Source organism: Pantherophis guttatus, chromosome 2 (assembly GCF_059756535.1).
Source record: "Pantherophis guttatus breed Tessera chromosome 2, ASM5975653v1, whole genome shotgun sequence".
Classification (NCBI taxonomy): domain Eukaryota; kingdom Metazoa; phylum Chordata; class Lepidosauria; order Squamata; family Colubridae; genus Pantherophis; species Pantherophis guttatus.
Window position 1 is genome coordinate 225,990,494 of NC_142064.1, and position 60,948 is coordinate 226,051,441.

Genomic DNA, 60,948 nt, shown 5'->3' on the forward strand with positions numbered 1-60,948 from the left:
AGACAATCACAGGACTCTAACTGAGACTATAAAACTGGAAGAAAAATATGCCAATAAGCCATGATCAGCTATTTCTATATTGTTGCCAAGAATATGCACATATCCAAATAGCCACCAAGAATGAAGCTTAAGTAAAGGAAATTTTTTCCCTTGCCTATCCCTCCTCCCCTATTTTATTTAAAGCAGGGTTCAAAACTTGAAAATAAAATAAAATAAAAATGAACATAAAGAGCCTGAGTGGCACAGCAGACTAATGCTACTGTTAAAGGTAGTATTTAGCTTCCAGCTGCCTGCAATTACTGCGAGTTCAATTCTCACCAGGCTCAAGGTTGACTCAGCCTTCCATCTTTTCTAAGGTAGGTAAAATGAGGACCCGGTTTGTGGGGGCAATAAGCTGACTTTGTATAAAATATACAAAAGTATGAAGGCTACTGCTTAACTCCCTGAGTCTCCGGAGAAGGGCAGCACATAAATCAAAAATAAAATAAAATAAAAACATTGCTAAAAATCTCACAAAAGTCCACTTTCTCAAGATTCCAACATTTTTGCTACCTTGCATGCTATACTACCAAAACTAAAGCATTGCAGGAACTTCTTCATGGAGAGGAAGTAGTGGATTATCTGCTGAGTCCATATTGTACAGGACATCGGATTGAATGGGGAGACTTTCCCGCCTGCAGCCTTCTGGTGGTTTTGAGATATAACCTCCAGAAATCATTGATGAAAGATAGAATTCCCAACATATCTGGAGATACAAGTTTGGGGAAATGGATGAGAAGGTTTGGAAAGATCATATAGTAGGTGAAAGGAGGGGGAAAAAGGAATTGTTGCTCTAAACAAAGTGGTTAGCTATGATTGGAATCTTCTTTTGTGCTCATGAGAAATGGTGTGGTATGTTTTTTTTTTATCTGCATATATCACTTTATGAGAAGTGAATTTCCTAGGAAGAGTCCCAAAGGTGCTTTTTCAATAGGCAACTGGACTTTCTGATTTTTCTTTGAAGACATTTGAATTTTCTTTGAAGACATTTTGCTTCTTATCCAAGAAGCTTCTTCAGCTCTGGGACAACCATGATCTGGATTACTGAGAATCTCCTTAGTCAAAGAAAGGAAAGGATTCCCCCTTTCCTACCATTTTTCTATAATTTTGACTAATAGGTGTTTAAAAGTGGACAATTGTATTGGAGATACAGTTCTTCCCAAAATTTGAGGGGTTCAGTTGGAAAGTTTTCCACGTGCTATTATTTTGTTATCCTAGGTGATGGAAAGAAAAGATGAAGGCTGAAAAAGAAAAAGAAACATTTCCTCTTTCATCCCTTCCAAATTATTGCCACTTATAAAAAGGATTTTGGAACTGTTGTTGTGGGTCATAGGAGTGGGTAGAAGCGGGGCAATACTTCTCTAAACCAAAGAGCTTGTCTGAAGAAAGCCTCAAAGTGGTTCTTCATTTCAATTGAAGTCAATCCTTCCCCTTCTGATGACCTTATTTTTGACATTTAGAGCTTAAATGTTTCTACTATTATAGTTGTAGCATAAGGTCATTTGACTGCTTTTATTTGTTTTAATTTTGATTTTTAATTTAATGTAATTGATCGTTTCTTAAAAATACCCATGTTGCAACAATCAGAATAAAATCTTCCCAATGTGGTTTTGGAGAAGGATGCCTTCGTGTTAATGTTGACTCCTAGCAACTGCCTGGACAAGTTCCTGCAATGTTCTTAGCAAGATTTCAGAAGTGATTTGCCCTTGATTGCTTCCCAGGGCTGAGAGAGAAAGATTAGTCCAAGGTCACACAGCTGGCCTCATGCCTAAGGCAGGCTTACAACTCACTGTTTCTAACCTTACTACCTTAATCATTAACCAAACTGGCTCTCTAATGTAGTTTATGATGATTGTCAAGTATCAATACTTGTCAATCATCCCCTTGGACTGCAGCAAAGCATTTGACAAAGGTTCTATAGGACATTCTTACTGGCAAGTTATTAAAGTAGTGCTTGGATGGCACTACCATAAGGTGGGTAGTTAATTACACTCAAGAGAATTGGCATAAATGGCTTTACAAAGTATTGGAGAGCTGAAAACAATCTTGGAACTATATTATTCAATATTTTTATTAATGACCTGGCTGTTAGGGTTGATAGAATGATTTATGAAATTGGCAAATGTGAAAATTGAAAGACAGAACGCTGATCTGAAAGGAGCATGGACTTTTCAAGAGGCAGGCATTACATACCAGACCCCATTCCTAGGAAAGGGAAGTTACAGTCCCCTAGAACCATAAATGTGGGGAATTCCACTGCCAACTCAGAAATGAAGTTGAGGAGTTCAGACAGGAAAGTTGTTATACAGCAGGGAGGTTGGTACAACAGCAACAATCCCAGCTGTTCTCTATACTCCAACTTAATGAACAGGGTCTCACAAGTGGGAAGCTGTGGGGCAGTGCTCCTAAAAGCCATGAGATTCTGATGACAATTGGCACACCTCACCCTTGACCTGGAGTCTCAGTTGATGCCATACTTAGAACCCAGCTTGGCAAATTTCAGAAAGGGCAATCCTGTTTCAAGACCCAGACAGGTCTTAGTAGTACTTGTCAGGTTGACTCTTTCATTCACAATCTAATTGTGGATTAGGGAGAGCTTATTACAGAGTGACCTTGTATTCAATAGGAGCAACTAGAGGCCAGGACTACTGAAGGTCTGCTGAGAGGGCATAGAGTTGAGATGAAAGAGAAAATGGAAATATGCATAACATTGCATTCTTATGTCTGATTCACCCTATTATCCTTTCCAATATATGGAGCCTTTCATTGTTTTACCTTAGGCATTTAAATTGTCATATGAATGAATGTACCCTGCAGCATAGGAAGCATGATTTATTGTCCTTCAGTCCTGAAAGGGAATTTGGAAACAACTAGGCCAGTTCTTCTCAAGTTCTTGCAGAACATTGAATTCCCAGCTCCCTAAACTTTCCACAAATTCCAAGTAGCACAGAATCTTTTTTCTTTAATCATCCAGGGATGTGAAAAAAACCTTGATATTCCTGTTAGTCCACCTGATTATATGAGTTTCTCTTGGTTCTTTGTTTTTCATTTTTGTTTTCTTGGAGTGATAGAATTGGGTTTTTTTGAGCAAGCCACATGCCCAGGGCAGTCTTAACAGCATTATGGGCCCCGGGCAAAGCAGTGTACTGGGGCCCCTATGACAACTATTCACAGGAATAAAAATGTAAATGGTCGATAAAATTAAACATATATTTACATGTTAGTATTAATTTTAAAAAATGCAGTAAAAAGTAATAAATACGTTGCTGTATTTATATGATACAAAGTGCATTGAAGGGTTAACATACACAGATTAGTATGGGGCCCCTATGCTCGTGAGGCCCACGGGCAAGTGTCCATCAGGCCCATGCATTAAGACATCCTTGCTGCTGGCTCACACTGAATTTTCTTCTGATATAATACTTTTTACTGACTTTTTCCCAATTTTGAATTAAGATCTTTCTTAAATAGTGTCGGGTAAACCATTTACTCTGTGGGATATTCTCATGCCAAAGTGCTTTATGCCAACCCTGTTGTATATCAAACCCTTCTATCTTAAGGAGCCGATTGTTAGATAGGGTGATCCATTCTTTTACCCAAGTTAATAAAGCAGCTGAATAATAGTTCTCCCAACATGGTAGTCCTAAGCCTCCTCTTTCCCTTACTTCTTGCATCATCTTTCTTTTAATCCGTGGTTTCTTCCCCTGCCAAACAAATTTCGATATTATTTGATTCAACTCTATAAAAAATTTCTTAGATAAACTCACTGGTGCAGTCTGAAATAGAAAATTGAACTTTGGTAAAACATAAGATTTCACTGTTGTAACTCACCCTAGTAATGAGAGTTGTATTTTACTCCATCTATCCAGGTCTTTTTTAATTTGAATTAATAATTTATTGTAGTTGTCCTCCTGTATACTCGAACATCTATTAGTTAGTTAATTTTCTTCTGTCATTATTGGAGTGGGCTCAAAATAAGAACAACCTAGCTCAGCGTAGGGAGAAGAGGAAATCTATGAGGTGATGGAACGTGATTGCATCTGCAGGTGCTGTCCTCAAGAATTTGTTATTTGGAACACTGTATTCCCCCACCCCACCCACATTCCCTCAGTCTATACCAGGCCTTTCCCCTGGTGGTCTACAAGTTAAATAACTTGCCGTAGACTTTCAATAGGAACATTGCTTGAGTGACTAAAACAAGCATTGCTGTTATGCTATCACCATTATCAAGAGAAGATAGCAGATTCGAATGGAAGTATATTGATGATGGGTTGGCTTCTTTGGGGATGTTTTTTTGCTGGGCCAGCATGCAACCAGTTTTTGCTTTTTTTTTAATGCCATAAGCACTCTATCCCAGTAGAGCTGGGCTGAGGGAGATTTTATGCAATTGGAGGTCATGATGGTCTGGATGAGAGAAAAAAGACCAAATCTGAACCCAAGTAAGTCAGAGTCATTCTTTGTACATTAAGTTCTCTGTTGTCAGTCGTGTTATCTCTGTTGTTTTTCTTACGCATGAAAGAACAGGTTCATGATCAGGGGGTCCTTGAAGACTCATGGCTCCTGCTAGAAGATTATGTAGAGGCTGTGGCTAGAGGAGCCTTTGTCTACTACAGTTATGTACCACTTGCAAACTCTACCTGGTGCAGAAGCATCCAAATACTGTAACTCATCCTTTCATCACCTCCTGGATGGTCTACTGAAATGCATTTTATATTTAAAAACTATGCCTCCAACTATGCTCCCATCATGAAATTAGAATACAGAAGCATATGGAGCATATGCGGGTCTGGATGGGGAGAAATAGGCTCAGACTCAACCCCTCCAAGACTGAGTGGCTGTGGTTCCTGGCGTCGCGATAGAGTCAGCTGGTGCCATCGCTGACTATTGGGGGTGAATCTTTACCCCCCACAGAGAGGGCTCGCAATCTGGGCGTCCTCCTGGATGCACGGCTGTCTTTAGAAGAACATATGACGGCCATGGCCAGGGGGGCTTTTTATCAGGTTTGCCTGATTCGCCAGTTGCAGCCCTTTCTGGATTGTGACGCCTTGCGCACAGTCACTCACACCCTTGTCACCTCCCGACTGGACTACTGTAATGCTCTCTACATGGGGCTCCCCTTGAAAAGCACCCAGAGGCTCCAACTGGTCCAGAATGCGGCCGCACGGGTGGTTATGGGCGCAACTCGTGCCCACATGACACCCCTCCTGCGCGAGCTGCACTGGCTCCCAGTGGTCTTCCGGGTGCGATTCAAGGTGTTGGTTACCACCTTTAAAGCACTCCATGGCATTGGACCTGAGTACCTTCGAGACCGTCTTCTGCCACCAGTAGCCTCCCACTGGCCAGTCCGCTCCCACAGAGAGGGTCTCCTCAGGGTGCCATCGGCCAAATTATGTCAGCTGGCGACACCCAGGGGGAGGGCCTTCTCTGTGGGAGCCCCTGCCCTTTGGAATGAACTGCCCCCAGAAATGCATAAGATCTCCGATCTCCGTGTATTTCGCTGTGCCCTCAAAACCTTGTTGTTCCGCCAGGCCGGGCTATCAATGTAAAGATTTTAATTGGTTCTAAATATGGGATTTTAAATTTTATAATTGAGCCAATTATTTAATAATTTTAATTATTTTTAAATTTTGTCTGTCTTTGTGCTTTTAATCAGGCTGTACACCGCCCTGAGTCCTTCGGGAGAAGGGCGGTATAGAAATAAAATAAAATAAATAAATAAATAATAAAATTTGGTATGTACATTGTTATGCATTGGCAAAAACTAAATGCAGGGTTTTTAAAAAAATCCAGTAAATAAATAAATAAAGCAATCCTATGCATGTGTACCAAAGACAAGTACACTGATTTTAGTGCCGAAGTGGGTTCCTTGGCAGCCAGTTCCCTAGATTGAATGGGAGCAGCTAGGAATGATCCAAGACAACTCTTAAATGAACATGGACACCCTTGGGAAAAGGAATCCTGGAGGTTGCAATTCCTGATAGGGGAGGTCAGAGTTCCGGTCTCCATCTTTCCTCTCAGCTGTTTGGTTTTTTAAACACACTTGGCTTCTAACTGCACATTTCAAAGGGTTCTTTTCTTTTAATCTGATACTTTTTTAAAAAAAGTTAACGAGTGGTTGAAAGATGATTTACTCTAATTGCCTGCTGTATTTTAATGTTAATTTTATTTTGTTGCTTTGTTGTTGTTGTTGCTTTCTGTATGGAAGCTAAGGGCAACTTTCTGAGTAGTGAAACTGACCAGACTGGATTTACAACTATACCGGATTTCACTACAGGAATTAACTCTTAAAAAGCTCTGGTCTGGATTTTTTCTTTTTAAATTTTTGCTGGAACTCTTCCTTTTTTTTGTTCATGCCTTCATCACAAGAAATATCATTTTAACGTTCTCTGGGGCCATTTTGTTACAGTATGGTTATTCTTTTTATCTTTGAAAGGGAATTGTTTTCTTTGGTTGTATAAGTTCAGACACAAAGAGAGTCTGCTTTTATTATTAAAAATGCAAATGATGAACCAATTTAAAGATAAAGCCTAATGGGCTACCTTCTCAGAAAAAAAAAAAGACAAAATAGTCAAACAAAATGAAAAAAAGATGGCATTTGATTCTCTCAAATCAATAAGCTCCGCATTAGTGAGAATATGTCATGGAACTCAAATGCAGACTCTGGACAAAGGTCAAGTGCTTAGGTCCAGCTTTTCCAATCTGGCCCTCCTGAAATGCGTTGGTCTTTAGTTCCCCATAACTCATAATGGCAGAGCATAATAGGGACTGAACTCCAACATGTTTGGAAAAAAACTAGGTTGGAGAAAGTTGTTAGAGATGTTTTGTATTATAATTTAATCGGGAACCGTGGATCTGGAGGAGGTAGTACAGGACATCTAAGCTGGGTTAGACCTAAGCTAATAGAAAGGTGGTCCAAATCACTGTGTTCACTTTGTGAAAATCCAGCAAACCTGGAAGGATCAGCAAGCTCGGGGAAGTGACTATGAGAACCAGTAGAAGAAAAATATTCTGTTTAGGTTGTATGCATCGAGAGACACTCTTTTTGTTCTCTAGCTTTTTTCAATAACTGTAGTTTTAATTTTGTGAAAGAGATCATAGTTTCTGGCCCCGAAAGTTTTTTTTATGGATAATTGTATGCATTTCAGGCCTGTACATGTAAAGATCTGCATAGCTTCTTGATTTTGTTGTCTGTGAGCATATGCATACCAAGTCTCTCATATCTCAAATGGTCCTAATTGCACAATGGCTCTCTTCCCCTCCCACTCCGGTTTCCTTGTTTTATGTAAAGATTTGAGAGTCAATTCCTGGGGAAAGTAAGGTGTGTTTATTAAACTGATGGATATCACATTGTGTTTACTCAACCTAATCCAGTGTTGGATTAGTTAGTTCTCTATATAATTAAACCTGCCATCTGAATGCAAGATTATAGTGTCAGATAAATAATGTATCTTTCATATAGTTGACAAAAAGATTTTATTTTGCATTTTCTTCACCTTCTTTCTGTCTTTTGGGAGCAATTTTTTTTACACTTTGAGTTTTTTAAAAAAATAATAATAATAATTTCCCCAGGACAGAAATTTAGAAATTATAGGGAAAATGCAGTGCCAGAGCTAATCCTCCAGATGGCAGGTTTTGTTAGTTTCTCACTCTGCATACTCCTACTCCACATACTGTACTATATACATCTAAATCATTTTACAAAAGTGAATTTTTAAATTCACAGAGCTCTCTCGTCTCTCCAAGTCCTTACTTCCCTTCTTTCTGGGAAGCCACTCTTCCCTTCTCAACCAGGAACCAACACCTTTTCTGTACACCAGAGGTGGAATTCACATACTGTAGCAACTGGTTCTCCCAGCACCGGAAATATAACCGTCCGTGCATGTGTGCAGCATTACAAAACAAGGCAATTTGTGCACACGTGCCATCCGTGCATGCATGCAACTTGAAACAACATGGCAATTCGCTCATGTGCGCTGTCCATACATGTGTGCGGCGTAAAAAACACAGCAATATAGGATGGGATTGCGCCCGGGCGGGTGGGCAGACCCACTCACAGGTTGCTATTACCGGTTCGCCCCATTTCTCTTCCCTCAGAACTCAGTTCACTTAAATTATAGACTTTTCTCTCTTTCTTTCTACTCTACTTCTTTTCTCTTTCAATTTTGGGTTAGACTGGCAGGATCTCCTGCAATAATTGAGTCCTTTCCCAGGACCCTAGTCTTCACCACTATTTACCTCAAGGCACCAACTAGACTGTTGACTCAAAATCTCAATAGCTCATCAGGCCTTGTGAGAGAGTAGCTGCTCTCCAAGGCCTAAAGTGAGCTACCTTTTCTCCTTTTGCTCGCTTCCTTGGCTGGTTCACACTAGAACAGCAGTCAGGCTAGGCCGCTAAAACCCAAGTACCACATATATATTTTGTACCACTGCAGCAAATAAATGAACATGTTTTATCACAATCTGGAATCAGAGATTATAGTAGCATTGAGTCTTGTGAGCTACAGTCCCTTCATCAGATGTAAGCAGTGTGTCAAATTGGGCCTCGCTCACACAATATGCCAAGAACATGAGTAACTTAATGGGGTTTGTTGAATGAATGACTGTACTGTTCTGTATATAACAGCTTCCCTTTAGATGTTTAAAAATAGGTCTCTGCATTTCCCTGCCTCCTCCTCCTCCTCCTCCTCCTTCTTCTTCTTCAATGTTTTCTTATGCAGTTCAAGAATCACAGCCTTTTAACCCCAAGGTCAACCATCTCTGCAAAAACAGGCTGAGAGATGAGCTGCTGCTCTCTCACATAAAATTTTGCTAGGACTTACTCATACCTCTTATTATGTGCATACATGTATAAACAATGTGTGCACTTAATAAGAAGAATGAGTAAGTACGATAGCATGCTCTATAAGATGGAGAACCCATACTAGAATGAATTTCAGCATAGATTCAATGCCTACTAATGATGCTATATATTAACCATAATGATCAGGTGTATCTTGCCAGGCAAAAGGACATTCTTCTGTTGAACATTGCCATGTCTTATTTTATTGTCTTGCCTGTAAAATATTTCCAATCTATGTTCTATTCTGAAATTAAAGTTGTTTTGCTTTGCTGGATAAAGTTTGTAACTTCATTTGGGTATTCATTTCCTACAGTTCAAGATAAAGGTTTTATCCCTTAGATAGAAAAACCAAGTACAGCTTGGAGCCTGAGATCTTTGCACTCACATGTCTCCTTTTTCCTCATGATCTTCTGGAAACTTGGTCAAACTTGGTTGTTCTGGAAGAACTTCAGCAAGTAGTACTGTATTGTCATTAGGAGATGCTATTGCAATTTATTGTTTTGTGGGCATTTATACAGTGCTGATGTATTATGCACTCTATATTACAGGTGTCCTGCTTAGTTTATTGTACAGTAAGTGATGTAGAAGTTTCACAAATGATGAATACATAAATGATTTGCTTTGAAATCTGGATGCATCTGTGCAATATCCGTGCCATCCATATTGAATAAATTAAATCTATTTGCATAACAGATTTTTCTGGCCTGGGAATCACTGATTCACATCTCACCAGTTTCATCATTTACATCTTCTGGAATGTCCCGTTCCCCACCCCACCCCGTCACCTTCATCTAACTCTGCTTCTCTTCCAGGATCACCTAAGATTGGCTGCATGCTTCCATTTGCTATATGAGCAAAATATAATTTCATAATTTGCATATGAAACTGCACATAACACTCCTATATTATAGAAGCAAAAAATCCAAAGCATCCTTCACAAGAATTACAGAGATTTTGCCTTTAAAACAAGGGCTTGTTGAAAAATATATAAATATAAGGAAAATACAAATTAAGAGTCTCGGCAGCCCTTTCTATTAATCGTCATTAGGGTCAAATCACAATAAGATGTAAGAAGAATAGCTATATATCAATGATGAACAAAAACTTAGATATATGAAATGGCTACAGTATTCACAAAAGGAACAATTGATATTACAAAACATTCCATTTTTCTATGTTAATTAAGATCTTCAAAAAAAACACCACAGCCCTTATTTTGATTCAATTTAACAGAATTACTTCATGGTAAATTCTAATTTTGTGCTGGAGTCTCTCTTCAAAACACTCTTTGCAATTACACGCTTAAGCAGGAACATTATTTTTGACAGCTACCTCATGGGAAAGAAAGAAATATAAAATGAGTTTGGAAATTTAAATTTATGTAATATTTTTTTAAGATGTGGTTTTGATGGAATCTTAACCAGTTGCTTTATATATTTTTCTCTATGCAGCATAATCATACAATGAAATACAGTGGACAATATACAGTATGTAGGTGAAATTTTAAGGCAAATGACATATTAGCAAGGGCTATTCATCACTGGATGACAAGTGTTATAATCTAACACACCTCCATTAGATACTAACCATTTCCTCTTTCATATAATTAGTTCTATATACGGTCATATAAATATTTCATTTCCAGTTTCCAACATAGAGTAGATGTGATATATATGACACTCTTACTACTAGTAGTATTGTAATAGTACTACCGGTATCTTGAGAAAGTTTATATAGGAAGTATATTTTTATTGGGAAAATTCATTCACTGACTCATAGCAGAAAAACTAATTATTGTGAAATAAATCTGACTTAACCTTTTGCCTCTTTGCTATGTGATTTAAAGTGAACTTTTGCATTTTCAAATCTGAACTTTGGTTGCTGCTCTTGAATGCTAGGTCAGTCTGTAATAAATTTGCCTCATGCACAATGTAAATCCTCTTTTGAAAATGTGCCCACCTGAGAGCCCAGTGGCTTTTGTAATCTGTGAAACATTAAGAACTTTCAGAGAATCTGCTCTGCAAATAACAAGATATGAGATTCTGGAGTTTTTTTCTAACCATACCAGGTTGGCAATCATCTCTGCCAGACCTGCTGCATTCAAGCTATGGTGGTGGCCTATGGAGACCCCAAGAGTATTAGTCCTCAGGGATTTTCAATTTGCTGCCAAGTAACATTGAGTCCAGAGCAACACGGGAGTTTGTGGCCTCCATGGCAACCATGGACTTATTCTGAAGAAGGCTCAGTGCATACCAGTCGTTGTGCCTTGTTTTTATCTTGGAGTAGCTGCAACACAATCTGGCACTGAAGGACATTTCAGTGACATTTCAGAACATTGAAGGCAGATCGCTCTTTGATTGCCTTTGTCTTGTCTTGTCATCACACCCCCATGGAGATAAGGTCCCAAAGGGAGCTTGGGTTTTTCCTAAATGTCCGGTGGTGGTAATCCTAATCAGTAGACCTTACTAAGACCATCCACAGAACATTACAACTAACTTTATTGAGATGAGCTACAATAACTGAATCTTTTATGCCTGATTGTGCTCCTCTTTCTGTTACCAGTGAGGCAGGGATATGTCTGCCTGAGCTGCAGGTGGAAACTGTGGCCCAAGGGACCTTTGCACAGATTCACCTAATGTGCCAAATGTTTGTTTATTCCTAGATCAGGAAAGCCTTTAGACAGTCACTCATGTCTTAGTCACCTCACAAATGGATTGCTGTAATGGGGCTGCCCATAAAAACCATTCAGAAACTACAGCTGGTCCAGAGTGTACAATAGCAACCTGAGGAATGATATGCATGCTGTACTATGTGTATGTGATTGGTGTTGTGGTTAAAGCACGAGGTTTGAAATTAAGATACTGTGGGTTCTAGTCTCACTTTGGGTACAAAGCGAGCTAGATGACCATAGGCCAGTCACCCTCTGTCAGCCTTAGAGAGGAGACAATAGCAAGAATGGCAGGGTTTTTTTTTGTTTTTTGTTTAACCTGCCAAGAGAACTGCAGGGACTTTTCCAGGCAGTCTCTTAAGAATCTGACATGAGTGATAAAAAGAAAAAGAAAAAGAAAAAAACTAGGGTTGTATATAGCAATAGCACTTAGACTTATATGCCACTTCACAGTGCTTTACAGCCAGGGGTGGGATTCAGCCGGTTCGGAACAATTCGGGCGAACTGGTAGTTGTGACCTGCCCCGGTGCTCTGCCGTCCTACTTAGCTGCGTTTTTAAAGCCGCGCACATGTGTGCAAGCCTGCGTGTGAGAAAAGCACATGCGCAGAAGGCAAAGTGCGTTCATATTTTCGGTCCTGGGGCGAACCGGTTGTTAAATTATGTGAAGCTCTCTGTTTATAGCTCTCTCTAAGCAGTTTATATTTTATTTTATATATATTTCTTCTTTTCCTTCATATTTTTACTCTAGACATATATGAGCCATTTTTTTCTATCTCATGATTTGTTGCATTTTTTAAAAGCATTGTATAAGACAGGGGTCCCCAACCCCCTGGCTGCAGTCCACTACTGGGCCGTGGCCTATTCGGAATCAGGCTGTGCATGCGATGGGCTGGTGTGAACGGACATGAGCATGCCGCTCAACTTGCAGTTGAGCTGTGTGTATATAACTACTGGCCCACCACTTGGGTGAGTTCAGCTGCATGCATACCGGCCCACCAATTGTGCAGCCTATCATTATTATCATGTGAGAAATTTGTTCAATAAATTTGGGGGTTCTCTGAGGGTCTCTGAAACAATAAGAATGCCAAAATGAATGTCGCTTTATTCTCTGTCGACATCCTTCATAAGTGATGGTTTTCCAGAATTTGGTCCTTGGTATTTACTCAGAAATGATATTGATGAAACCAATGTGTTATGATACCATATGGCATTCACAAGATTGACAGATGTTCTCCCGATAGGGAATACTCATCTTCTTTGGCTGAGCAGAAGGGCATGAATTTTACCACCTGTGTGACAAGCAGATCTCTTAATTCCTTTCATATTTTGCTAGAGAGAAAAACCATTTTCTCTTTTTAAAATGAAGCTGAGAACTGAGGAATGAGAAGAAGAAACGAGGCATCTTTCATCTTCCTAGAATTAACTGAATGGAATACTTAGAACTGTAAAAGCAACCGAGGCAGAGAGAAATCTGTTTCAAGAATAATTGCTGCCTTTGAAAAGACTAGTAAATGTTTAGCTGAAAACATTGCCTAAAGTTAGTTTTCACTGTGGGTGCTTAAATCTCATTTATTGACCAATATTTATATTCTCTAGATACATCAGATAACTTCCTTGCTTTTGTGAAATGTGGAACTTCATTACATCATAGCTGTTTCTAAATTAGGAAAAAGTGCAGCATTATTCTGTAATGTCAGTACTTCTGTATTTTATCTCCTCCGCTATTAAATGTTCTACATACAATTACTGAAAGTAAAAAAAAATGTTTAACTGTTCTCTTGTTTAAAACAAAACTATAAATAGAACTTGAGAGATTGATCTATCTCCCAGAATAGTAAAGATGATTTCCCCAGCCTCCTGCCTCAGTGTTAAAAAGGCCAGGAACTCTATAATTCCATTTTCATTATTATTATTTCTTCTGTAAGGTAGGTTGGCTGTGATGGCCTTATCTCTTCCATGCCAGGAATAGTGAAACCATACCAGGTAATGGCTTCCCCCTGGAAGACAGGGGGAAGCAGGAGTAACTACCAAGTTGCTAATCCAAAGCAGGGAACCAAGCTAGTCTACAGATGTCTAGGAAAGTTTTGAGCCCTCCAGTCTTCATCCTATGGACTCAGCCCTAATGATGCAATACATTTAGTAAAATGTTCCATTGACTTATATCATATTTTATATTCTTCATCAGTCTAAAAAAGGTTTTCAGTTAACAGGATTTATCAAATTATCATGTATCTTTATACCAAAAGTTCTTGATTCCTTGCTCTATCCAAGATTTAAACATTCTTCTACTACCTTGTCAATTTTATTAGACAATAATTTCCAGAATATCCAGCCCCATAATGAAAAAGGAAGAAATAACATAATACAATTGTTGCTAATAGATGTCTATGGAGATTCTCAATCATCCAGGTCATGGTTGTCCTGAAAGTGGTTTTCAAAAGGCAACTGGACTTTCTTGTTTGTTTCTTTTCCTCTTGAAAATGTTTCGCTTTTCATCCAAGAAACTTCTTCAGTTCTGGAAATGAAGTTCTGAAGTTTTGGAACTAAAGAAGCTTCTTGAATAAGAAGCAAAACATTTTTAGGGGGGAAAAGCAAGAAAATCCAGTTGCCTTTTGAAAAGCACCTTTGGGTTGCTAATAAATATTGTTCAATACCAATTGCTTGTCACATTATTATGTGACACTGAATTAACAAATTAACCAAAGACAAATTAGCTATCCTATTATAACCTGTGTTGTTAGTTTGTCTCAATATGTTCTGCAAATCCAAAAATTTAGGCTAATTCCATAAATCATGGTTAAATTATAAGTAGGCACAAAGGCAGATAAACAAAATTCCTGTGTCTTATCTGTTTTTCCCCACATTAATCTTGCATTACTTATTGACTTTTGCTATTTGGTAGTACCAGACATTTGTTTATTTACTTGTTTCTTTCTCTTGTTGTCTATTTACTTATTTACTTACTTAGCTTATATGTCATTCCATTGATTCTAAGCAAATTTGATATATCTATATATATATAAAAGTGAAATACCACTCACACATCATCACAAAATCTCCAGAACCGTAAAGCCTACAAACTTGAAATTTGCCACATATGTTCCTCTTGGCTTCTAGGTGCTCACTAAGAAAGGATTTTTCGAAATGACCATCAGAGCATTAGTATTTCCTATATTATTATTAACATGCTCTGATGCTAAGGAGTTCTATTCCCCGTTCCCACCTGAAAAGAAATCTGTTCCAAATGCAAAACACAAGCAGAGGAGTTTCAGTTTCAGTTTTACCTTCATAGCAGCAAGCAGGGGCTAGGGCAGGGGAGGCTTCCGTGGGGCAAGGCTGAGGGAGAGAAGGGGATAGGATAGGCTTCTGTGGGGCAAGGCTGAGGGAGAGAAGGGGAGGAGAGGCCAATCGTAACTACTCATTAATATTCAAGCTGTGTCGATTTATTATGCCCGATCACATACTTCCGTAGCAGAGCACGAGTATTCAGCTAGTTAAATTAATATAGCAGTAGTACATTTTTATATCTGAGTACAAAATTTATATGGGGCAATATTTTTAGTAGACCAATTGCTTACTCAAGCAAGCTTTTCAAGACATCTTCGTCAGGCAAGATGGTAAAAGTCCCCCCCCCAAAAAAAAAGCTTGAGCGGGGGACTACACGCCTTGTGCTACATCTATATACCAGGTTAATTTTAGATATACTAAACTGTAGAATTATAGCATTAGAAATTCCCTTGAAGCTATTTTATCTGACCTCCTGTTCTGTGCAGACATTCTTGTATAATTAGACCATTGCAAAGAATTTTCTTTCACAATTCTGCATCAGACGTCATCAGGACTTTCAGAAGGGGAACAGCACACTACCTCTTTAATGATTTGGTGATGAACTTTTCTCATTGTCAAGGTTTTTTTCCACTCATAAATTGTAGTCTACTCTGTTTCTGTTCAGATTAGATCTAGTACACTGATAGTCCTCCATAGTTTCTTCTTGTCTCCAGTTAGTCCCTTCTTCAATAACTTGCTTGGAGAATGTTTTTCCTGTGCCAACCTTTTTACCGTTCTCAGAAACTGCTTCAATTTGTCTTTATTAAAGGTGGACAGCCTTTTGCACATATACTGCCAGGAAGTGGCTCTGTGCAATAGCACAGATACCAGTTTGGTCTAGTGGTTAAGGCACCAGGCAAGAAAGCAGAAGACTGTGAATTCAAGGCATGTCTTAGCCAATGAAAGCCAGCTGGGTGTCTTTCGATTAGTCACTCTCTCACACCCCAACCCATCTCACAAGGTTGTGATTGTTGTGGGGAAAACGAGAAAAAGAAGTTATATTGGATATGTTCGCTGCCTTGAGTTATTCGTAAAAATAATAAAGGCAGAGTAGAGTAGAGTAGAGTAGAGTAGAGTAGAGTAGAGTAGAGTAGAGTAGATTAGAGTAGAGTAGAGTAGAGTAGAGTAGAGTAGAGTAGAGTAGAGTAGAATAGAATAGAATAGAATAGAATAGAATAGAATAGAATAGAATAGAATAGAATAGAATAGGAATTTTTTTATTGGCCAAGTGTGATTGGACACACAAGGAATTTGTCTTGGTGGATATGCTCTCAGTGTACATAAAAGAAAAGATACTTTCATCAAGAATCATAAAGTACAACACTTAATGATAGTCATAGGATATAAATGAAATCAAAATAATGCTTTCCCTATAGCGATCGTAATAAATCTTGGAAAAAACACATTCCTCATGTGGACACTCCTCCAGCACAGATCAGATAGCTCTTGACAGGCTATGAAATTTCCATATGGAGGACTGCTTGGAATGCAGCCATGTTAGGAACCAGGCTTGGAAGAAGGGAATCCCTGATGGCATCAGGAGCAAAAATATAGAGATGGTGATACAGACGAATTGGTGATAAATGAATACCTGCAATGGGCCACACAAGAGGTCTCTAAATTATATCTAAATTATATCAAGCCCGTGTTTAGTTTCTGATGCTTTACAAATCAGATATTCTTCTCATGTTTACTAGTAGTCACTATTCAATATCCACTTCCTATTTTAGTAAATTACTGACAATTAATTGAGGGAAGACAAAAATTACAACTTTCACGGTGCCTTAAATTCTCTTACTTCCTCTTACTTGCTTTTCAGTGGGAGAAGCATGAACTAAAATATCTGACTATCTGAACTTCCTTTTTCCAAATAAACATATCATAAACTCATGCAGTATTACATTCAATATATTTAACTAAAACAAATGATTCAATATTTAAATTTGCTTTGGGTTTTGTTTCGTTTTTACAAAAAAGAGCTATTTAGAAGCATTCAAAGTATTAAACATGACACATTAAATCTGTCATTAAGGGAACCACACAAATGGTAATTAAAATATCTTCTAGGTCCCTTCCAATTCTGTTATTCTGTTAAAAGGAATAAAAACAGAAATCCCAATCAAGATAAAATATAGTTAAAAGATGGGTAGGGAGGGAACAGGTGCAGTGGGGAATTGGCTCTTAATTCAACAACCACCCTGGAAATGTGATTTTCCATTAGGGACCCAGTAGTTTTGGCAGAACAAGGTCTTGGCTGTGGGGTTGATCAGTTTTCAGTGTGTGATTCAGCTTGGCATAATGACAGAACAAGTGAAATAAAAGCTTGGAGTGAAGAGTGACTGAAATAAGTGACTCATAATAAACAGCAGGAAATAATTCAGGCAACTAACCACAGCAATGGGTATTAGATTACAGTTTATATACAGCCAGAACTGTGTTGGCTTTTTTGGCAGCTGCTGCACACTGCTGGCTCATATCTAAATGGTTGTCCACTAGGACTCCAAGATCCCTCTCAGTTACTACTATTGAGCAAGGTACCACATATACGGTACATGTGCATTTTGTTTTTCTTCCCTAGATGTAGAACCTTGCTTTTTTCACTGTTGAATTTCATTTTGTTAGATAGCGCCCAATGTTCAAGTCTGTCAAGATCCTTCTGTATCTTGAGCCTATCTTCTGGAGTGTTGGCTATTCTTGCCAACTTGGTGTCATCTGCAAATTTGATGAATAAATGTTTCCATGGGGAGTTTTTTGTGTATGTTGTTTAGTCTGAAATTTCTATGTAGACTGTCTTTCCCCTCATATTCCAGCCCCATTCCTGTCCTGTGTTTTAGTTTTAATGTCTAGAATATAAATTTAATTTCTGCATTTTCTAAATCTTTAGAATCATTCTGGGATCTTTTTTTAAAAAAAACTTGGATAAATGATATGCAGAAACTTTTATGTAGCATGAAGCTTGGATTCATAAACTTGCTCAGTAGAACCTTCCTTACCCAGATCTTCCTTCAACTCCCTCCACATTTATATGGCAGCGGTATTTTGGATTGTAGATTCTGTTGTTGAAAACTGCTCAAAGTCATTATTAAAGGTACAATAGCAATTATTGTGGATATAGAATAAGCTGGGAAAATCCTGCAACCAAGCACAGATCATCTTGTCAAACAGATACAGTGAGATAAAAAAAAGACATCTTTAAATACTTCATACTGAAAGCCTGAATTGAAAACTGAAAACATCTTTCTATATTCTATATTCTAGAGCAGGGGTGGGCAACTGTGGCCCTTTTACAACCTGTGGACTTCAACTTCCAGATTTCCTGAGACAGCCCACCTGTTCTAGAGACATAATACCAAAAGTGTTAGATCCAAAAGAGGATCTCCTTCATAATCAAACAAAAATCTCCCATGTTCCTTAAACTGGATTAATTGGTCTCATTCGAGACAATGATGAATCCGCATATAGATGGGAGGTTGAACAACTAGCCTCGTGGTGTGACTGGAACAATCTGGAACTGAACACACTCAAACTGTAGAAATGGTGGTAGACTTTAGGAGAAACCTGATCTGTCCCCGTCCACACACACACACAAACACAGCCAGCCGAGGGTTAAGGAAGCACTTGGAACACACCCAGGTCTTTATCTCCAACTTGGCAGTGATATACACACCGTCTGCCAAGTGCTTTTATTTCCACAGAAAACAGAAAGATAATATACTCAGCTTCCAAACGTCCAACAACAATAAATATTCCTCCCAGCAGTTCCGAACGAGGCTTTAGTGACTATCCAAGGTTTAGTTTTGTTCGTCACAAGGATCACTGGCCACCACCCTCTATTATATAGTCTCTGGGGTGTGGTCCAGTGACTCAGTTCTAATCCCTAGCACGCCTCCTGAGCTGCTGCAATCGTTTATCACGCCTTCGGAGGCGTGCGTCCAGGAATGATGTTTCTCCTTCTCTCTCATCCGAGCCACCTGTCTCCCTGCTAATCTCCTCTCCCTCGGCCGGCACCTGAGACAGTGCCAGAGGGGAGGGGCCTGGAGAGGGAGGCCTGGCTGACTCCTCTTCCTCATGCTCGGAGCTTTCTTCCTCCGATGGGACAGGCTCAGAGGGCGGGGCCACAAGAAAACCCTTCCATACTTCCACCTCCCCCAATATTAGACAACATAGTATCAACAGTAGAGACCTTCAAATTTCTAGGTTCTACCATATTACAGATCTAAAATGAACAGCTCACATCAAAAACGTCATCAAAAAAGCACAACAAAGAATGTTCTTTCTGCGCCAACTCAGAAAGCTCAAACTGCCCAAGGAGCTGCTGATCCAGTTCTACAGAGGAATTATTGAGTCTGTCATCTGCACCTCTATAACTGTCTGGTTTGGTTCTGCAATCCAACAAGATAGACACAGACTTCAGAGGATAATTAGAACTGCAGAAAAAACAGTTGCTACCAACCTGCCTTCCATTGAGGACCTATATACTGCACGAGTCAAAAAGAGGACTGTGAAAATATTTACAGATCCCTCGCATCCTGGACATAAACTGTTTCAATTCCTACCCTCAAAACGACGCTATAGAGCATTGCACAGCAGAACTAGACACAAGAACAGTTTTTTCCCAAATGCCATCACTCTGCTAAACAAATAATTCCTTCAACACTGTCAAACTATTTACTAAGTCTGCACTACTATTAATCTTCTCATCATTTCCACCATCCACCTCCTTCCACTTATGGCTGTATGACTAACTTTGTTGCTTGTATCCTTAAGATTTATATTGATATTGGAGTTGTAAGAAAATCAAGGCATTTTGGATAAAAATTTGGTGGGTGATGCAGAACATTCTGAAAAAAATGTTGAAATTTACTCAATTGTTTTTATTGGGTATAGTATTAGAGACTAAATTGATTCTGAACTTAATATCAGCAGCAAGGCTGTTGGTAGCGCAATACTGGAAGAAGGACTTTTTGCCTACTATTGAAGAGTGGATACTGAAAGTAACGAACTTAGCAGAAATGGCGAAAATCTCAGCATATTTGAAGGACTATACACAAGAAAGATACGTATCGGAATGGAGAAGATGGATTGATTATATTCAAAATAAGTATCAGACAAGAAAATATCAAATAGCTTATGAATGAACATTAAGTATTGGAAGTATTATTAAGTATTAGAAATATTATGTTATCTATAGTGGAGTTAAGGTTTCAGGGGGGTGATTTAGTAGTCTGAGGATAGATAGGTTAATTTAGCTTATGATTGTTAATTGAAATACCCTGTATTTTGCTCTGGGAAGTTGGGGGAGGGAGGGAAAGGATGGGGGGAATATTGGGGGGGGTTGGGGTTATTGGGGTATTGGAGTTTTTTTTGTAAAACTTTTCAATAAAAAAAAAGATTTATATTGATATTGTTTCCTGATTGCTTATTTGTACCCTATGACTATCATTAAGTGTTGTACCTTATGATTCTTGATGAACGTATCTTTTCTTTTATGTACACTGAGAGCATATGCACCAAAGACAAGTTCCTTGTTTGTCCAATCACACTTGGCCAATAAAAAAAAAATCTATTCTATTCCTTGTTATTACTATTTGGAATACCTTTGGAATGAACTGCCCCCGGAGATACGGAATATCCCTGATCTCCGTGCTTTCCGCCGTGCCCTCAAGACCCTTATGTTCCAACAGGCAGGGCTAAACATACAAACATGCGAATGATTTTTTAAATGTTATGTAATTCTGGGTTTTATTTAATTGACCAAACTAAGTGGCAACTTTAATTAGCAATTTTGTGGTGTTTGTGTGTCTATGTTTTTCTTGACTGTACACCGCCTTGAGTCCTACGGGAGAAAGGCGGTATAAAAATATAATAAATAAATAAAATAAATAAATAAATACCAAAAAAAAAAAAAAAGTACAATCATAATGGTTTGCAGGGGTTCTTCGGTATACTTGTAAATGGGCATATGTCAAGTAAGTTCCCATTTCATACCCAAGTATTTTGAGAGGGGGAAAAAAATCAAAAACTCAAACGGAGTTATTATTCCGGGAGAGAAGCTAGAACCCAATGTTCTCCCACGATTTATACTCGATGGGGCTCGACCTTCTATCCTTCGTTTCATGAGCCTCAGAAGCCGGAAAGGGCAGCAGCAAAATGACGAACTCCGCCACCGTCCGTTTCGCTTTTCATCTGCTCGCCCTCGTGCGGCAAGCCGACCGCCCTCTCCGGTTTCGCCTTCCGCGACCTCACCTTCCCAGCCCGCCTTCTCGACAACCGCCGAGTAAAAACCTCACCTTTCTTTGCCCCCACCCTCCCACTCCCGCCCGCCTACCTCTCTTTTCCGCCTTTCTCATTGGACAAGGAGGAGGCGGAGTTAGGGGCGGAGTTAGGGGGCGGGGCTTCCCGCCGACCGGGCCGCGCATGCACGAGAGTAAAACGGAGCGAGCGCCTAGAGACGGAGGTGACCGCACAGTTGAGATCCTGCCGGGAAGTCCGCGCTGCTTCTTCTTCGGCCTCCGTTGCGGTGGTGGTGGTGGTGGTGTGTGTGTTAAGCGAGGGCCCCCGCCATGCCGCCTCCGGGTCAAGTCCGCCTCCCAGACCCGGATGCGGTGAAGCTCCGCGTCCGCAGCCTGATCAGCACCCACTGGGTTATGATCTTCAGCAAGAGCTACTGTCCTTTCTGCAGGAAGGTGAGTCGGGGGAAGTGGGGGGGGGGAGAGAGAGAGAGGGAGGGAGGAAGCAGGGGTTGCCGTGGCAACGGCCCTGCCGGGCCCGTCTTGCCGCCTGAGGCTGCCGTTTCGGTTTCTGCTGGTGTCAGGTCGGTCGGAGCTTCCTCGTATTAAGCCCTCACACGCACACATTCTCTCACACACGCTCGCTCGCTTCCGTTGCTGTTGCCAGTTTCTTCTTGCTCGTGAGCTATATTTCTTCCCTCCCCTCGAGGCATTGTGCAACCTCTTCCGCTATCTGGAGAAATGGGTATATGTATCTATATCTATATCTATCTATCTATATATATGTATATGTATATATATATATACATATGGCGCAGGCTAGGCCCTCCTCGCTATGGTTTCCCCAGTGGTTTCGCGCCAGCAGGCTCGGGCGGGCCGGCTGGCCGGCCGGCCGGCGGGAGTGACATAATAGGGCGTCCGGGTTAAGGCTTCGAAGTAATAATTTGGCAACGTAAACTTTTGTGTTAGCGATTGCAGGCACCAGGGCAGGAGGACCTGAATTCTGGTTCCCTTTTAAGGCAATAAAGCCGGTTGGGTGACCTTGCTTGGGCCAATCACTCATGAGAGCCACACAGCATGGGCTTTGTAACACTTGAAACATGGTGGCCAACACTCTCAAAAAAAGGCAGTGGCAAACCGCTTTTTTGAAGTCTTGCCAAAAAAACAACAACAACCCAAAAACCACCTATAGGGACTTGTCCAGGCAGTGACAGGAGTCAACACTGGCGATTTTTGGAGCCAAAATTGGAGCCCAGCTCTCCTTTGTCTAAAGTTTTGTCTAAAGAGCTAATTCATCACCCACCTCAATTGGGAATCCCAGGTGGAGTTACAGTGCCAGGATTTCTGAGTCCTTTATTAAGGAATGTGGTGCTGTGCATTCTTTGGAAATAAATTTCATTGAAAGGACGTATAAAATGTGTCTTTTGACAATTGGGCAAATGTGTGCTCACACATGAAATTCCACTTGTATTTACATAGTCTATTTGTTATGCTTATGCCGTATGGTAAGATGTTCAGAAACATTTAAACTATTCAGAGGAAGAGAAGGTGCAATACATGGAAATTAAAATAATGGTAAATAAGTGTGGTTTAAAATATGATGGGATCCAATCTGGGTCGGTTACCGGGACCAGAGGTTTAGTCTTTCGATCATTCTGGTGAGAGAGAAGCTCCCTGAGGATGGGCTCCAGCACGACTCCGAAAGCTTGGGAAACTAAAGCATTGATCCCGGTGGTCGACCCACATTGGGTCCTGCAATAATATCCTGGGACATGTATATTTGCCTTTGTTTGTAAAATATGATATATTTTTAATTTTTTCCTTTATCATTTCTGAACTCCAACGTTCAAGTTGTTGGGATAGAGATTTTCTTCATGGAAATAAAATCAATTGTGGCTGTAGTTAATGTAAATGCTCTTAATTTAGACAAATAAGCATATGATTAAACAGATTCCAGAGAAACAGATTGATGAAATAAAATGTTGAATCCCTTCCCTGATGTTATTCTGATCTATTGCTGGAAGTGGAGTTTTAATTACAAACAAACATATATGATTACATTAATTTAGTAATTGTTTGTTGCAGGTTTTAATTATGACTAATTTGTAAACTAATACTCTATATAAAAGAAATTCTGGAAATTATGAAGAAACAGCTTATTATTGAGTAACATCCCTTGTACAACAGCTTGTCTTGTATAACTCGCTAAAATGCTGCACTTCGTTGGGTATCATTGTGGGCCTAGGAAGACATTAATATAATGAGTCATGGTGGAAATTCAGCTCTGTGGCAATTAAATACCATTATGATATACTTGACAGGATCTAATGTGAATAAGCGTTGACTGGAATATATTAATCTTGCATTATCTCTAAAGAAGTAGAAAATAGGAGCTGGATAAAGAGAATGAAATTATACAAGGAAAAAATTCTATAGATTATAGAAATGTAAATTCAAAAGACAATATAGGGAAGAAATTATACAGAATAAGAAAAATATTAGGTTTAAGAAAGTATAAATAAATCAAAAGGGCACAGAGTTTTTCATGCTTCACTTCTGAATGGCTACATTTAAACTACAGGTGGAACCAGATCAAAATTTAAATATAAATAACTACAAATTAAAACAACTAAACACAGTTAATCTCGTTGTGAAATAACTTTGGGAGGAGCTTTATACTAAAAGATTTCAGGATATGCAGGTGTTTCCTGGGTCAAAATAGTGAGATGCAGACTTTTTGCTAATATTCACAGTATGAATTCTTTCCTAGATAGGATTCCACTGAATTTTATTTGCATGCAATTAAAAAGATTCTCCACTAGATCTTCCTTATTAATTTAATAATGACATTTTTAAAAAAAACACCTTTAAAGTGAGGTTTCTTTCTGATGGCTTGATTGGATTAAGAATCAATTCAAAATGTTTGTTTGACCTAGTACTAAAAAAATATGCGGATATATTATTACCTTACAAATGTTCCTGAAGGTTTGAAATAAAATCATTGAAATAAATGTCCTGAATAGATAGGCATGTGTTGAATTCAGAAATACTTATTTCCAAATCTACTTAAGAAAGTCTAATTGTTTTTATAGTTCTATTTTTCATAATGCAAAAGAAGGGGTATTTATAACAAATCTTCAAAAATAGGTATGGTCATGAATGATTATGGTACAATTCTGTATATGCAGCACTGGATAATAGAAAAGTAGCTGTACTTAAATTATATTGAATTGCTTCTATGTATGTATGTATGTATGTATGTATGTAGGTTGGCTGCTAAACTTAGGGCCACTGTATATTGCAAACTTTTCTAGATTCTTCTGAATTGTCCATCTTAACTATTCCCACCAAAGTAATTTCCAATCAACTTTCAAATCACCATGTGAGCAGAGTAAGTATTGATGTGAATTATCATCAATACTTAAGTCTCAGGATCTTCCCCTGTTCTTACGTATATAAATGGTAGGTGCCCTCAAGATACGAATAGAACTCATCAAATCATGTATAGCCAGAGTGATTTCAACAACAGAAGTCTTCAATCATAGCCTTCAATTGCTTTCATTTCTTTCATCCAGCAATAGTATTTTGGCATAGGAAGAAAAAAATTGCATTTCAATTTTTCCTGTCTGTTTTTCAGTTAACTGCCTTTCTATTTTTGATAGTGGATTTTCTTGCTGCCAATACTTTTACCCCATCTCCTTTAGCTGTTTATCAACATGCTTGGTTTGCAATTTTTCTTGACTAGTACCATCTCCAATAAAATACTAAGTGTCTTTTAGGTATGGAGATGAAATCATAGACTCTCCCTCCTAGTTCAGTAATGTCTGCATTACTTGTACTACAGTCGTTTGTAATACACAGTGTGCTGGCACAAAATAGTAAAGGTTTCCTAGTCCAAGTAGTGAATATCATCCCATATTTTATCTTTGGAACCTTTTAAATACTGGTTTAGCAAACAGTTTGGATACTAATCTTTAGGCTACTTAAAAATCCTACATTCTAATTCTGCTAAGGAATAAAATCAAATTATTTTCTTATTTGTGTTTGATATAAATTATAGTAGCTGGCTTCTAGCCATATTTTAGCTTATATCACTTAAACCACAAATTGGAAGTAATATTGTTGCTTTGCTGAGTTTCCTCAGTTTTTTGCATGCTCTGGTGCAGCCCATTTGCTTTACAGAAATGTTACCTGCATGCAATAAAAGAATTGGGATCTAAAGGAAGGGGGAGACCCGTTTTCAATAGTTTTTTTTTTTTTTTTAAATCATCATTATTCTGGAAGGACCCACAATCCTGCAGAGAAAATTTTCAGAATGCTACAGAGAGAATAGCAATCTTTATATTTGCTGTGTAATATTTATGAAACTTCCTTTTTCATTGATGGAATACGTAAAATTATAAATATATTTTTGCTTGCCATGTTAAAAGATGAATGTGTGGTTAATAATAAGTCCATTGTTTATTTGAAACACTACACATTGGAAAGGGAAAAAGACATATCTTAAATTTTAATATTAAATTTTAAATGTGAAAATATTTAGATATGTATATATTTTTAAATAAAATAACCCATCGAGTCAACTTAATGTTGCAGAATCCTAATTTATCTTCAAAACTTTAGGCATGAGAGCAAATATTTAGATCACTGTAGATTTTAAGGTACTTGAATTGGTTTAGAGAATTTTGAATTCCAAGGCAGTTTTTTTAATTAGCATGCTGCTACTTCTAAGAAAATGTTGCTTTGGGTACCATAACATATTTTAAGTGAAATTATTTAGGAATTAATTTGTTATAGATCTTTATTTATTGCTGTTGTTACTGCTGAATATCAGCTGGTAGGCTAGGTTATACTGTAGTTTGGAGATAAGCTTCATATATTTGTTATCACCTTAAGTCATCTGAAGAAATGAGAAGCAACTGCAATGTATAACTGATCTTTAGGGCTGTGCATGCTTCAGAAATGATTATGAACAAGTGCTTTGGAATTTGTGCATACTGGTATATGAGCCAGTACTCAAAGCAGTTGAATTTTTCCCCAGGCTTTTGTGGAAGTCAAATAGAATTCAGATAGTTTGTACAATTTGTGACCTGTGCCAATTCCCAGTACTTCCCCATTGGGCAAAACCACTTGGAACCACGTTTAAATAAAATGTTTTAAAAGTTATTTTAAATTATTCTTTAAACTACACAAAACCAATTGGATTCTACGCCCCAATTGGACAGGCAGGCACTGTGGAACATGGACAGTGGTGGGCAGGCAGATGAAAAAGAAGTGGGAATAACTTTTGATCTTCTGCCAGCTTCCCCATTGACTTTGCTTATGGAAAGCAAGCAGAGAAGGTCACAAATGGTGTTCATGCAACTGCAACTGTTGTAATTGTGAGCTGGCTTCCAAGTGCCTGAATCGTGATCACATGATTGCGTTGGTGCTGCAGTGGCCACAGCATTGCAGACCAGTCATAAGTCCCCCCTTATGTCCCCCTTTAAAAGTGCCATCGTAACTTTTAAAAATTGCTGGTTGTATCCCAAGGACTTCTTGTATTGCTTATTTCTGAGAAGGTCATGGATGTAAAAGCAATTCTGTACTTCATTGACATCATAGGTTTTTAATATAGTTTACCATTAAGATATATTTACAAATTGAAACAATGAAAGCCTTTTTTTAAAACTTAAAACAATTATGTCTTTAAATTAGAAACATTTGCAGAACTTTTCATTGAACTTTGGATTCATCAGACAAAAGGCAACATGCAAAAATATGCTTGTAAACCAGTCAGTTCCCTTATATGAGATAAGAAAGTATTGATTTCTTTGAGAGATTGATTGCTTCAGATAATGAAACAAGTGACATTCAGCCTATATCAAAGAAGAACTTCAGTTTCACCTCCCTTCTGACTCAAGAGGAAGATGGAATGTAGTAAATAGTTTTATGGCCAAATTACTCTATCCTTCTGAGATTAACTATCTTTTTACCTGGAATAGTTTTGTTTTTGCTAATATTAGAGCATGTAATGTGTTTAATATGCTGTTGCTATGTGTAAAATAATTACTAATTTCATTTTAGAATTAACCAAGGGCTTTAATTAGAACTTAGTGGCAACATCCCACAGCTAGAACATTCACAATATTCTTTTCCCTTCAAATCCTCTCCTCTCCTCTAGAAAGCTGCACTTGGTAAACATGCCATTCTCCTTCCTGCATAGTAGTTTCTATCCTTAATCCTCTTCTTCATTGATTTTGCTTATGGGAAACTGGCACAGAGTGCTGGAAATCACAATCACGTGACCACAGCTGTGATGATGTTGTAGTGGCCACAACTTTGCAAATGCATCTAGTATGAAGATCCTTGGAATTTCAATTACAAGGGTGTAATGGGGTCATGATTTTGTACATAATCTTTTTAAGTTAGAAGATTTTAGGTACCTTCATTCAAAAATTGTGCTATGATGCACAATTTGGACTAATTGAAGGTCACAAACAGACACGAGAATTTTAGTAGTATATAGATGACTGGAAGATGATGTAGCAGAATATTATTGTTTGAATGTGGCCTTAGATTAAACTACTATGGGGGACAAACAATATTTTATGGGTACAAAAAAAAGGCATTGTTTATCTTAGAAAAGTGCTAGTATCAGTAAAAAAGGTGGATTTGGAGTTTTCTTAGAAGAACAGAATGTAACCCCAGAAGAACTGAGTTATCTCATAGTAAGATCCTCCCATATTGTTATCAGATTCCTGTAATAAAGGTTTTGTTATAATTTACTCTGCTTTTGTAAGTCTTATGTATCATTTCTAGAAGGTGTATAACCTGTAACCTTGTGACCCTCAGGGCTCTTTTGCATTCTTCTGGCAAGGAGCCCAGTAATCACTGTAGTTGTACATGCAAATAAAAGATGCTTTGTTGCATCTGTTTCCAAATGCTTTGGTTCCTTATTTAAGTGAGCATTTTCCCCACACTTTTAAATGGTTATGTGTATTTTTTTAAAAAACGCTAATGATTTTGTGTATATATATATATACACACACACACACACACACACACACACACACACAACACAAAAGATCAAAACTGGCATCCCTATGTACAGTATATTTTAAGCAATACTGTAGGCTGCCATTAATTATTTGTTTATTTTAAATGCTTGCTTAATCTAAAGAGCAGCATTGTTCCAAGAGAAGCATAAATTCTAGTTTTATGTCTTTTCCTATTTCCTTAACAGAATTTATTTTTTACAGGTGAAAGATCTCTTTCATACTCTGGGAGTAGAATATAGTGCTCTGGAGCTTGACAAGATTGGTAAGGATAACATCAATCTCTATATACAATTCAAACTTCCTCCAACTAGAATGTGCAATAAAATGCCACAACTTTTCAAGACCTTGTTTTGAACAAATAACTCTTAAAATTCATACTGAAGCTTTTTGTTGATTTCTTTCATCTCTGGAATTATACAGTTCCTTCTTCTTCCTAGCATATTCCCGCACATGCAGGGTCCTCTTTTCAGATCATTGAACACCATTTTGCATGGTTAGCTGCAGCTCCAGTCCGCGGCTTGCATATCTTTGTTGATAGTGTCTTACCACCTCTGTTTTAGGCGCCCTCAAGATCGCCGGCCATTGACTTCTAGTCGGTAGGCAGTCTTGGCAACTGTGGAAGGTGCTGCTCTCAGGACATGTCCATACCAGCAGAGCCGCCCTTCTCTCATTTTCTCTATAATTGGTGCCACACCAAAATGATGTTGAATGATGCCATTTGTGATGTGGTCAAGAAGGGAGATGCCCGATAACCAACAGAGTATTTGCATTTCAATGGCATGGAGATAGCAGTTATACAGTCCCTTCCCCCACCCCAAAGTGTGTATGTTGCTTGATAACTTGTTAAAAATAACCTCAACTAGAGTCCCACCCCCCTTAATGGTACCTGTGGTACCTTTTGTGCCTATCAGGTTCCCTGCTTGTTCCTTTAAGTAACTGAGACTGGAATACTGCTGATAAGAATTACGATTTTTAGCACATATCTGGCACATTTTTGTAAATTTTGCAAAAATTTACAAAATTTTTGTAAATGTTTAGATTAGGTTTGTTTTAAGAGCTATTGGAATAAAAAACAATTTGCAGATAACAGGTAAATTATTATTGTATCATATATTCAGACTAAACCAAATATTTTGATTTGTTTCTTTTATATGTTGTATAGTACACAATATAACAAATTATTTTTATCACATTTTTCTTCCCAAAAGAAAAGAATAAAAGATTATCTAAAAATGTTTTTCAACTATATCTGTACTGCAGTTTGACTTACAGCTCTCCCAATATATATTTTCAGTGTAAAATAAAATAATGCACTTGGCATAAGGACTTGACTGAATAATACCCAATGCTTTGAGGAAATGCTTTCTTCATAAGCTAAAATTTCTGTCCTATGTTGCAATATATTTATGGTATTTCTCTTTAGCTCTTCATCTTTTGTTTGGTGGTATCTGTTTAAGTCTCCGATGTTACTGTATATATTAATTGAGAAACCAGCCAGATGGGACAAACAAGTTCTTGTCTTCTGTATAAATGCCGGATGTGGTAACTAAGTTGGAGGCTGTACAGAACCCTTTTAATCTACATCTCTGCATTCCTAGATTTTGAATTCTGCAAGAAAGATTTTTATCTGTTAGATTTGTGTTTTAGTTAGCAGCCAAAAAGTGGTTGATTCTAATTGTATTGACCCAAATCAGTATGTTGCAGACAACTCACTCCTAAAAACAACTTTACTGTATAAATCCGGAGATGGAATATTAAATAGGAATGTTTAATTCCTAATAAATTTATAGTGCAAGAAAATACTTCTTAAGAAAGTGATTCTGCCCAGATTCTTATATAGAAAGCTGACTAAATGTAATGCTTAACTCAGAAGAAAAGTTGTAGGAAGGTCTGAATCTTTCTTTTCCACCTATCTTCCTTGTTTAGTTGAAGATTTGGTAAAGATTTTGAGATACTTTGTTTCAATTATATATTATATTAATTGTGTTTTGCCTTACCTGAACCTTAATAATTCTGATTAATTATATCTGCTTTCATTTTATCAAACCAGTTTGAAACTGGGCTTAAATGTTTTTAATCTTTTGGGTTACTAGACATACCAGTAACTGAGTTTTTTTAAAGCAAGTTCAGAAAGTTAGTTATATTTTAAAGATACACTTCATATAAGTACTTATAACTCCTTGCTATTTGTAGGAACTGTTTTCTAGGAACTGTTATGAGCTCAGAAGCATTCTTAAAAGTAAAAATGAGTGATGATTTTATTCTAGTTTTCCCTCCCCCTCCTTTTTTTTTAAATTAAAAAGATCCAAAACTATGTTTTAAAAATCTGGAGAATTTGACAGTTATAGTATCAAGGGTGGAATTGGTATACTAGTCCTTTAACTTTGTTTTGGAAATCAGTGATAATGAAGCAGTCTTGTGCTTTTACTAGCTATTGTTGAGAATAACTATAATATATCAAGCAAAATTAGCCCAAGATGGAATTGTCTGTTCTTTTTATTACTAAACTGTATGAGAATAATAATGCTATTTTTTTTAGATTTGCAGCATTTAAATGCTACAAGTCTGAAGTCTCAAAGCTGTTTTTTTTCAAAATGCAACTACTTTTTCTCTGAGGAAGACTTTTCACTTCTTTTCCAAGAAGCTTCATCAGTTCTAGCAGGATGGTGGGGGCGATGAAAGGATTAGCTCTGACAGGACTAGCTAGAACTAATCCTTCCAATGCTCCTACCATCCTGCCAGAACCAATGAAGCCTCTTTGATGAAAAGTGAAACATCTAAAGGGGAGGGGGAGTCCAGTTACCTTTTTAAAAGGCACCTTTGAGACAACTATGACCTGGATGACTGAGCATCTCCACAGAAATTTACAAGTCTGAAAGACTTTTTTTATTGGTAGACTTTTAAAACATATTTCAACTTTAGATTAACCAATTTTTAATGTTGTGTCTTCAATTAGTGAATAAATATTTTTATTCTTTCAAGTCTTGTTTTGTAATAGACATGGATATTTTAATTTACTACTTGAACGGATGTTAACAGGCTTTATGCTGCATAGCAAATCACTGAACTTTACTATTATAAATAATATTTTCCCTTTTATTAATTCTAGATGATGGACCTAATATCCAGGAAGCATTACTAGAACTGACGAGCCAAAGGACTGTGCCCAATGTGTTTATAAATGGAAACCATATTGGTGGATGTGATCAAACTTTTCAAGTAATCTTCAACTTCCTTCTCTTATATATGAAAATAACTCTTAACTCACATTTTAAGCAGTTCCTCAGTAGATTACTTTCACAAATTCTGGTTATTACTGAAATGAATTATTGTAAAGAATAGCCTGCTCACTTATTATAAGTTGTTTATAATAACTTATTATAAGTTGTTTATTATAAACATATTCTTTGTTTTCTTTGTAGATTGAGAATGTAGTATTAGCTTTCCCTAAAATTATCTTTTTGTGTTGTTATTCTCTAAAGCTATGGATTACATTAATTGCTTAAAAATGAATTTTCCAGTTGTAGTTTTTATTATCTTTTAAAGCTGAAGAAAGCACTGATATTCAGTATGGTTGCTGACCTTGTTAGTTGCATTCTGTTAGCTAAACAAATCTTGAGGATCAGCATCAAGATTTATCTAGTGTCCTTCTGCTCATAGAAGTAGAGTTTACATGAATATAAAGGGAATGAAGGAATTTTCAGGTTTCTTTTTCTACTAAGACCCACCTTCACTTTTCTAGAGTGACTTCTGAAGAGGAAATTGTAAAAGTCCTTTTTATTTCCAGAAATATTCATGGGATCAAACAGCCAGTCCCAAAAGGAAGAAACCCAGTAGATATAATCTAACAGTTGTGCATTTGAAGTTTAAGAAAAGTAATAAAAGGTTCATCCTTTTTTAATAAGTTGTGTTTTTATTGCAGGCTTACCACGATGGTACATTGCAGAAGCTTTTAGGGAATGAAAAGGGTGAAGAGATGGAATCATATGATTATGACCTAATTATTATTGGTGGTGGTTCTGGTGGACTTGCTTGTTCCAAGGTATGTACTCATATGTTACTTCTATGTTTTAGTTTTTTAAAATCCAGATTCATCCTACTGGTTTAGTTAGTTAGATAGATAGATAGATAGATAGATAGATAGATAGATAGATAGACAGACAGACAGACAGACAGACAGACAGACTGACTGACTGACTGACTGACTGAGTATTTCATATTGATGTTGAACCGATAGGCAAATCAATTTGCTTACATCGTAGTGTTACAGAAGCTCTTGAGTAGGTAGAATGAAGCTAGAATCCTACATAGAGGTCTACACATAAATTTTACCAAATGCTATGAAACACGTACCCTAGCCACTACACATCAGCTTTTGCTGCAAATGGATACAGATATTCATGTATTGGCCTTTTTTGGCCTGGTGATTTCCATATTGAACTATAATTTTCCTCAGTCCCATCCATCATGAAAATTTTAACAATTTAGAGTTATAGACCTGTATATTGCAAACTCCCTCCCAAGCCCCAAGTAGTGTGGTGCTACTTCATTGTCGTGATAGTGAGTGTTCTTGGGAAGGATGAGTGAAGACTGCTGGAAATGTATCCCAAGAGCAATCATGTTCAGATAAAGGAAATTGTGAAAAACATTCCATCTGCTCAGGTAAAGCAAGTAGTCGCCTTGATTGGGCATCGGGGATAACGAACTATGCTGGAGGTAGAATATCACTTTACTGATCATGGCAAAGGAATCATTTCATACTGCTCAGGAGAGGGCAGTGACAAATCACTCCTATATTTTATCGAGACCACATTTAATATTGAAGAGGACTCCTGATAATTCCATGAATAGCTAAGAAAAAAAAAGTAATAGAATAAATCAAACCTAGAGCTCTCACTCAACCCCAAAATGACCAGGTGTAAACATCTCTTGAGAAATATATGATGCTGGGAAAGGTTAAACAAATGAGAAAAAGACAATGAGCAGCAGCAAGGTGGATGGACACAATTACAGCAGTGATGGGTGCACTGTTGGAAGACTGGAAGGACAAGATTTGGGACAGATAACAGAAAAAAATCTATATGGTCGCTATGAGTCAACACAGACTTGATAGCACATAATCAATATTGCAAAAACTGCCTTATGCTTTCTAAGCTCCAGTATGTATTGTTCATGCATAAATTAATCCATTTTTTTTCTTTTAAAAAATTGGCCCTTTGTATTTTTCTGTATTTCTTGGAGGCTGTGAGGAAAAATAAAAATTTATACCTGTGAGGATGAAAATGAATAGAAGAAATGCAAAAAAACATCATAGTTGCCTAGGATACCTTAGAAAATTAGCCTTTTGGGAGTACTAGGCCTTTTCCTAATTCCTAGTTATTTTAATCCTTTTGTAATGCTAATTAAGGTTCTCTCTTTTCCTCATCACCATTGTCTTACATCCATTTTTCTTTTTTGCTTGAAGCAGGGCGAAAAATGTATTCATTTTCTTATGTATTCTTTGTGAGAGAATACACACAAGTTTTATATATAAGGTTGAGGATAAATTAATTTCATAAATGGATTCATTATATACAACTAGGTGGCTTGCAAAGTGATAAAAAGTTAATATAAAACAATTAAAATTAAGAGGGAGTAAATAAAGATTAAAAATCTGTAAAATTAAGAAGTATGTGTTCAAAATCTTATTATTCTGAGGATATTGTTCCAGCCATTCTAGAGATGATCCAGCAGTCTTCCAGAAGTTAACCCTCAAACCTGAAAGCTGTTTACAATGTTCTAGGTACCCAAACGACTTGCAGAGGATTAACTCCTCACAACAAAATCCTCAGGACCACTCCAGAATGTTCTGGAGTTTTCCAGAATGTTCTGTTCTCAACAAGAAAGATATCTGTCTGAAAGAACACTGCAAAAAAGGAGATGATCATGAGAAACATCGCTATATGTACCTAATCAAATTAATGATTTTTAAATATTTAATCCCTCTTAATTTTAATTGTTTTATATTATCTTTGTATTACTTTATAAGCCACTTAGAGTCAATTCAGCAGTGAGATGGACAGCATATAAATTTATTAATATGTATATACTCTTAACATATACATACCCATATACACAAGTGTGTAATTTACATATGTTTATAGAGAAGGGGAAATCTCAAGGATTGGTTTTGACTAGATTTAATAATTCAAGGTTAATAATGTAAAGAAGCTGAGCACTGCACAGAACTTCTTTCTGTATTTATATATTCTATTTCTGTTTTTGTGCAACCATGTTTAATTCTATTTATCATCCTTTTGAATAAATCTAATACATGCTAAATTGACTTGTGAAAGCATACATTTGGCATTTTATTTTAATTAGTGACTATTGTTAATATGTTGTAACTCTTAAATTCTGTAGTTTAAATCATAATCTATTCTGCTTATCTACTGTTTGTTCTTTTCAGGAAGCTGCCACCTTAGGGAAGAAGGTCATGGTTTTAGACTACGTTGTGCCAACACCATTGGGTACTACATGGGGTATGTTTCATGCTTGCATTAACTTTATTAATGCCACGTATTGCTTAATTTGCTGACATTCCCGATTCTATTTATTCTAAATGGTTCAATAAAATTACTGTGTCACAGTAATTTTACAGATGTAAAATTACATCTGAGTTCACAGATGTATGCTTCTTCGAGAAAACAGTTGGTCAGCATATTTCAATTCTCTTTCAAGCCCATTTCTTTAGCTATATACTGTATTTTTCGGAGTATAAGATGCACCTTTTCCCCCCTAAAAGGGGGTGAAAATTTAGGTGCGTCTTATACACCAAATGTAGCCCCGCCCACCCACTGGCTCCCACCCTTTGGCCTCTGCCTCCCAGCAGTTACCTCCTTGCAGCAAGCAGCAAGAAGCAGCTCATTTCAGCTTCACCACAGCCTAATTAGTACAAGTTGATTGGGTTGGCCGCCTGACTCTCAGCTGTTTTGCTCTCAGCTGTTTTGCGTCCTCTGCTACTTGCTGCAAGGAAGTAAATTGCTGGAGCAGATTTTTTTTTTTTTGTACTAATCAAGCTATGCTGAAAACAAAAATGAAAGTAAAGCAGGCTGTTTGCTGTTTGCTGCAATGAGGCAAAATTGCTGGGAGGCAGAGGCAGATGTCTTTTTCTTGTTTTCCTCACCAAAAAAAGGTAGCTCTTATAGTCCGGTGCGTCTTATACTCCAAAAAATATGATATATAATTACATTAAAAGGCATTTACTCATATAGATATTTATTGTTATTTAAAAACATTTTCTGCAAATATAGAAAAAAAATTTTTTCTGATGTATTAAATCTGCTTGGATAGACACTTTGCATGTGGATATATTTGATATGCTTTGACTTCTCCTGCACTTCTGATTATGCATCATAATATATTTATATGCTAAATGGCCTGAACATTTTTACAATATTATTACTCTTGCTGTTATTATATAAGTTTTATGTATATGCATACCAGTGGTGGGTTGCTCCTGGTTTGCACCGGTTCGCAAGAACCGGAAGTAAAAATTTGTAGTAGTTCGGAGAACTGGTAATAACATTGGCTGACCAAGCCTCTGAGCCGGTCCTCGACCCGGTCGCCACTCGCTTACCCCGCCCACCTCATCAGAGGCTTTTTTTTTTTTCTCTTAAAAGCATTTTTTCTACAACCTCTTCGGCCAAAAAAATGCTTTTAAAAGTTAAAAAAAAAGCCTCTGATGATCGCGCGGCTCAGCTGGGATCATCAGAGGCTTTTAAAAGCATTTTTTTCTACAACCTCTTCAGCCGAAGAGGTTGTAGAAAAAAAATGCCTTTAAAAGCCTCTGGCGATCCCAGGTGAATTGCCTGATCTTCAGAGGCTCCTGAAAGCATTTTTTTCTGCAACCTCTTAAGGTTGTAGAAAAGATGCTTTTAAAAGTAAAAGAAAAAAAAATAGTTGGCCACGCCCCCCCAATCACATTACCCCCATCAAGCCACGCCCACAAAATAAGCCACGCCCACAGAACCGATAGTAAAAAAAATTAGAACCCACCCCTGGTGCATACCTAAAAGTCTCTTTCTTGATGACTACATGGACAAGGCAATATTTGGGGTGGGGGCGGCGGAATGTGTTTTGCTGTTGTATTTTTCTTGCAAGAAAGTGTCTCGCCAAACATTACCAGTGAGCTTTGTCCCTAATAAAGCAGTGCTAGAATCCAGTCTCTTTGGGTCCAACTCAGTGTTTTTAATTGCTAAAATAAAAAAGCTCTCCATATAAGTGGTATTAATTATAGTTCGGTATAAAGTATTGTAAAGAAAAAATTCTTGGTTGCTTGCTTATAATAGAAAAACATGATCAGAAATGAGTATAGGTGAATTTTTATTATTCTATCATTTTTAAGCTAAACATTTTGTTTTCACTTATGCTTAAGTGCTAGAATTAATTATACCATTCTGCTATTATTTTTTTTCATGGTTCCTACCCTTTGGAATAACATTCTCCAGAAAGATTGCATTGCTTAGGCCCCCCTGGGATTTTTCATTCCCCTATAAGTACATTAAAAGTTGTTTTTAAATATTTATTTAAATATTGTACTAGGAAAACATTACTATCGGCTTACTCATGCAACATTTTAGTATCAGCATTTTAGTATTGTATAGAACTCATACAATAAACTATTGACCTCATATATGCTTCTTATTTGTTGAGAGTTGGATTCTAATCTTACTGGGAAAGAATAAAACAATAATTTACAGCCATAAAACTACTAATGTTATGGTCTATCCATAGTTATTGTAATCTCAGTTCATACTTACATCTTCCAGGCCCATAGTCAAGTTTGGTATATGGTGTTATTTTTATCTAATTATAAAAAGAAAAAAAATAGATGTAGAAAAAAATAAGAATCTAGTAAAGAAAAGAATATATATATATATATATATATATATATATATATATATATATATATATATATATATATATATATATATAAAGAAATGATTTCCCTATTAAAATGGTAATATTATTACCATGTTAAAATGCAGCTAGGATACATAACCATGACTATGCATTAATGATAACGTTTCTTAAATACTTGTAACATTAAACAAAACAATTAAAATTGCACCTTCCATTTCAGGGCTTGGAGGTACTTGCGTAAATGTTGGCTGCATTCCTAAAAAGTTGATGCATCAAGCAGCTTTATTAGGTCAGGCACTGCAAGATTCAAGAAAGTTTGGCTGGGAATATGATCAGCAAGGTTTGTGAATTGTGAAAATTTTGCAACTAATGTAAAACTAAGTTTGTCTCTTCATTGAATATTCTCAAACTTGGCAATCTGGTCTGAATAGACTTGTTCTGTACTTTGCCTCTTAAAGAACAATGAATATTCTTTATCATTCATATGTATGTATATGCATGTGTATTTTTTTCCCCATTCAATAGTATCTATTTATGAAAGACTGCCTTGACTAGTCCCTGAAGATTGCTTTGTAAAGTTTTTTCAGAAGGTATACTAGCTATTCATGAATACAGTTAATCCTATCATATGACCACAGGAGGTGGGTCCGGCCATTGTTACTTCAAATCTGGATTATAAGGTCCCAATGAGTGACTGGTCATATATAGAGGATCAGTGTGCGTGAGAGAGACAGACAAATAGTTGTTTGTGTATTCAGTATGATACTGATTTCTTATTTCTAAAGCATTTGGATTTTAAATATTTTCCAATTAAATATTGCACTGTACTTGTACAAGCTCACTATAAATTATATGAATTAATCTGTTTGCATACTGTGATTCTTGTATCTTTTTTCAGTTAAACACAATTGGGAAACCATGGTTGAAGGAATTCAAAATTACATAGGGTCTTTGAATTGGGGATATCGGGTGGCTTTACGTGAGAAAACTGTGACATATCTCAATGCGTATGGAGAATTTATTGGACCACATAAAATCAAGGTACTTGCAGAAATTTACATAAGTTTTAATCATCCCAAATTGGCTGAATCTATAGGGTGTACCAGAAGTCAGGCCCCATAAATAATTTATCACATAAATTACATTAAATGTTTGGACTGGTTGCCATCTGCTTCTAAACGTATTCATTTGATGCATGATATTTGAATATTTGTAAGTACAGTAACATTTTCTTTGAAAACCAAAAAAATCATGAAGCATTGAAATTGGCATATGGAGTCTGCCTTTTGGTACAACCTTATGTTTTATATTAGATTAAAAAGTCGGGTCAAAGTGAATATGAGTCAGAAAAAACTTGAAATTTGTTAAACTTGCTTGCAGTTGCAGACTACATTATCTTAAATTTGAAACCACTCAAAAGACATTGAATCTATTAGTAACCAATAGATACATGAACATATTATAATCAGTTTTAGAGGCACTTGTAGAGAATAGGTACAAAGTTTTAACTGGAGCTTTGCTAAAAGGAAAATAGTTTTAAGATTTTTATATCTACCGTTTATATTAATTTATTTGCAAATTGATATTACATTATGCAACTTTCATTGCTGATTTTATTATGTGCATTTGAATGAGATGTGTTTCCGACTGCTGTATTAAATTGAAACTGCATTTGGTTATGAATATTATAGAAGTAAAGATCAGTTTTTTAAAATGCAAGTATCTGATTATGTTGCTGTTGCTGTGCTTTTGCATGTTAATGTTACATTCTGTTTTTATTACTTGAAAGAAGTTAGAGTGGTGAAGTTCCATATATGAGTAATGTAAAGTAGTGAGAATTGAAAGAGGCTTTCTATGCACTTGAAAGTAAGAAAATGAAAATGGACATTTAAATTTGAAATGAACAAGTTGTGATCTATTCCATTAAAACTGTTCTTGGGCTAAGTCCATTTTAGGCATTGTTTCAATAAAGAAAGAGTACTTATGGTAACAAAAGCCAACTAAGTAGTTCTAAAACTGTAATTAGAATAAGTTTGAAACCCATTTGTTCCCATTATGATAGCATGCAATTAGATAAAAATGTTTTGAATGCATATGAAGAGAGAGATTTAATACTACCTACGTTAGTAAGAAAACTTTGATTTTTCAAATGCATGTTTTTCAATTTGGATAATAAAATTAATAATTTCTGTATCGATTCTCTTATTTTTTTACAATTTCTATTCTCTACACATATTGAAAAAATATTCCAAGTTTAAAATCAAACAGCACTATTGAAAATTTTCCATCATAAAATAATTCACATTGGAATTAAACTCTAAACTTCTCAAATGTCCCATCTTAAGTAACACTGAAGAAGTTAAAACAAGTACCTTATGTCAGTCTTTTCTATTCAAGAATAACAAAAATAAGTATGGTGCCTGTCTCTTGCTTACAGGAAACTTGCTTAAGAAAGTGACTTTTTATTAAAAAATTTAAATATTTTTAAATCCCTGTCAGGAAAAGCTGAAGCAATAATTAATTCTCAATGAAGGATTTACATCCATATATGGACAGCATAGCAACATCAACAATGTACTTGTTTAGTTGTTGGCTAGAAGTGTATAGAGAATTTGTACATATAGTATATGGGTCAGGCCCACCATCTTTGGCTGGGTGCCACACTTGGGTTCTGCTGTCAAAGAACCTCAGCATTCGCAAAACATCAACATGGAACCGGTTGATGCCAAGGCATCTTCAAGGCCATTTGCCCTGAGTGTGGAAAGTAACCAGTCCAAACACCTCAGCATTCGCAAAACATCCCGGGATTGGCTGGGTTTGGATTTTCATGGGCGGAGGGATGGGACTGAAGGAAATAGTTTTGTATTGTTGCATGGGAAACTCGGATTCCACTTGACTTTACTGCAACCAGCATCTCTTAGTAAAAGTATCTTTTACTTTCACCAAATGGAGTCAACGGTTTTTCTTCCCTAAGGGATCAGACTGTGGCAGGTCTGACACTATGTGTACCTGCCTGCAAATCTCATCAAAAATAAAGCAGCAACAGTTTTTTCTGTGTCATCCACATAGATTGATTGATTGATTGTGTGCAAGTCACTGTAGACTCCTAGCAACCACATAGATTGACAGTCTGATCTTAGTCTACTCTTTAAGGTTTTCCAACTGTGTATTCATTGCCACAGGAGCTGAGATCCGCCATCTTGTTTCTGTTTGTCCCTTCTCTTTCCTTTACCTTTCCCATCGTTAAAGCTTTTCCTGAGAGCTAGTCTTCACATTATGATCCAAAGTAGGATAGTTGGTATGTAAGAACAAAAGAAAATGACCAACTTAAGCACAAAATATAGCAACCTTTGAATGTTGCCTGCCCTATATAAAATGTTTTAAGAGTAGGACATAATAAAAATATGCTGTTGTAAATAGTTTTTGGAAAATATTTCATGTTTAAAAGGATAGTAGATGTGATGCTGTGATTCATTTTACTAGGCAATCAACAGAAAAGGACAAGAAACTTTCTATACAGCACAGACATTTGTGATTGCTACTGGAGAAAGACCACGATATTTGGGTATCCCAGGAGATAAAGAATATTGTATCACGAGGTTAGTTGAAATGAAATCGTTACTTTTCTGGTTTGTTAGACAGAATGTTGGACATAATAATTTACACCAATATTTCTTCTTTTCAGCGATGACCTCTTCTCCCTCCCCTATTGTCCTGGAAAGACTCTAGTTGTGGGAGCCTCTTATGTAGCTTTGGAATGTGCAGGATTTCTTACTAGCCTTGGTTTGGATGTCACTGTTATGGTACGCTCAATTCTTCTTCGTGGCTTTGATCAAGAAATGGCAGAGAAAGCAGGTGCCTACATGGAAACACATGGAGTAAAATTAATCAGAAAGTTTGTTCCTATTGAGGCAAGTATTCTTCAGTGTAAGATTTTTTTTCTTTCCAGAATTGGATGATATAAGCATAAGCATAAACAATGATTTAGTTTGGAATGGCTAATATACAAATCAGAATAAAGACTATAGCAATACAGGATGCTGTAGTTTTTTTGTTCGTTCTTCTTCCATGCAGATTATAAAGCTGGAGGATGGCATGCCTGGAAAACTCAAAGTAATTGCAAAATCCACTGAAGGATCACAAGTGATTGAAGGAGAATATAACACTGTAAGAACTTTTGCATTTTTTGTGCATATGGTTGGTAAATCTTAGAGTTTAGCAATAGCTTGCCATTGCAGTTTTTGCAAAAATTGTTGAACTTTTGTTATTGTATTGCTCCCTTTTATTTAATTGCTAACATCTATCCATTAATAATGCTAAAGGAATGAATTACGCTAACACTTTTGAATTTGTTTTGTAGCAAAATCTATTGTGCTTTTAAACAAAACTGCTTCTGAGTATGCAAAAGAGTTCTTATATAGGACTGCCACACTATATTTCAAACATGATTCCTTTTATTTAGGTTTTGATAGCTGTTGGCCGTGATGCTTGCACCAGGACTATTGGCTTGGATAAAATTGGTGTGAAAATGAATGAAATGTAAGTATTTGAACTGTTTTACTTCCTGAAAACCTACTGATAATATGTTTCAAATTCTATTAAAAAAACAAAGAGAATACCTTCCACATGCTTACTTAAAAGTCCTGAATTATAAGGTTAGCTACTGAATCTTAAACATTGTGATCGTAATTAGTTTTAGATTAATTCAGATTATGATTGAATGCTTACAGTTTTTATTGCCAGTGATGAAAATGCACAACTGTTTTCAGTTTTGAGATTTTTTTATATTTTTTATTTTACTGATTTTAGATTAGTATTATGAATGAAGTAGAAGATCCCACTTCCTTGAATTCATTGTCAATTTGTTGTAGACAAACTCTGAGATTATTTACTTTGGAAATATTTTATTATTTGCTTGAGGAACATATTAAGCATAAATCTTTAGATAAATTGCGTTTGTGTGTGTGTGTAAGAGGGAGGAAGGGAGGGAGAAAGAAAGGTGCAATTATATAATGTGTGATTTTCAGTTGTTATCTTCTTCTTTCATAACAAGTAATGGGAAAATACCTGTGAATGATGAAGAACAAACCAATGTACCTTATGTCTATGCGATTGGGGATATTTTGGAAGGAAAGCTGGAACTTACACCAGTTGCCATACAGGCAGGCAAGCTATTAGCTCGCAGACTTTTTGGAGGAAGTTCTGTAAAGGTAAATGTATATTTTTAGTCATAGTAGAGAAAGACTTTTAAGTTTAGACAAAAGGCTGGCAATCTTATGTTCAGGAGCTTGAAATTTCCATGAGCTATTGCACTGGATTTTAATATAAAACTTAATAATTTTGCTGGAAAGTAAAACTAATCTGTCTACTGATTCTAAATTTAGTTTAAATGTAGTACATCAGTAGCCACTGTTTTTTCAAAATGAAATTTTATTTATTTATTTGAATAAATCTAACACAGGACCTATATAGTACTGTATAAATTCTTATGGGAATAGGACTGGAGGAAGTCTATGTTTTAAGCTACTCCAGTAATAACATTCAGAATTCAAATTAAATTGTATTATGATATCAAGCCACCATACTCAGAAACAAATAGTCAAAAAGCAAAACATTGAAGTCTCTCAACTTAAGATTTGCAATAATTAAAAATACTAGCAATGATTGTAATATTTTGCTTTAGAAATCATCTATATTTTTAAAGTAAAATAGCAAAATTTGGCAACATGTAACATAGTATTTATTATCAATTTTTTTAAAATTACATATTAAAAAGTTACATTAAAAACTTCTGTCTGATGTAGCATCTCTGCTAAACAAGGAAAAAATAAGCTTGCATAATATCTCAACTTTTTCTCTTCCATAAAGTTTAAATATGTATGCATACCCTTTACCTAATATCCCAAAAAGGGCTGAAAATTGTTTTGTTTTTTTTGCTCCAGAGTGGACCACTATCTATACATTTGGTCTTGAAGTATTTAGGGTAGAATACAATTGTTGGCTTCTTTGCTATTGTTCTTACATGTTTTGAGTCCTATTTTATGCTTCCATTTTTAGTGTGATTATGTTAATGTGCCAACTACAGTGTTTACACCTTTGGAATATGGTTGTTGTGGCTTCCCTGAAGAAAAAGCTATTGAACTATTTGGACAAGAAAATATAGAGGTACACTTGAAACTTTTTCTTTGAAAAACGTTACATTAAAAAAACATGTATAACACATCGCCAGTCATGTAATCCATCATACTTTTTAATTAGCGGGTGTTAAACTCTATGATCTGTTGTAATGTATGTAATGTGATATAAGTTCTACCATTGATGGAAATATACAGGTAGTCCTCAACTTATAACCACAATTCAGCCCAAAATTTCTGTTGCTAATCAAGACAGTTCATAAGCGAGTTTTGCCCCATTTTATGACTGTCTTGCCACAGTTGTCAAGTTAATACCTGCAGATATGTTAGTAATACGGTTGTTAAGTGAATCTGGTTTCCCCGTTAACTTTGCAAAAGGTGATCACATGATCCTGGAACATTGTAACTCATAAATCCATGTCATTGCCAAGCATCTGAATTTTGATCACGTGACTATGGGATGCTGCAACAGTCATAAGTGTGAAAAATGGTCATAAGTGACTTTTTTCAGTGCTCATGTAACTTGGCGAACATTCACTGAAAGAATGATTGTAAGTCAAAGGTCGACCTGTATATTACAACAGATCATCCAGTTTTACAAAAGCTAATTATTTCAGTCTGCATTACATAAGCTAACTATTTAAATCTGCTTTACATACTGGGTATTTTCAATCACCAGTCAAAATTATTTTAATATACAACACAAGTTTCCAAATTGAAGCAATATAACAATATGTCCATTGTTATCAGGCAAATTCAAAAAGCAATCAGTTATAACTGTAAGCCATATGATTGGTACTCGGTTATAAAATTAGTTGGGGGTTTTCCCCCATTGCCTAAAAAAATTCAGTATTCCATGTCCTTTTGATTCAGTGCTCCTACAGTAAAGTGTTTTGAGCCAATAGTTTCCAGTTTGATTGCTTCTAGGATCAACAAAATCCAGTAATGGAATTCACAGGGGAATTTTTTTTCCTAGATATCTTTATCAAAGCATAACTCATTACTAGTGTCTGCAAAAGGTTATCCATAATAATTCAGTTATCATTTAAACAATCTTGAAAACCTGATGATCCATGTTTTATTTCTGCAACCTGCTGCAGGAGTTCCTTTCCTCGCATGTAGGGGAGCTGCCTGCCCTCTTTCACCAGGTAGCTCTTTTGCTCCATTAATGACCACAAATGGGAGAGCCAGGATTGCACTTACTGAGTGAAGCAGTTACATGGGCATCTTGCCTAACAACCATTTCATTCAACCACCAATATTCCAGTCCCAATTGTGGTTGTCATTGTCTGGTATTGGATCCCAGTGTCATTCAGCAAGAAAGTATATATGACAACTGAAAACTAATCAAGCAGAGAATCAATCTAAAAATAAGGAGAAATTTCCTGGCAGTTAGAACAATTAACCAGAGAAACAGCTTGCCTTCAGAGAATGTGTGTGCTTCATTATTGGAGGTTTTTAAGAAGAGATTGGGTTGAAATATTTGTCTGAAATAGTATAGGGCAGCGATGGCTAACCTTTTTGCCATCGCGTGCCAGTAGGGGGGGCGGGGGAGGGTCGTGCGTGCACGTGCCCACGCGCATGCGTGCGCAACCCCCTTCCCCCCCTGCTCCTGGCACATGATGGCCTGGTAGGCCCGTTTTTCTTTCTTACCTGGTTCCAGATCCTCTCTGTGTATCTGGGAAGGGCGAAAACAGCCTTTCCCACTCCTTTGGAGGCCCTACGGAGGCTGAAAGGGCCCATTTCCCAACTCTCGGTGGAATAGGAAGTGACATTTTTTGCTGTCCCCAGCCTCCAGAACCTCTCTAGGAGTCTCTAGATGCCTCTCTAGGAGTCTGTAGGAGCCTCTCTAGGAGTCTGTAGGAGCCTCTCTAGGAGTCGCTGGAGGCTGGGGACAGGAAAAAACGTCACTTTCTCTCCCACCGGGAGTTGGGAAATGGGCCCTTTCAGCCTCCGTAGGGCCTCCAAGGGAGTGGGAAAGGCTGTTTTCGCCCTTCCCAGATACACAGAGAGGATCTGGAGCCAGGTAAGAAAGAAAAACGGGCCTTCTTCACCCCGCCCCCAGGCCCTCCAGAGGCAGGAAACAGCCTGTTTCCCTACTTCTGGTGGGCCCAGAAGGCCCGAAAATCAGCTGGCCGGCGCGCACATGTGCCCCAGAGCTGAGCTGGCGTGCCCACTAATATGGCTCCACGTGCCACCTGTGGCACGCATGCCATAGGTTCGCCATCATGGGTATAGGGTGTCCTGCTTGAGCAGTGGGTTGGAGTAGAACATCTCCAAGGCCCCTTCCAACTCTGTTTTTCTGTTAAAGATGTGATGAGAGAAACAACATAGTATTGAAGACCATGTTAGGAAGACATTGTAATCTACTGAAAAACCAAAGTATCCAAAATAGTGGAGTTGTGGTTTTTTTCCAGAATGAGACCACTGTAATCATCGTTTTCATAAAATACAAGCAGAAGACTTCATGTTTTCATTTCATAGTTTAGACTTCTGCCGTGCAGACCTCTAGCTTTAGTCAGCAAATGCCCTATGTCAAACACATAGATTTTTAAAAAACCTATATAACAGCTGAAATTTGTTTTTCTTCAGGTATATCACACTTACTTCTGGCCACTTGAATGGACAATACCAAATAGAGACAACAATACCTGTTACGCAAAAATAATCTGCAATAAGATTAACGATGTATGTATTTTGCTCTAAAATAATTTTTTATGTTCATATCTTCAGAAATGAATGTTATGTGTATTGCTCTATTGATATTTACAATAACCCTGAAATATCTGCTGTAGGTTGGATACAAAATCCTCCCTTAAACAGAAGGTTTCTTTCAAAAGCCTGAAATATAGTAGAAGTGATTGTTAAATTAATGTTTGCTGGCTCCTATTATTCTGAAGCAGTTTTTCCATTGGGGAAAGGGATTATCAAGTAGAATATGATATTGGTCAATTTCAATGTTTATTTTATTAGAAGTATCATATGTAGAATTTCATTCTTTTTCTAATACCTGATCCAAATCCATCTAATTGCTTTGAAATACCATTATATATAAAGCTGTTAATATACATATCTATGTAGACCTTAATATACACATCTATGTAGACTTTTATTACTTTAGAATTGATCTTATGTGTTCCAATTTTTTTTTTAGGAAGCAATTTAAAAGTTAAATATTTCTATTATTTTCAACAAGATTTAAGGGCTAACTTGTGGAATTTGATCATCATTCTTTAGTGAGGTAGTAGTAGAAAGGGAGAAAAATGAAGTAACTGATCTCTATTCTTGTCTCTTCCTCTACCTCTCATCTCCTAATTATAGAACCGTGTAATTGGATTACATGTACTTGGACCTAATGCTGGGGAAATAACCCAGGGTTTTGGGGCAGCAATGAAATGTGGTATCACAAAAGAATTACTTGATGAAACAATTGGCATACATCCAACTAGTGCAGAGGTAATAATTATAGTGTTTTTAAAATATTGCTTAAAATACGTTGCACATATATACCCTGTTTTCTAGAACAATAGTAATTATTTCAGGTTGAATTACTTGCTGTTTAGGTGTCAGGTTAAACCAGATAGAAATCACAACCAGATGAATTAATCCCACTTCATTGTAAAGCTGTATTTGACAGTATCTTGCAAATCTTGAAAGTTCAACCCCCCTCCCTCCCCCCCCCCCCAATCTCCTTTACAACTAGGGACTGTCTTTTGCCCTGCCCACTAGCCGGTTGTGGGCTATGCTCTCTCTTCCCTGACTATTTCCTTGGCAGCTATCTTTGCCCATTCTTCCAGCGTCTTTCCCACATGTCATTATATTGGGAAACAAGATACTATCGTGCATTAATCTTAAACAAGAGTGGTTTTTTAAGGAAAGGAAACTTGGCTTAATAGGAGGTAATCCTTGACTTATGGCCACAACTGAGTCCAAAATTTCTGTTGCTAAGTGAGGCATCTGTTAAGTGAGTGTTGTCTCATTTTACAACCTTTCTTGCCACAGTTGTTAAGTGAATTGCTGCAGTTGTTCAATTAAGTGAATCTGGCTTCCCCATTGAGTTTGCTTGTCAAAAGGTTGCAAAAGTGGCCAGATGACCCTAGGACACTGCAACCATAATAAATATGAGTCAGTTGTCAAGTCTAGGACTACCTGTATTAATAGCAAGAGAATATTCATTCCACGCATAGGTATTCTCCAACATATATGCATATCCACCCGTTTTCTGTTACCTGGCATTGTATATTTAATTCAGCATTTTAGAGCTTCCTTCTAGTTATATTAAATCAGTGGAGACATTAAGGAGTAAGATATGGATATCCATGTTGCTGTTCATATATATTTATATATAATTGAAAACTTTTTATATGCTTTGTTGTTAGTATTTTAATCTAGTTCTGCTATTTCATTCTCTTACAGGTATTCACTACAATGGGAATTACCAAATCTTCAGGAAAAGATATCAGTCAGAGTGGTTGCTGAGGTTAAGCCCTGCTGTTTAAACTATTTTCTGATGGGCCACTTACCTATTGGAAGTTTCATAATGCATACCAAGTACACGGGTAAATAAGTAATATGTGATTGTAGTATTTTAATACTACAGGTGATGCATTTCTGAAACTTCTATAAAAGATGGTGGTCTTGCCAGAAATAGTCAAACAGCAGGGTGAAATTAATCCCGACGTGATTAGAATAGCACGCAAGTGTATTTTTGAAGTTATGGCTCTGAACCTCACTGGAGGCGAGTCATGGCTGATGATTTCTATATCAGTTGGGAAAACCTATTCGTCCAGTCAAACAAAATTTCTTTCAGATAAATTTCAGAGAAACTTCTGTATTGCACAGGTGAAATTTTTTAGTTGTAGTGGTTTTGTATGAACACTCAGGCACAGTTGAATGTATGGTTGATATAAATTTTGCTAGCATCCTGTTAACTTCGTTCCAGACACTAGTGCATTTTGTTACTTGTTAATATGAATGCTGAGGTTGTTTGCATTTTTTTAAATAAATATTCCAGTTCATTTATTAGAAATCTGTTAGTGCATTGTATTCCCCTGGGCATTAAAGTTCCAACGACATGAAATGTGGTATGTGTTTTTTTAAAATAAAATCCCTATAATTCTAGTCATCAGAAAAAGCAATGTTAACACATGAAATTGTATTTACTAATTTTAGGGAACAATTACTATTTTGGCATTTCTTTTTTAAAAAATTCCTCCATCTCCCACATTTATCTACTCTAAAATATTCCCAAATAAAATTGAAACCATCCGTTTATTATGTTTTCTGTTTATGCAGTAAGTAAATAATTTCAGCCATAGAATTGAAATGTATTTGTTTAGGTTGCTACTTTATAAGTACATTGCCTCTACTTTGCCATTGCAGTGACAATTAGGTTTTGTGCTTTGTGAAATTCCTATTACAGTAAATAGTTTTAATCTGCGGAGATCTCCTTGGCAATCCTCTACTTGGGATAGTTTGAGGAGGTTAGGCTTAGGTGTCCAAATATGTATGTTCTAAATGCTTCAATTCAAAAATTGTATCGCATAGAGAGTTTTAAACTGATGCATCATGGAGAGAAGTCCAATAAGCAATGTTATGTATGTAAATTGTTACATTCATTAAAGAATGCAGCTTTTGCTAAAATAAGAGTGCATTTGTATTCTTCAAAACTAAAAACGTTTGGTGCCAGGAGGGATTTAGATGACCTTTTTTTACTATGGGGTATAAAATAGGATTTTCTGTTCTGCCTGAGGAGGAGTGCAGGGATCTGGGCAGTGATATTCATCTATAATTAGAATGGATGAGGCAGAAATGATTTCACTTTCATGTTGAGGAGAAATTTTAAATTATTTGCATTTAAAATTGCAAATATTAATTTTGCAGTGATTTATGACACCAGTTTTGTCTCTTAAACCCCAGATGGAAAAATCAGCCTAGCATTGGGTGGGGGGGTGGACTACATTACTATATTTACAATAAGTGTCTTATACATCTATTCAAGGCACCAGTGTTGTTATTTTAACCCCAGTATAGAAAAGACCAAAACCTTCAGCCCTTCTCCAGCTTAAAATGGGTGTTAGGTGTTTCTGGTTGCCTTCTCCATTCTCATCCCCATTGAATCATAACTTGTATATTCTCAAGAGATTCCCAGGACTGTGCCAATATTTCAGATATTTATCCACTTCTTTCTTGAGATAGTCCATTCAGATTTTCTTTATTGATCATTAACGATGCTTATGGGCAGGTATAATATTTTACCTAACTTCCACATTCCATAGGGAATGAAGGCTCTGTGCCTCACCCAAACAAATTCCTCATGCCTGTTTTTCTCAGATTTGTCTTACTTTCCCATATCTAGTTCAAGCTCTCCAACCACTGGATAAAAACAATCTTTCATCAGTAACTAATTAGAACAACTTCAAATTGTTGAATGTTCTACAATTTGACTATTTTGATATTAGTTTTAGAGCTGGGTATTTCTTAGGAGAGGTGGACTATCTGACCTGTTTCTAATGTTATAACCCTACTTAAAAAATTAATTCCCCCACACATTCTAGAGACATATTCTTGTTGATCCAATCCATTCTTTAAAGGTGCATTGGCCTTCATAACAAATGGGCTGAATAAACAAAACTAAAGTCTAGGAGTCAAAGCATAAAACTAAGCCTTCATGAGAAAAGGCAACAGGACAAGGCAACAACAACAAAAAACTGGCGATGGTGTTTTATTTCCTTCCCGCAATGGTGTGAAGTAAAAAAAAATCAAAACACAAAGACCTATTTCTTTGACAGAAATAGAAAACATAGACTGAACTCTCTAGAAAAAGTTGTACAATTATATGGAGTGACTACAGAGATACAAAGGAATTTTTGATTCCATCATGTACAATTCTCAAGGACCACCTGGACAATTTTCTTGTTGGCAAGGCTTTTCAGAAGTAGTTTTCATTGTCTCCTTCCTAGGACTGAGAGAAAGTCACTGGCCCAAAGCCGCCCAGTTGAATTTCATGCCTTAGAAGAGACTAGGTTTTTAACCTGATGCCTTAACCACAGTGATTAAGAAAACAGAAATATAAGTCATCAATAAATATATTTAGATACTAGCTGAATACCTGTGCTCGGCTACAAAACTATGTGATCGAGCTTGATAAATCGATACTTACAGCTTGAAAATTAATGAGTAATTACGATCGGCCTCTCCTTTCCCCTTCCCTCCTTCAGCCTTGCCCCACAGAAACATCTCCTATCCCAGTGATGGCTAACCTTTTTGCTGTTGTGTGCCAAAAGCAGGGGGAGCACAGGGGTCGCACGCATGCGTGCCCACACCCATAATTTAATACATCCGCTCCCCCATGCATGCGCAACCCCCACCCCGGGCTCCCTCCACTTTTGGCACGCGATGGCACGGTGGGCACGCTAAGCCTGTTTTTTGCCCTCCCCAGGCTCCAGAGGCTTTCTTGAAGCTTAGGGAGGGCAAAAACAGCCTCCCCCCACCGGAGGTCCTCCGGAGGCCGGAAATGGCCCTTTTGCTGACTTCCAGTGGGACTGGAAGGCCCGAAAATCAGCTGTGCATGCTGGAACTGAGCTAGGGCACCACTCATGTGCCCACCGATATGGCTCCGTGTGCCACAGGTGGCACGCGTGCCACAGGTTCACCATCACAGTCCTATCCTATCCCCTTCTCTCCCTCAGGCTTACCTCATAGAAGCCTCCCGTATCCTATCCCCTGCTTGCTGCTGTGAAAGTAAAACTGAAACTGAAACTCCTCTGTTTGTGTTTTGCATTTGGAACAGATTTCTTTTCAGGTGGGGAGGGGGAGTAGAACTCCTTAGCATCAGAGTGTGTTAATAATAATATAGGAAATATTAATGGTCTGATGGTCATTTTGAAAAATCCTTTGTTAGTGAGCACCTAGAAGCCAAAAAGAACATATGTGGCAAATTTCAAGTTTGTAGGCTTTACGGTTCTGGAGATTTTGTGATGATGCATGAGTGGTATTTTACTTTTATATATATAGATAAAATACATATGAAAATACAGTGAAATTGGACTTTAAAGAGTGTACTATAGTGATCCCCAATCTTTGTGGCTTGGTGGTCCGGCTGGGGGAAAGGGGAACCAGGTCACACAAAACAGATCCTTGGGTAGCATCCAAGTCCTTAAATAACCTCAACACAGAAGGTTCATCTAGCAAGAGAACATCTGGAATCTGCAGGACTCCATTGAAATTGGCACAAACTTGAGCCTAACAGCTGTACTGGCATACTTTCCCCTTGCTATTGTCTAAAACAAAAACATAGCTAGGAATTGAGGCATATCTGCTCACTATATATTATCATAAAAATATTATAAAAATTGTAGAATATAAAATGGGATGCAAAGAGGACAGTTGAAAGCAGCATGGAGCATATAGGCTGCCTCCCTCCTCAGCCTTTTAAGGAATAAAAGTTCTTTCACTTTTATTGCAATTTTATTATACTATGGAGTCTGTGGAGAGCCGTGGGTAAAATCTAACAAATAAAGAATATATGCGTTTTCCAAGAAAGACGCCAGAACGTGCATCGCATTGAAACAATATTGTAGTTCTGCAGCGAAGTAACTCAAAGCTTTCAAGGAGAGATATTTGTTTTATTCCATTTGAAGACGATTTAAAATTGTTTTAATTCAGCGGCACTGATCGTGCAATCAAGGGGCAGATTGAGTAGTTACTAACGATGGTGCGTCGATCAAGTGCAACAGGGACAGAGAGCTGTAATCCACGGGCATCTGACCTACCATAACGTTCAAATCTCGCAAATCTCAGCAATGAAGGTAAGGGGACCGCCGATGTTAAGGTTAAAAACAGGATTCACTCTCTCCAGCCCGAACACCCCCACTCCTTCGCAGATCGGCCAAATTTTCAGACAGCCTGAGGAAGGCGGTACTCAACTTGTCCTTTCATCACGGCTCCTTTCAGCAGAAATATTTAAAATATCCAGAAGCTTCATTAAAGCGACTTGCAGCAGAAGTATTTAAAGTGTCTAGAAACTTCAGAATCTTGTCTTTCTGGTAAAAACTTCCACTTCGGTGGGAACATTCCGTTAATCGGCAACCGCAGACTTCCATTTTCCAAAGTAATTCATTCGTCTGTAGCGGCAAAGCCAAGGAAATGTCAATCACGGGCGGCTTCTTTGGCAGCGATGTCTGTCTGTGTCTGTGTCTGTGTCTCTAAGAAGACACTCTTGTTTTTGGAAACAATAGCTTGTACGCCTGGACTATTTGTGGTTCGAGGTCTGGAAAATGAAGACTTGAGATTCTGCTTCCTTTCGAACTGTATACTCTGCCCTTTCCTTGGTCGATCATGTGAACGTAATTTGAACTATCTGTCTGTCTGTGTCTGTCTTTCCGTCCACCCGTCATCCATCCATCCATCCATCTATCTATCTATCATCTATCTATCTATTTATCCATCCATCCATCCATCCATCCATCCATCCATCCATCCATCTATCTATCTATCTATCTATCTATCATCTATTCATCCATCCATCCATCCATCCATCTATCTATCATCCATCCATCCATCCATCCATCCATCCATCTATCATCCATCCATCCATCCATCCATCCATCCATCCATCTATCTATCTATCTATCTATCTATCTATCTATCTATCTCTACCTACCTACCTACCTACCTCGATTTTTTTATGCCGCCCGTCTCCCCTACAAGACGATTCTGTTTTGGGACTGGAGTTCTGAAGGGGACGTCGTCCCCACCCCGGCACCTCCGCTTCTCCTTGCGTGAAACGGCTCCAGTAAAAGCGTCGCTAAAGCGGGCAAGCGCAAACCCTCCTCCCGCTCGGAAGCCGGATGCTATTGGCCCTGCCCCCACCGCTTGCTGGGAACTTTTGAAATAGAAGGCGGCGCGCTTGCGAATTCCAGCCGCGTTCGAACTTGGAAGGGTGGGCGGTGGTCCATTCTCTCGCCACTTCCTGATGAGGTTCTCTGGGCAAGCCTGTCTTAGTCGCCCCTGGAGCGACTAAGACTTGCTGCCTGGATCTCTCTCTCTCTCTCTCCCGCCTCACTGGGAATCCGAGGTTTCTCCCAGCACCAACTCCACCACCCTTTTTTCTCCTCACCATTGGCCATCTTATCCCGTTGCTTTGAGGGTCGTAAACAGAGCTTTCTCGTTTCCCATCTTTCTCTTATTTCTTGGAAATCTCGCTGTTTTAAGCTGAACCAAGCACTTCTGGTAACTGGAAGAAAGCGAGTTGATGGGTGGGTTTTTGAGGGGCGGGGGATGAGCCTAGGAGTCCTTCTTCTTTTTGATGAGGGGTAAATCCTCTTGATGCAGCTAATAGGAAACTGTTCACAGTGCAGGGTGTGTGTCAGGACGAAGTTTCGGGAGAAAACTAATTATTGATCATTATAATTGAATATAGCTATAAGTTATAGCTATATAGATATAGAGCCCTATGTAGACTTACAGATATAAGACTTCTCCATTGGCTCTTGTGAACCAAATATTTCAGTTTGATTGAGCCAATCTATTTTTTCGCCACAATATCAACCTTGTGGTAGTAGGCTAGGTTAGGCTGAAAAGAGGGTAAACAGCCCGAAGTCACCCAGTGAAGGTCTATAGTTGAAGGTGGAATAGAATCTGTATCTCTCTCGATTAGTACACTTTAATCACTGTATTACACTTTTACTTTCTTCCAAGTTTTATTCATTCTGCTTGTATAGAGCTGACATCAACTTGATAGCACATAATCGATGCAATACAGTTTCAGTGGTCTGCAATAATAATAAGGTTTTATGATTATTATTTCATGGCTACAGTCTCGTATCTCTGTGAATTTGGAACCTAGGAAGGTAAACTTACTACCGTATTTTCTTCTCTACCTAGTGATATTGGCATTGCCTCTGTCATGATCATATTTCTTCTTTCACTACAGCTGTATTTTCTGTATTAAGAATTAAAATTGATGCATTCGTGCTACTTCCCATGATTGTTTGATGGGGTTTTAATATTGTAGTATTTTCATTATAGTCTGGCAAATTACTTTTATTTCTTTTGTTTGTGCTCGGTGCCCCAATGATCAATTATTCTGATTGATCTTGGATAATAATGTCTTTTGGCATTTTGTTAAATGCTTTAAATATTGTAAAATTCTTTATTTTTCAATCCAAAAACTGTTTTAAAGATCTAAGATTTTGAGGCTCAAAGGTTAAAGATCTAAGGTTTTGAGATTAATTGATGGAAAAAATAGGATACTGACTATTTTGCATTTGATCAGATTCTTATAACTCTTTCTCATAAACTGCACAGAATTACCATGAGATGAACTCCATTTAAGAGTTCGTCAAAGTCTTATTAAAATAAATGTGTGGCACTTCCACTTTATTAGGGAAATTTATGTTTTGTTTTTAATTTCAGATAAATGCTTTACTAGTTAATGACTGCATTCTTGCGTACCAGAAATCTGCTTTAGCCAAGACTCATTCTGTTTTGGCTGATCATCAGGCTTGAGCATGGATGCTAATCAAACAATTGCCAGTGCTATTAAAAAGCCGAAAAAAAGAGGTGTCAAAAATAAAAAGAAAAGGTGAATTTGAAGTTATAATTCTTACATGAAAACATGAAAACATATTTACATTATGTTTTTGCTTTTTCCTCTTGGGTTTATCTGTTCTGTCCCCATCTCACACATGTACACCAGCAGTCGACCAAGAGTTAAAATAAACCAACAGACAAGAATTTCCTTTGATAACAGAATTGGCAGCAATCCAGTGGCTGCTTGCCAATAGTTTTTACTTACAAAGGGAGGTTTATCTCCTCCGACCAAAAACATCAAAGTCCACAAAAGCCAAAGAATAGTCAAGTCCAGTCCAAAAAAATCAGCCAAGCAGAGCATATAACAGAAATACAGAATGACTTGCTAGCTTTCAGTTTTGTCTGTCACAAAGCCTGAATAGCCACCACACACTGTTTTATCCCCTGTGGGGTGTGGTCCAGTGACTCAGCTTAATCTCTGGCACGCCTCCTTCTCTGCTGTGTGTGCTTGTCTTTCCGACACTGTCGGGGATCCAGCCAAGACTTATCTCCGTCGCTGTCTAACTGCCGCTGCTCGGAAATGCCTGGCTCCTAGCCTATCTCTTCTCCTGTGGAAGACACCTGAGGCATTGCCAGAGAGGAGGGGTCCTGGAGAGGGAGGCCTTGCCAACTCCTCTCCTTCACTTTCGGAGTCTTCTCCCTCCGATAAGACGGGCTCAGGGGTCAGAGTCACAACACTATCTTCATTTTATGTTTGAATAGTTCATAGATATGAACGCTTAGTTATTGGCTTTTCCTTTTTCTAAAAATTCTTTCAGTAAATTATATTTTTCTTGCAATATCCAACCAGAGGTGAGGCAGCTCTGCTGTTTTTGCTTTTAATTTAAAAAATGAGTGAAATCTGATTCTCAATATTCATCAGTAAATTTATTTTTAGGACACACTCAGAAATACTTTATTTCTCATTGTTTTGTATTCCAAAATTTTGTTTTGTTTGAATAAATTGTCATTGTGGTACATTTTGTGTGCTATCATAGTAATAAGGGGTGTTGTAATTTCATTTTAAAAAATATTCTACTTAGTTGACCAAAAATGAAGATAATAACAATCCCTTATTTAATTCAAATCTTTATTTTTGTGAAGATTAACTTTTCAAGATGAAGCCCAGCCTGAAGAGGATTTACTTTCAAAAGAGTCAAAACATTTGTAAGTATATATACTGTGGAATCTACCTGAAATACCATCTAATTTTATTGATGATGATGGTGATGGTGATGATGAGGATATCCATTCAACCATATCCAACTCTTGGCGATTCTATGGACCAGGTCTCTCCACATCTTCTTGTGCAAATCATCTTTGTACTCTGTACTTTGAGTTTTAGGATAACAAAAATATGTAGCTGTCCTTTTGAGCTTTAATATTAAGCATATTAAGATTCTAAGTTGATGAGTTTTCCCTTTTTAAGATTTTTTGCGGATGAGGATAATTAGATACCATTCAGATATTTTTTTTCTTCATATAAAATTTTATTTTACGTATATGTTTTGATATATTTCTAAAAACTGTTTCAGTGTGTTCCAACATTTGATTTTTTCCCTCTGTTTCAGAGTCACAGCAAAGACTACTAGCTATCTTACCTTTGGCTTTGTTTTTATTAAAAGCTTACCTTATCATAGTCTAGATATAGTAGGAGGTAAGAGAAAAATAAATGTTACTTATTTAAATAAAAAGTCTGGAGAAATTGTTGAAATTTAAAGAGTTGTGTGGGAATGAGGTAGCCATGGTGTATGTGTAGACCAGTTTAGCTGGTTGGAACACATATGCGGAGCTTGGCTATGGAAGAAGAGTAAAGTAGGAAAAGCGGGTTCAGCTAGATGATCACTGAAAGGCCCTCTTCGTTCTCTCTTTGTTCATAATATTGTAGAACAGAAAGTGTGTAGCAATCCCTTTGAACTAACATTCCTGACAACTGAGGTAAATCTCTGATAATGGGGCCTCTCAGTTGGCAGGTGATAGGATGCTAGGAACGAAGTCAAATATGATAACATAGCAAGAGTTAAGTTTTGTTTCTGTCTTAAGTATTGCTTTCCTAGAATTCATGTGATTTACTGTAATATGGTAGGATGTGAAAGTTATGTCCAGATATGGAGAAAATCCTTCGTATCACGAATGTAATATGAGAATGTATAGCTGTAATCATGTCTTTTGATACACCCTATACCCTTGTATAATAAAAGAGAGGTCTGGAGTCAGCTCGAGGCTCTCTCATCCCGAGAAACACTTGTGCCTGTGTTTTCTCTAATCTGGACCTCTCATGGGGAGCCCGCCAGATGATCGCAACAACGTTGTTTGTGTATATTTGAGCATTAGAGAGAGCAGGACCTAATGTTAGCAAGGATTAATGAAACAAACTTTATACCCATAGACATACAGTAGGCCAATCTCAACCTTTAGTGTACTATATCCTACCATGAGAATAGTCAAAAACCATGTGCACCGTATGTAAGTGCCTAGAAAGAAAGAGAAAAGGAAATTATTTCAGTTAAGCAATCTCCCAGTCAAAAAGCGTCTGGAGTAATAAGCAAAAAACAGAGTAAACCCTTAATCCTTTATGTTTATCCCATTGTCCACTTATGTTTGGAAGACCTAAGGTATTGAGTCAGTGGCCTTGACTGAAATCTGTAACAGAAACACGGTTGCCTTCACTTAGTCTTTGCTTTTGAAAAAATGGAGGAATTCCATGGAAGTTTTGAATTAACAAAGAGGCCATATTAATTGGTTTCTTTTTGTCCATGCAGATCGCTACTCCCAATTTGCTTTTCAGAATAGGAGGATCCATCAAACAGCATCAAGAAGTTACACTAAAGACTGAGAGTCTCTATGGAGACTCTCAGTCATCCAGCTCATGGTTGTCCCAAAGGTGGTTTTTTCCCAAAAGCAACTGGACTTTCTTTGATTTTGCCTTGAAGACTGAAGAAGTGGCCTCAATGACTCTCAGAAAGTTAATGATCATCCTTCGGAGTGCTAATGACTAGATAACTGCAAGGCATATAAATCCTTCCATTCCCCACCATTCAGTCAGACCTGAAGAAACTTCTTGAATGAGAAGTGAAACATCTTCAAGGAAAAAAACAAAATCCAGTTGCCTTTTGAAAAAGCATCTTTGAAGCAGGAATAGCACCATGTTTTCCCCAAAATAAGACTGTCTTATATTTTTTTTGAACCCTGAAATAAGCGCTTGGCCTTATTGCCATGTGCTCAAAAGCCCGATTGGGCTAATTATCAGGAGTTGTCTTATTTTGGGGGAAACAGGGTAGTAATTTGACAACATTTGCTTCTTATCTTTTTTTTTTTCTTTTTTTTCTAACATCTCTTGAGAAGAGTTTAGGCATAAAACTCAATAGAGTTCATATTTATTGCCCTCTCTGTTCTTTGAATCTCACTTTGCTGTTTACTATAAAACAAAGCAAGATTATTTTCTTGATAGTTGTAATCTAAAAACACTCCTTTTTACAATCCCGTGTAGCAACCTATAACAACAGGAGTAAAAAACTGGTGCTGATAGACGGAAGAGGATTTTTCAGTCTGGATTTGCTACCTTCCACCTGTACTGGTGAGGTGAATCAAAAGATGGTCTTCCATTTCATTTTATATATTCTATTTGTAGAGATGTATCTATTATAAGAATCCACAACTCCTTTATAAGATTTATTCTAGTATTATACTTAATACTTCAATATTAACTTTTTTTTGCTTCATTTCTCTGCTGAGGTTTTAATGCTTTCCAATAGTTTTATAATAGTATGATTGCTTTTTACTGAATATTTGAATCCTTTTAGAAAATAATTTTCTGCCCATTATTCCAGAATTATTGGAAATACATGAATTTTAAATTTTAATTTTCATTAAAATTTTGAGTCAAAAATAAGGTAGCATTTATGCAACTAAATTGTATTTATGGATTAAGTAGGCATATGTGTTTCTATGGATTTGTATGATCTTACTAGGAAGATTGGACTGTAGGCACTAGGATATATACTGCAATATGTTGATGGCATATATGTTACTCCTTTTTTTCTCTGCTTGTTTTCTTGGTTAAATGGAGCAATTTATTTAACAGCCTGCTAAAAAGGTAGTTGCATTTCTATGCTTACTATCCAATAGTTTTCCCTTTTGCTGTAGCCAACTTAGAAACACAATTATTAGTGTCTTCATAGATAATTAGTTAATTATTTTTAAGAAAAGTATGGTATATTTATTTAAGAGTGAATTTGGTTATCAAGTTTAATCATAATGTTTATTTTAACATTGTAGCTAAAAGAGAGATGTATTTTCCAAAGTATCAATTTAATTTGGCAAGAATCATCACTTACTCTGAAAAATACAATGTTTACTTTGTTCTCCAAAAAGACTTTGCAATAAAGGTAAGCTAATATATTTCCTGATAATATATCCCTATCAAAAGGTCAAGAATATTTTTAAAGTGGACATTTCTAGAATAATTGAAAGATGGGAGAAAGAATTGGCACTTCTAATAAAGCTACAGCAATGACTTCAGGTCTTTAAATATATTAAAATGGTATCTACAGATTTGAGATTAGAATTGATTCATTCAAAAGGTATTTAGGATGTGATAAAGTCATCCTAACTCCAACCTCAGATGATAATGTTGTTACTACAATAAACATTAAGGCATTATAAATATGTTATTGAAAAGTAGAGAGTTTCTGAGAACAAAAAATGGTTGCTATGCATGGATATGCTAAAACAAAAGCATTACTATTAATCTTCTCATCGTTCCCATCACCCATCTCCTCCCACTTATGACTGTATGACTATAACCTTGTTGCTGGTATCCTTAAGATTTATATTGACTGTTTCCCTATCACTATCATTAAGTGTTGTACCTTATGATTCTTGATGAATGTATCTTTTCTTTTATGTACACTGAGAGAGTATGCACCAAGACAAATTCCTTGTGTATCCAATCACACTTTGCCAATAAAGAATTCTATTCTGTCCTGTCCTGTCCTGTCCTGTCCTGTCCTGTCCTATCCTATCCTATCCTATCCTATCCTATCCTATCCTATCCTATCCTATCCTATCCTATCAAGTTGAGAGATACAGTTGTTACAATTTACTATTGTAGATTTACAATTTACTATTAGAATTTGCCTACTTGTTGCATCAAAAAAGGCTAGAATGGCATTTTAGCGGGAACATTTTATACTTCACAGGTTTGCCTTTTGGCATTGCATAGAATGCCTAGGAAATGTGTGAAATATTAAGCATTTCATACTTTGATATCCCATTTTTGGCATTCTATAAATTTCCTAGGTATTCTATAAAATGCCTAATTTCACTTATTGACAGTAACATGTACATGTCTTTAGTAGATGGGATTTTCTTTGCAGTTTTGGCTGTTTTAAACAACGAGTTTGCTTCCTTACTTGTTTGCTTGCTTACATGCTGATTCGGTATTTTTTTTAAAAATTATATCCTATCCGTTACAGAATTCTAGATTTCCAGCAAATACATTAGAACATTATTGCTATAAACTGCAAATAAAACAACAGCTAAGATCAATAATGCTTAAAAAGCAGAAATTGATAAAAAGTAAACAGCAAAAAGTTTATATGCTAAGACCACCCTAAAAAGGAAGGTCTTCAGCTTCTGAAAGTTTATCAGGTATATAGTTCTTGGTTTGTTGCTTGTTTTGTATTCCACTAAATTTTTGATACATACATTTGATATCAGTAATTGTTTCTTAAGGTTTACAACAAGAACTATGCTGAAATTTGCTCTATAGATAATCCAGGTTTAGGACGAATGACATTTATATCATTTAACCCAGTGAAAGAGGAACTTATCAGTGGAGGAATCACAGGAGTAAAGGTGATGGTTTATTTCCTCCTTATTGTTGATAGGTTGGCTTGCTGCTGAAATGATCAGTAATATGAGAAATTGTATATTTGGGATGGGATCTGTGTAAAACCAGGAGATACTATATTTTGTTATTTAAAGCCCCACATATTTTTATGTTATTCCTGATATCTCTGTATGATCAGAAATCTCTTAGGAAGTTTCTGTTGATAATTGGCACTTCTTTCAAGTACTGTTGAATGCAGAAGATTTATTCGAAAATGGACAATCTGGTCCATAAAAATATAATTTCTCTCTCTCTTGGCTTATTGGATTTATTGGCTTCGTGAAAGGAGTAAGGCTCAT

The 60,948-nt window shown here is 37.0% G+C and overlaps 2 protein-coding genes across 3 annotated transcripts; both read left to right on the plus strand.

Moving 5' to 3' along the window:
• The first annotated feature begins 21,202 nt into the window (after nt 1-21,202).
• Nucleotides 21,203-48,825, plus strand: TXNRD3 (thioredoxin reductase 3). Of its 2 annotated transcripts, none has more exons than XM_034431533.3 (16): nt 21,203-21,560; nt 28,346-28,406; nt 31,254-31,363; nt 32,067-32,186; nt 34,593-34,665; nt 37,269-37,388; nt 37,947-38,089; nt 40,532-40,647; nt 40,734-40,959; nt 41,123-41,215; nt 41,511-41,587; nt 42,102-42,258; nt 43,106-43,213; nt 45,775-45,870; nt 46,504-46,638; nt 47,599-48,825. In XM_034431533.3, the coding sequence occupies exons 1-16, from the start codon at nt 21,438-21,440 to the stop codon at nt 47,665-47,667; spliced, it is 1,827 nt and encodes a 608-aa protein (XP_034287424.2). In that variant the 5' UTR covers nt 21,203-21,437; the 3' UTR covers nt 47,668-48,825. The 2 variants fall into 2 exon arrangements, with proteins under 2 accessions (XP_034287424.2, XP_087744006.1); XM_087887880.1 differs by lacking the exon at nt 21,203-21,560 and adding an exon at nt 21,568-21,688.
• A 4,324-nt stretch (nt 48,826-53,149) lies between these two features.
• LOC148115538 (uncharacterized) lies at nt 53,150-60,706 on the plus strand. The gene is made up of 8 exons (XM_087887882.1): nt 53,150-53,415; nt 53,884-54,035; nt 54,601-54,769; nt 55,861-55,923; nt 56,328-56,413; nt 58,247-58,333; nt 59,035-59,144; nt 60,493-60,706. The coding sequence occupies exons 3-8, from the start codon at nt 54,696-54,698 to the stop codon at nt 60,661-60,663; spliced, it is 591 nt and encodes a 196-aa protein (XP_087744008.1). The 5' UTR covers nt 53,150-53,415; nt 53,884-54,035; nt 54,601-54,695; the 3' UTR covers nt 60,664-60,706.
• The last annotated feature ends 242 nt before the right edge of the window (nt 60,707-60,948 follow it).

Excerpts from the sequence above, each read along its gene's own strand:
- LOC148115538 (XM_087887882.1), top strand. The coding sequence starts at position 54,696 with ATGGATGCTAATCAAACAATTGCCAGTGCTATTAAAAAGCCGAAAAAA. Across the intron at positions 54,770-55,860 it reads GTCAAAAATAAAAAGAAAAG|ATTAACTTTTCAAGATGAAG; the intron begins GTGAATTTGAAG and ends ATTTTTGTGAAG. Across the intron at positions 59,145-60,492 it reads AAAAAGACTTTGCAATAAAG|GTTTACAACAAGAACTATGC; the intron begins GTAAGCTAATAT and ends TTGTTTCTTAAG.